The sequence below is a fragment of the Lactuca serriola genome, chromosome 3 (assembly GCF_051521515.1).
Source record: "Lactuca serriola cultivar US96UC23 chromosome 3, Lser_US96UC23_V15, whole genome shotgun sequence".
NCBI classification, from domain to species: Eukaryota; Viridiplantae; Streptophyta; class Magnoliopsida; order Asterales; family Asteraceae; genus Lactuca; species Lactuca serriola.
This window is the reverse complement of record NC_136410.1, coordinates 180,976,121-181,048,209: the sequence shown is the minus strand read 5'-3', so window position 1 is coordinate 181,048,209 and position 72,089 is coordinate 180,976,121. Positions and strand designations below refer to the sequence as shown.

The 72,089-nt window shown below is 37.0% G+C and overlaps 4 protein-coding genes across 5 annotated transcripts; all 4 read right to left on the bottom strand.

Annotated features, from left to right (window-relative positions):
* Positions 1-31,678: 31,678 nt before the first annotated feature.
* On the bottom strand, positions 31,679-34,522 carry LOC145094758 (uncharacterized). 2 transcript variants are annotated; one of them, XM_079032814.1, is made up of 7 exons: positions 34,066-34,522; positions 33,930-33,972; positions 33,643-33,764; positions 33,360-33,467; positions 33,109-33,253; positions 32,405-33,020; positions 31,679-32,253 (listed from the first exon to the last, which is right to left on the bottom strand). In XM_079032814.1, exons 1-6 carry the CDS (start codon positions 34,240-34,242, stop codon positions 32,902-32,904), a joined length of 714 nt encoding a protein of 237 aa, XP_078888940.1. In that variant the 5' UTR covers positions 34,243-34,522; the 3' UTR covers positions 31,679-32,253; positions 32,405-32,901. The 2 variants fall into 2 exon arrangements, with proteins under 2 accessions (XP_078888940.1, XP_078888941.1); XM_079032815.1 differs by lacking the exons at positions 31,679-32,253; positions 32,405-33,020 and having other exon boundaries at positions 33,055-33,253.
* A 3,969-nt stretch (positions 34,523-38,491) lies between these two features.
* On the bottom strand, positions 38,492-39,708 carry PDE329 (calcium homeostasis regulator). Its single transcript, XM_079031547.1, has 3 exons — positions 39,252-39,708; positions 38,971-39,135; positions 38,492-38,877 (listed from the first exon to the last, which is right to left on the bottom strand). The coding sequence occupies exons 1-3, from the start codon at positions 39,627-39,629 to the stop codon at positions 38,557-38,559; spliced, it is 864 nt and encodes a 287-aa protein (XP_078887673.1). The 5' UTR covers positions 39,630-39,708; the 3' UTR covers positions 38,492-38,556.
* Positions 39,709-40,559: 851 nt separating this feature from the next.
* On the bottom strand, positions 40,560-44,039 carry CYP38 (cyclophilin 38). The gene is made up of 7 exons (XM_079031546.1): positions 43,747-44,039; positions 43,322-43,612; positions 43,019-43,218; positions 42,150-42,385; positions 41,898-42,040; positions 41,058-41,129; positions 40,560-40,968 (listed from the first exon to the last, which is right to left on the bottom strand). Exons 1-7 carry the CDS (start codon positions 43,936-43,938, stop codon positions 40,741-40,743), a joined length of 1,362 nt encoding a protein of 453 aa, XP_078887672.1. The 5' UTR covers positions 43,939-44,039; the 3' UTR covers positions 40,560-40,740.
* A 3,184-nt stretch (positions 44,040-47,223) lies between these two features.
* LOC145093419 (uncharacterized) lies at positions 47,224-50,209 on the bottom strand. Its single transcript, XM_079031545.1, has 3 exons — positions 50,083-50,209; positions 47,697-49,449; positions 47,224-47,599 (listed from the first exon to the last, which is right to left on the bottom strand). The coding sequence occupies exons 1-3, from the start codon at positions 50,131-50,133 to the stop codon at positions 47,415-47,417; spliced, it is 1,989 nt and encodes a 662-aa protein (XP_078887671.1). The 5' UTR covers positions 50,134-50,209; the 3' UTR covers positions 47,224-47,414.
* Positions 50,210-72,089: the final 21,880 nt, after the last annotated feature.

Genomic DNA, 72,089 nt, shown 5'->3' with positions numbered 1-72,089 from the left:
TCAACAGGTTCAGAGCACACCTCACCCTCTGATCAGCAGGGCATGAACACGTGAAGAAACACCCCTCCAGGTCCGATAACCACCTCATAGCAACAATCGGGTCCTGAACTCCATCAAAGGTGGGAGGCTTCGTATTGTCGAAGTCCCGATACTGAAATCCCCGACCAGCTCCTCCCCCTGCCGCTGCTACAGCTGTTGTAGCCGCCGCGGCAGCCGTCTCTGTGAGAGCTGCATAGCGCTCATCAAAATACTCAACCATGGCGGTCTTGATCGACCCAAACAGCTCCGGCAACTCAGCCCGGAACAACTCAGCAATCTCATCACGCAGGATCTCACGAATCCTCGCATCCAACTCACACGTGCTCATCTGACCGATAACCTCGGGCGGTACTGACCCGCCCGGAACTCCCTCTCCTGCTCCCGATCCTGATCCGGATCCACTCTCATCATGCCTCGGAATCTCCATACTGAAAAACACCACACAAAATCTCAGACTCTTCCCATCAACCTGGGATCCAACTCTCTCAACCCAACCCTAAAGGTCATGGTTTCACTGATAAGCGTATGGGTCCTGTGCTTTCAGTAGTACGGGCCCATACTACCTTCCACACCTACCCATATTTGTATAAAGTACTACCACTACACCCTAGTGAAAACATGCATAATAACTCTCAACCCTCACCACTAGAGGAACTCTGAAAATCTCCCACAAGGAAACCCTAGGCTACAGGCATCACAAATCAGGCAACATTATCATGAAATCCTGAAGATCCCTAGCCTAACACTAGCATGCTGTTCTATCAAAGCTCAAAAACAAATAACATGCATGGTATTTTGGGGTTACTTACTAGCTCCGGCGGATCGTACCTCCGCATCCTCCTTTACTCATTTTAAAACCATTTTAAACTCTCATTTGAAAACTCTCCTCGATTTGAGATTGGAGTCACACGAATGTTTCTCCAATTCACTCAAACCAAGGCTCTGATACCAACTTGTAACAACCGAAAAATACAACCAATTTTAAATTTTTCAAAAACAACTCGATTCCATTAAATCATTACAAAAAGTTTTTCAATACAAAACATTTAGCGTATTCCCAGAATCATATTACTACAAAATCATGAGGAGCGGTACGATCACGCCTTCGCCTTGCTACGGTCTCCTGAAGAACCAGAAAAACATAAAACCACAACTGTAAGCCCGAAAGCTTAGTGAGATATCCCCAAAATACCAACCACTTATACCATACACGCATAACATGCCACAACATATCTGATCACAGAACAGCCATGCACTTCGGGTCTACTGTGAGACTGGTCCGCCCTCTGAGTCTAGCCATAAACCTCGAGTCTACAGTGTGATTGGTACGCCCGCACCGGGCCTTCAATCCACCTGGTCCACTCTCCGAATCTAACCACATACATCGAGTCTGCAGTGTGATTGGTCCGCCCGCACCGGGCCTTCAATCCACCTGGTCCACTCTCTGAGTCTACAGTATGACTGGTCCGCCCGCACCGGGCCTTCAGTCGGCCTGGTCCACTCTCCGAGCCTCGGCACGTCTGGTCCGCCCTCTTGGGGCCTACAGCCTATCCGGACCGCTCGCTGGGCCTTCGGAACAACCGGTCCGCCCTAGGTATCTTGGCCTACAGCACAAAGCAGGACCCGCCTCAACCCAACTCCAGTCCAAACAACCATGTGCACATATACATACAATCATATAGCAATTCACAGTCAACAAGCAGATCAAACAGATCACATAACATATCATCATCCTAACCAGGATACCGACCTAACAGGTCACTAGCATAGCATCTCCCTATCTCTCAAGATACCAATCTCAATCAGGTCTCTAACATATACCATCCTAGCTCTCAGGATGCAAACATATCAAAACAATAACATAACAACAACTACCCGGATCTCAATCCGATAAGGGTCGGCCTTGGTGCCTTAGACCCTGTTGATATAGTGAGGATAACTCACCTCGAAACTGTCGGCTGAAAGGATAAGATCCCGCTGCTCCAAACTCCGACACGAACTCCTTCACTGAACACCAAAACACTTATCTTAATACATACTCTTAATTACCAAAATACCCCTGGAAGACAACTGGTCAACCTTTGGACAAGGTCAAAGTCAACCCCTGACTGACTCTACTCGCCGAGTCCCCATACTCATAACTTCCCTCAATCCGCGACCTAACTCGCCGAGTCACCCTGAGACTCGTCGAGTCCAACAACACTGAGTCCACTCGCCCACAACTCGCCGAGTCATCCCTCGACTCGCCGATTCTCGACTCAACCAGAAAATATTGGGACCCTTCAACAAGACTCGCCGAGTCCAAGAACAGACTCGCCGAGTCTAAGGCTATCTTCAACCTACTCGCCGAGTTGTTCATACAGATCGCCGAGTTCCAGGCCATCTTCATCCAACTCGCCGAGTTGTTCTTCCAACTCGTCGAGTTCCAGCTCATCTTCAAGCAACTCGTCGAGTCCACCCATGTGACTCGCCGAGTACCACCGGTCTGAATCCATACAGAAGCACTCCAGGCCATGCAATTGATCCAAAACATAGATCTAGCCTCCTACAATCCATCCATCACGTAAAGTGGCAAACTTTACGTGAATCCAAAGAGATCTAGGCCTTTAACACTTTAGGGCTAGGGTTTGGGACATGACAGCTTCACTACACACTCAAACACAGGGACTTTCAGGCATTCCAACCCTTCTCCATTCCAGATCTGAGGTAGCAACCTCAGATCTAACCTCTAAACTCCAAAACACCAAAAGATAAGCTCCCCACAAACCCCAAAATGATGAATCCATAAGAATAACAGCCCAAGGACGAGATATTACCTCAAAAGAACGCCCCAACTGCAATGGAACTCGAATCCAAGCAAAGCCCCTTGCTCCAAGCCTCCTACCCTACAAGATTTCCTCAACAATTGCTTCTCCAAGCTTCCCAATGCAATATGATCACTCACACACGAAGGCTAAGGGTTTCTGGACATGACGATGAGTAAAGAGGCTGGGGGAATGAATGTTATGTTCGTTATATAGGGCTCAACCCCGAGAATTAGGGTTTTCTCCACTCAGTGCCTACTCGCCGAGTCCACCTTACTGACTCGCCGAGTCAGCTACTTAACACACGACCAAGTCGCGACTCTACTCGCCGAGTCCACCCATGGACTCGCCGAGTCGCTCTTTCCCAATTTACTCTTTTAGCCCTTCAACTCTACTCTTGATATTTCGGGATGTTACATCACTCATACGATAAAATGTGAATTGGAGTATACGAAACTATGGTACAAAAACAAGAGTTTCGTAAAAATCTGGAACAAAGTTCCCCGTTAATTCGTTATTAAGTTTGGATATTTGGGTTTCACTTGCATCACGATCTCATGATTTAAGATCATTAACACAGATTTTTGACATGTATAAGTCACAATTGGTTTAATCAATGACCTCTTGAACATGTGTCTTTGTGTGTGAAATGTGTAAAGTAATTTTGTGATGATAAAGATTGGTTAAGATTCGAATGTACCTCTGTTATATATGGACCAAACAGACAACTCTTAACTCATTTGAGAAGAGTAAGGTAGCTCATTGGACTAATACGAATGTAAGCCTAATTTGGAAGAAAGTTTTGTATGAAAATTTTCATTAAGGCTTTCGTAACACACATAGAGTCAGTTGAGGCTTGAGTCGACATGCAGCAGTATGCTTCTAGGGACATCTTAACTAGTACAAAGATTTAAGATAATACCTTCCCATAGAAACACAAGAATGATTGTTTGATGAATTGTTGTCAAAACGTTCTTGAAAACCAAACACGTGAAGAGTTTTAGTATCAAAATATGAAAACGAAGCGTGTAGAAGCCTCTTAACGCACAGTAACCTCTGTATCGACACCTTTTTCACCAACAACATTTCTTTTATTTTGAGTATTTGATACTAGTACCAAATTCGCATCTAACATTCCCAAACCTGCTAAAATTCTCACAAAAGATTTTCATCAAGTGGTTTATTGAAAATATCAGCAAGTTGATTAGTAGTTTTCACAAAATGAACTTCAATGTTTCCATCTTCCACATGATCTTTTACAAAATGATAACGAAGAGCAATGTGTTTTGCTTTCGAATGTTGTACTGGATTATGACAAATGCGAATAGCACTTTGTGAATCACAATACAAAGGAATATTTTTCATATTAATTGCGTAATCACACAATTGGCTTTGAATCAAAATGATTTGAGAAGTGCAAGCAGCAACAAAAATGTATTCAGCTTCAGCAGTAGAAATTGCTACACAAGTTTGTTTCTTTGACTGCCAACTTACCAACTTCCCATACAGTAATTGACATCCTCCACTTGTACTTTTTCTGTTGAGAGTACATCTACCAAGGTCTGAATCCGAAAAGGATTGAATGAAAAATCCAGATTTCGAAGGATACCACAATCCCAACGAAACTATTCCTTTGGGATAACGAAAAATATTCTTCACAGCTGTTAAATGTGGTTCTCTTGGATTTGCTTGATACCTTGCCCAATTGTACACAGAAAACATGATATCAGGTCTACTTGCAGTTAATTAAAGTAGAGAACCAATCATGCTTTGAAACAAAGTAAGATCAACAGCAGGTGATTCTAACGAAGGTGTTAAGTTCGTTCCGACAGTCATTGGCACACGTAGCTTCGTGCTGTTAGTCATACCAAACTTTTCAAGCAAATTCTTCATGTATTTTTCTTGGTTGATGAAAATTCCTTCTCTGCTTTGTCGTATATTTAACCCAAGAAAATTGTTGATTTTACCCATCATGCTCATTTCGAATTTACTCTTCATCAAATTCTCAAATTCACAAGACAAAGCTGGGTCAGTAGAGCCAAAAATAATATCATCAACATAAATTTGAACAAGCATTAGATGATCCCCAACTTTCTTACGAAATAATGTGGGATCAACTGATCCTTGTTTAAATTTTGACTGTTTTAAGAAAGTGGTAAGAGTTGCATACCATGCTCTTGGTGCTTGTTTTAACCCATACATAGCCTTATCTAAAATGTACAAATAATTAGGATATTATTCATTAACGAAACCTGGTGGTTGTTCAACATATAATGTTTCTTCAAGCTCTCCATTCAAGAATGCACATTTGACATTCATTTGATAAACATCAAAATCTTTGTGTGCTGCATAGGCTAAAAATATACGAACAGCCTCAAGTCTGGCGTCGGGGGCAAAGGTTTCTTCATAGTCGATACCTTCTTGTTGCGAATAAGCTTTAACTACAAGCCTAGCTTTGTTTCGAATAATATTTCCCTCTTTGTCGGTTTTATTTTTGAAAATCCGTTTTAACCCGACAATCGAAACATCATTAGGTTTTGGAACAAGTCTCCAAACCTTGTTTCGTTCGAATTCAGCAAGTTCAGATTGCATAGCAACAACCCAATCCGAGTGTTCCATAGAAACCTTAATTGTTTTTGGCTCTATTTTCGAAATAAAAACATTAAACATGCAAAATTCTTGATTCGTATTTAGTACCTCATTTTTCGTACGAATTTGAGCTCTTGTTAAAACTCCATCTTGTGGATTTCCTATAACTTGCTCTTTTGGATGATTCTTCGTCCATTTCTCAAGTGGTGGATATGCAGGATCAAATTCCAATGGTGCATCTTCATACATTTCTTCATTTTCAGTACCTGCCACAGAAATATTATCATCAAATTCATGAAATTCATCATTTAGATCAATATTAATCGCATCTGTATCATCATGCTCCCCTCAACATGACTATCATTTTGATCAATATTAATCGCATCTGTATCATCATGCTCCCCCTCAACATGATTATCATTTTGATGCTCCCCCTCAATTTCATGATTCATACTACTCTTCTCCCCCTCGAAAGGATTCTCCCCCTCAACATTTAGAGGAATAGATGTATGCTCCCCTTCCATATGAACATCTAGCATACTCTTCACCATTTTCAGTAGTATCCGAAGTGATTGTTGATTCATCAATATGTTTTGATGATTCGGGTGTTTGATTATCATCAGCATGAACTTCAGCATCAATTACCCTATCTGGAACACCAAAAATGAGATCATAATCAAAATCAATTGAATTATCAATCTCAGTTTGATAGTTTGATTCATCAAGAATTGGTTTTTGTTCAAACTTTCTTGCAACTTCTCTAACATAGTAATCATCAAAGGTAAGATTAAAAGTTTTTTCAACTTTGCGAGTTCGTTGTTCAACACTCGATATGAAACTGAAGTATGCGAATATCCCAAAAATATGCCTTCATCAACTTTAGCTGCAAACTTTGAAAGATTGTCTTTAAGATTCATGATGACACATCTGCAACCAAAAGCATGGAAAAAATTGACATTAGGTTTCCGATTATTTATTATTCAATAAGGAGTGATATTAAATCTTTTATGAATAAAAGAACAATTCTGAGTGAAACATGTTGTTGAAACGGCTTCGGCCCATAGATTCTGAGGAAGATTCGCATATGTCAACATTGTTCTCTCAGCCTCGCACAATGATATGTTCCTTCTTTCAACAACACCATTTTGTTGTGGTGTATATGGTGATGAGAAATTATGCGAAATTCTTTTTTTAGTTAAGAACGAATCCAACATCTTGCTCTTAAACTCAGACCCATTATCACTCTTTATTCTACGAACATTCGTTTTCAGACTCATCTCTATCTTCTTGATAAAATCAATCATTGTTTGAACTACTTCAAATTTTAACCTGAGAAAAATACCCATGTGAAACGTGAAAATCATCAACTATAACCAAAATGTACCGTTTCTTGTTAATTGTTTCAACAATCGAAGGACCACAAAGGTCAATATGAAGAAGTTCCAATGGCTCAACAATTTTTAAATCTATCACGATAGGATGTCCTTTGCGATGTTGTTTTCCATGTTCGCAAGCTGCACAAAGAGTATTACTATCAAATTTTAACACAGGAAGTCCACGAACTAAATCTCCTATAACCAGCTTGTTTAGATTTCGAAAGTTTAAATGAGATAAACGTCTATGCCATAACCAACTGACATCACTTGAAGCTTTTGAAACTAGACAAACAGATGGTTTGCCCACTATTGGTTTAACATCCAGTGTGAACATATCGCCATATCGTTTCGATTTTAGCAATACTTCATTTGTCTCGACTTTTGAGATTATACTCCCTTCTTCATTAAACACCACTTGATTTCCAGTGCCCACAACTAATTGTGAAACACTAATCAGGTTATGTTGAAGACCTTCCACATATGCAACTCGATTTACTGTGAATTGCCCATTCGTTACTGTGCCATATCCTTTCACTTGACATTTTTTATTATTTCCAAATTTCATTACTCCAGCATTTTCAATGCTTCGAAAATCTCTTAAGTTCTCCTTCCTTCCAGTCATGTGATGTGAGAAACCACTATCAATATACCACTTCGTATCATATTGCTCGTCACAAAGTACCTGCATTTAATTAAAGAATTTAGGTACCCAAGGCATTTTGGGTCCTTGGTTATTAGTTTGAAACAAGGAGTGAATTTTAGAACTAAAAGCCCAAGTTCGAATTTTTGCAGTTATACTATCAATTAAATCAACATCATTATCTAAAGATTTTGAAATAAAATTTTTTGATAGTTTTGGATTATCATTAGATTGCACCTCAGGCTTCTCAATTCTTGTTAATTTGTTGATAGGTTTCCATCTTTGTACTGGAATATCTGAATCTTGAGAAGATAAACTTCTAATGGTTGACTCATTCAAATACATTTCATAAGCAGTTTTGATCTGAACATGAGAAAACCTCCCAGAGTGATACCTTTTGCCTTGTCCTTCAAGCCAATTATTGATAGAATGAATTTCTGATTTTTCATTTGAACACGAAACTTTTTTTGGTTTTGTGATTGAAGGATTTGGAAAATTTGTCTTTTGTGGAGTAAATGTAACTTTTGATTTGAAAGTTTTGTTTGGAACTTGTTGACTATTCGTTGATTTTCGAACATTGTTAAGTTTTTGATCATTCACAACCTGTTGTGATTTCTCATACTTTCAAATGTTATCAAATTTTCGAATATGTTCAACCTTTCTATTTATTGGAAGTTTGTCTATTACACTCATTGGATGATGAAAAGACGTGTATTTTTGTTTTTCCGTGACAAATGGTTTTTGAGAACTCTTAGTTTTTGAAAAATTTGAGAATTTAGACTTTGAAACACTGACTGTCATATACGAAACTCTGGATTTAGTCGGAGCGGGTTCTTCTTTAGACACTACTTGCCAAAAAATTACTTTCCGTGCCTTTCTTTTTGAAACTTTGTGTTCTTTCAAAAAATTCTTAACTAGCACTTTGAATTCGTTTGAATTGAGTTTCACAATTGGAGTTGTATAAACAACTTCTTTTGTAACAATATCTTTTTCTTTTTCTGATTTAACAACCCATTTTTGTTTTAAGTTTTGTTTTTGAAAAACATACGAATTCTTAGTGAGATTGTTTTCAACTGTGTTTTGATTTGAAAAGAATCCTTCATCAGTTGAACGTTTATTGTCTTCTTCAACCAATTTGTTGAATTTGGGCTTGACGTTCTCAACATTACCAGTTGTGACAAATACTTGATTTGGAAAAACTACATCATCTGTGCATGTAAAATTCGGATACACGACAGTATGAGTTTCCAAATAATAAGCACCTTTTTCATTCATAACCTTGTAAAATTTTTCAGTTTCTCCATAAACTTGTTCAACAACCACTCTTGGAATTGAAGTTTCGGCTGAAGCTTTCTTTCCTGTTTTAGGAACATTCGAAGCTTTGATTTCGTCCTCCTCATCATCACTACTATCTGTCTGGCTGTCTCGAACTTCCACATCATTAAAGTCAAAAGATTTCGAAGTAGAGGGTTTTCCAATGTCATCCTCAACCATCGAATCATTTAAAATTTCTTTACCTTTAGCCTTAGATGTAATGTTAATGATAGACAATTGAGAACAATCAATACTTTCTTCTTCTTCAATTTCACTAATTTCGCTATGATTATCCGAATTCTCATCGACATCAGCAAAATTGATTGGTGAATCAAGTTTCGAATGTTCAGTTCTTTTCAAAATTCTCACTTGTTCATCTTTTGTTAAACTTTCATTAACAATATTAACCAATTCATTAGCATTTAAAAACTCATCTATCTTAACAACGCCATATGCAGACCTATCGTCTGGTACTTTGTTAAAATCAGCTATTGTGTTTTCACAATCATATGACATTACATCAACTTTTTCTCTTTCGAATGCAAGAAAAGGCAATAGTTTACGATGTTGTTCTTTTCTAATTTCAGATGAATGATGTAAAGCAGTTAATTTGGCATACAAGCGTTTTGCAGAATTACAATAGATGTTACGTTGAGCCAACAACATTTATACATCTTTATCTAGATTCTCTCTATCATTATTGACATTTCCTAATTGCAACTCTAGATACTCTATCCTGCAACGTTTCGTGTCTAGCAACTTTTGAGTCTCAAGCAATTGATTGTTAAGTTTCTTTGCCACGTTACTAGCAGACACAACAACAGCATCAAAGTAAGCAATAGTATCATCAAAAGAAATTATTTCAGAATCATATGCATGTAAAGGAATATTGAAAGATTCGAGTATAGAGCGTACCTTTGTAGTCATTGTATATTTGTCACTTGGCTTCGAAACGAATCAATGTACATATATCTCTTCTTCTTCTCCCTCCTCGAATTCTGCAAACATGGCACCATGAGTAGGATGTCTCATCTCCTCATCATCAGACCCAGATGACCAAATCTGATAAGTACCACTTTCTTCTTCTTCATTCTCTCCTCTTGCCACAAGAGACAAACTCTTTGCCATCTCACGAACTTCCTCCAGTTTTTCAACATAGTATGCTTCGTTGTTCACTCTATTCTTCTTCTCCTCTTTCTTTCGAAGCATACAATCAATTGCAAAGTGATTTGCACCATTACAGTAATGACAATCTACACCAGAATCTCCTTTCAATTTCTTTTCTGCCTTCAACTCTTTCACCTTATCATCATTCTTCTCAGGCTTTTCAAATTTCTTTTTCTCTTCCACACCAGAATTCGTAAGATTTCCTTTCATCTCACTTTGCTTTCCCTTAGAATTAAAAGGCTTTTTGAAAAACTTCTTAACTCGATTATTCGAAAAAAAAAAAGCAATAGCTTCATCATCAGAATTCAAGAGGAAACTTCTTCATCGGAATTCTCCTTTTCAGCAAATTCCACTTCAGACACTTTCGAAACCAAAGCTAGTGGTCCTCCAAAACTCTGTTTCGCTTCTTCCATTATCTTAGACACTTCACTTTCGTGTGTCTTCAGCTGATTGTAAACATCATTCAAAGAAGAAATATCAAAGCTCTGTTGATTTTTGATCATCATACTAACACTCCTCCATTCCTTCCTAAGTTCCATGACAAAAGTAAGATTATACTCCATTAGAGACCTTGTGATTCCATAGCGATTACATTTGTAGATCAACTCATTCATACGATCATAGTAAACTTCAATTGTTTTAGTTTCCTTCTGTTTGAATTCTTTCAGCTCAACCAAACATTGCTTAACAGAATTGATCTTAGTCTTCTCACTTCCTTGATACTTTTCCTTGAGAGTACTTCAGATATCCTTTGCAGTTTTACAACCACGAATGTAGTTATAAACAACAGGTGGAAAAGCACGTCTCAATTATCTCATACATCGCTTTTCATGTTTCTCTAGTCTTGTTTGTTGTTCTCCAACAGTAGAAGTAGTTCCAGATGAACCAATATTTTGAACATTTGATGGAGGTTGAACTGTTCCTTTGATGCAATTCCACAACTCTTCATCCAGACCATTCAGGTAGTCTTCCATACGATCAGCCCACTGATCGTAGTATTCGGGAATCAACATTGGAATTTTGGTTGATGATCCGAGCAGATGAGAATACGAAGTCATTGTGTTCATTTTGAAGTTCGCCATTGATGAACACACGAGAAAAATTCAGAAATCACAGAAAACTTGATGAATTTGATATTTGATCAAACGAATTGATCGGAAACTTATAATTGATCACTCGATTATACAATTTGAATACATAATCTAATCAAATTTGTAGATCAGACGTGATTTTCAGAACCAAAAGTGCAGAAACTTTTGAGACAAAAAAATATGACTCAAAAATAAATGATTCAGAAAGAAAATCAGATCAAAGCAGTTTGATTCCTGCTCTGATACCAATTGTAGAAGAATTGTATATGAGAAATCGTTTAAGAACAAGTATGATCAATGTAATGAACTTAGAAAGTAAATAAGTCTTTGAAGTTTTATTACTCTCAATAAGCTGAGTTACAAAAATAGAATCTGAAATCTAGTAATAACTTCTTAGTCTAAACCAAAGCTCAGTCCCTATTTATAGGGAACATGAGAGTACAAAAAATACTAAGTCTGGAACTATTACGCTTCGTACAAAAGTGACTTAGTAAATACATTACATACGAAAGTAGACTAAACACTATTCGACTCTTTACAAGACTTCGACCCTTACATCAGGCCCAGTATCGAGCACTAGGATTTGTTATCACTATTATCAGGCTTGCTATATGGAGGACAACTATCCAATACTTACTAAAATGTCAGCACATGCTCCGAAACTGGCCACTTTGAGGATCACGAATGGACGCCAGGGTAGGGCGAAGCCCCCGAGGGCTCGAGGTCTTGCCTTCCAGCTCACTATGGATGAGGCCAAGGTGGCGCTGGATGTCCTTACTGGTATGTTTTCATTTATTATTTTGTCAGTTATTTTTATGGTACGCTTATGTTTGCGACTCTGCGAGGTGATGGGTCTCGAGCAATACATCATTCATATGGTGTACATGCAAACCCTAATAGCTTTTGGATCTAGTTTGTCTAATGAACATGCAACTGAATATCCAAAGCTATAAACCCTATATCTAGCATACAATTAATCATATTAACATAAAATAGGGTTTAGATCTAACCTTTGATTGTTATATAGCAATAACAATCAATCCTTGGCTTCAAAAAGCTTAGTGCCTCAAGTGTTGCACCTCTAATGGAGTCACAAACTTCACTAAGCAACTAGATGAAGAAGGAGAAGAGAGGTGGCACCCAAAAACGTCTAGAAACCCTAAGGAATCAGTTAGCCACGTTTTTGGGGCCTAAGGGGTCCTTTATATACTTGTGTGGGCTGCTAGGGTTTTAGTCAAAACCTTAATGGACAACTTAAACTCTAAGCAGCCCATGGAACCTTCTGGGATAAGGCCATGGACAAAAATATGATCGGCTCCCATCATAATTTCGTTCACCCTTGTTCCTTTAGCATTCCTTAGCCCAATAACTCAATTATCCAATATTTGCAGTCTAGTCCCCTATATTTAATTAATCTCTTTTAGCCACAAAATTAATTATCAATTAATGCTTGACTAATATTAATTAAACAATATGATTTCTCCTTTAATATTCTTATAATATATTAATAAATCATAATTAATCCTTTCTCTCCTTAATTCATCCTTCATATTGCTATGGTGAAGGCAACCCAAAAGGACCATGCTCATAATCGGGTCAAGTACATACCAAAATAGTTATGGACTTAGACACTAATCCAACAGTCTCCCACTTGGATAAGTCTAATAACTATTTTCCATAACTTCAGAACCTGATCAGCAATCGTATCTTTCAAAAGCTGCTGTCAACTCTGATCTTATCAGATATGCATGTCCTTTAGATAAGGGATCATATATTCCTCCATTCTCAAGATATCGTATAGACTTAAGACATGAATTTTAAACATTCTCTCTATATTGTTTCCCGACTTTCGATTTATGACGACTGACAACAGACTAGAATTGAACACATCAACTTAGTCCCGGCTTGGCCAAGCGCTTAGGTGTCATCACTAAATCATCGAAGGGCCCACAGGTATCGCTTTTATCCTACTTTGGGTAAAAGGAATGGATAAACTTTGACTCAAATGCTCGCTTGTACTCACTCATCGAATCACACACAACAATAAGTTTTATAAGACCAAGTTACTGGTGCGTTTACTTATCATCAATGTGCAACCGACCAGCAAATAACAACTCGCATGTCTCGGTTTCCAGAATATACAATATTATCGACTCACAATCACTCGTGATGAAATCTATGAAATGATTCTTGTGAGCGTGGGTTTAATCCAATACTCTAATCTTATCATAGCACTCATGAACCCTGCAGCAAACTTGTGCTATGTCTAAACTCTTCAGACAATCTACAGACTCTTCATGACAGTCTTCCTTCATACCTACTTCCAACGTATGACCGACTGTGAAGGTTCGACTAACCCGGTTATTCTGGAAGTCAAAACATGCAAACTGAAACCGAGACGTGTGAGTTGGGCCTTCTATGACCTAATTCCATGTAAAAGGACTTTCAATAGCTTTATTGTGCTGTTGGGCCCCAAGGGCCCATTGGTACTGCTAGCAAAGTTGAGAAGTCAAATGCGAGTCGGGCCAAGTGCCTTTCGCATTCCCGATAGCCTTGAACGACTTATGGAAATAATGGGGACTTCGTACCTTCCTTTCTCCTCGGTTGTGGGGCTATGAGAAGTCAGGGTGGTTGGATTAAGTGAGTAGTACGGACGAAGCCTAAGGGATCGTTTGTATTTGATAGTTATAAACTAGTCATCTTCATTAATGCGTGATTATAATGACTCACAACCCATAATTAATCCAATGTCACCTGGAATTATCGGAAACAATCGACGTATCGATATAACAATAAACAAGAAACGGAATTTTATGTATGAGGAAAACATCAGGTTTTCCCGGGAAGTTCAACACTCTTACCTAAGTGATGTATACAAGGTTTAACAATTATACACGTTTACAAAAATCGACAAGCATACTACGGATCTCCACACTTTTTCTCACATACAATATTCGTTTCAGAAAATATCGGATTTTCTGGGTTTTCAAACTACACAAAAATCATTATTTTTCAAACATGACTTATGAACTCACCAACATTTCATATGTTGACGTTTTTCCAAAATACTTGTATTCTCAGGTAACAGGTAAATTGAAAATATGTATCCAGTGATGTCACGGTGTTTTGTTTAAATTAGTATCGAACGGTTTAAGTTATGGAAATGTAATGTTTAAAACAATGTACTGAATGTAAACAATATCAGTTGTAATATTACAATGCATGGTGATGAATGATGTTATGATTCATGTATAATCATTGTGATGGTATTCAATTGAGTCACAATAGCCCTCGGACGTTTCCGCCGTCTGGTTCGGGGGTGTGACAGGTTGGTATCAGAGCACTGTTTTAAGTGAACTAGCATATCTAACCACACATTGATATGCAACTATAAACCAAAAGAGGGACTAACACAACTCTGAACAAAACGAGTAAAACATAACAACAAAAACACCCTTTCTTGTATTAAGAAAAAGAACATAACACCGAACTAAACAAGATAATGCTAGTATCCCGGTTAATCCAAGACTGTTCTTAGTTGTATCAAGGAGCGGATGTAGCCTGATCAACTACATTCCTTCCAAGGTATAACTATCACATGTCATGAGGAGATCGTGGTAGCTATGGAACCTAAAAACATACCCCTTTATCACCAAAAAGAGAACATCCGTTTAGTCCGTACAATAGTTGTAGCATCCTAGGAATAATGTTAGCATATTTATACACTCTCGCAGACAGCATGGCTGGTTTCCATCACCCCGGAGATCCTTACTTCCCTAACCAGGGAAATAACGGATGGTTAGACGAGGAGCCTGAGGAAGACCCCGAGGAGGAATCTGACAGGAAGAGGCAGGAGTCGAGGGCGAACCTGCCGAACCAGAAGAAGAGCAGGAGGAGGAAGAAGATGAAGAAAGCTTTGAGGAGGAACCCGACGACGGCGAAGGGGGTGATTCGGATGTGGAGTCCGAAGTCATCAACCCCCCTTACCCGATTAGGGTGCCCGCTTACAGGGTAGGCCTCACTGGTCCTACACCTCCCTGGGGTATTGATCTTTGGAGGTGGAGCAGACAGCAGGGACAACGACCCCCGTTCGGCATGTCACGCGAGTTCTTTGACCTAAGGGACGGAGGACCGGCCGATCGAGCCCTTCCAGTCATGGTGAGACGGTTACGGAACACCGGCGACCTCGCTCAGAGCACCGCTGACTAGGTACGCCAGCTGTGGACTAGGGTCGAGCGTGCAGAGTAGGAGACACAAGACGTTCTTCGAGAGTTCCATATGAGGCAGGTGAGGTGGGAGTCTCGACTCCAGGACGCAGAACGACTGATGGCTCGCCTTCAGGGAGCATCCACTTTCTCAGCACCACCCCCGAGCACAGCTCATCGCGATTAGGGATGGACTTATCTTACTAGGTCATTAGGATCTATGCTATGTACCCGACTCTATGTTTAAATGACTACACTACTCATAGAGCCATTATGCTGTCGAACTAATATCACTCATGTATGCTCTTACGAGCAAAATTTTCATGTATCAAATGCGGATAATATTAGTAAACTTTTATGTGTTTTATTTTGAAATTATAATCTGCTATGTGTTGCGAATCCATGATTGTATGCTAATTTGTAGAAGTACTTAAGTTCGTGCCATGCACCTAGTCGGTAGGATAACAACCTCACAGAAACCACATACACTCAACATATTTCCGTTTCATGACAGAAAGATGCCTCGATGACCTACTCGCGGAAATCCTGGACCAACCCCACCCGAAGTTGACTCAACTGCATTCCAGGCAGCCGTATCTGCTGCGGTCACCGCAGCAATGGCACAAATTCACCAAGGGAACAACGGAGGAGTCAACGGACAAAGGGTCGGGAGTTCGAACAACGGAATGAATCAAGGACCCACCAAAACATGTACCTACAAAGACTTCACAAAAGCCAAACCACGAACCTTTAACAGCGCTGGAGGAGTGATCACCCTGAAACGATGGGTCGAAAAGGTGGAATCGGTGTTCGAGATATGTGATTGCCCTGAAGAGATGAAGGTGAAGTTTGCTGCATGCACTTTTGTTGACCAAGCGCTCACTTGGTGGAACGGACACGTGGAAGCCATGACACTCCCCGTAGCCAATTCCATGCCATGGACAGAAATGAAAGAAATGTTGATGGCCGAATACTACCCTCGCGGTGAAATTCAAAAAATGGAGCAAGAGCTGTGGAACCTCACTGTCCGGAATGCTGATATAGATGCCTACATATCAAGGTTTAGCGAACTATCTCTGTTGTGTCTTGGCATGATCACCTTGGAAGGAAAGAAGATCGAGCGATTCATCTGGGGACTAACCTCCCCGATCCAAGGAAACGTGATAGCTGCAAATCCTGAAACTTTTGAAAGTGCTAAGAGATTGGCCAAGAAGCTTTATGACCACAACAACAAGAAGGGTGAGAAGCCAGCGGAGACCGAGGCCAAGAAGGAAAGTAATGGCAAGAAGGGGAAGAACAACAAGAGAAAGGGGCGTCAAGGCTCCGAGACCTCCGAGAAGCAGCAGACAGTGGCGGTTAATGCTGCCACCACGCAAGTTCCGGCCATACCACATGCTCCAGCCTCAGCTGCTCCAAATGCTCCTAGACCTTATTCCGGTAATCTTCCCAAGTGCAACAAGTGCAGCCTCCATCACAATGGAGAATGCAGGGAGATGCAGTGCACTAGTTGCAATCGGAAAGGGCACACGGCAAGGTACTGTAGGACTTACCCTCCTCAGAATCAACAACAGGGAAGCAACAACAACAACAACTGCAACAACAACACCAACACCGGCGGCGACAATGCTGGACCTAGCCACACCTGATATGGGTGTGGAAGGACTGGGCATTTCCATCGAGATTGCCCTAACAACAACAATCTCAGAAATGGAGGGACAAGAAGGGTGCTGGCCATGGGTCGGGGGGAGGCAATTCAGGATCCCGCTGTTGTTACCGGTACATTTCCCCTAAACCACACTTATGCATGCATCCTATTTGACACCGGAGCAGAGCGAAGCTTTGTGAGCAATAAGTTTAAACATTATTTAAAACAACAACCACAGAAGCTCAATGAAACCTTTACGGTGGAAATGGCCAACGGGAAAACCGAATCCACTGGGGAAATCTACATCAGATATACCCTAACCCTGAACCAACACGTCTTTCGAATAGACTTAATGTCTGTTTCCATTAGGAGTTTCGATGTGATTATTGGCTTGGACTGGTTAAGCCCCTACCATGCTGAAATTATGTGTCACGAGAAGGCCATTCGCCTTCGCCTTCCCAATCACGAAACCCTAGTTATTTACGGAGACAAACCCAGCACGAGCCTTCGCCTCATCTCGTGCGTCCAGGCATAGAAGCATCTACGAAAGAAAGATTTGACGATCTTGGCTCACATAGTGGATAAAACCAAGGTAGAGGTTAACATTCAAGACATTCCAGTAGCACGTGAATTCCCAGACGTATTTCCTGAAGATCTTCCTGGAGTACCCCCAGAGAGACAAGTTGAGTTCCGAATTGACCTCGTTCCAGGAGCAACCCCTCTCGCTAAATCGCCTTACCGGCTAGCTCCTGCCGAAATGCAGGAATTGTCCAGCCAACTCAGCGAACTCATGGGCAAAGGATTCATCCGACCCAACTACTCGCCATGGGGAGCTCCGGTCCTCTTTGTCAAAAAGAGGGACGGATCTTTTAGAATGTGCATCGATTACAGAGAGTTAAACAAACTCACCGTCAAAAATCGCTATCCACTCCCACGAATCGACGATCTATTTGACCAGCTCAAGGGGCTAGTTATTTTTCTAAGATAGATCTACGGTCCGGGTACCATCAGCTCAAGGTCCGGGAAGAGGAAATTCCCAAAACCGCTTTCCGAACTCGTTACGGACATTATGAATTTGTCGTAATGCCCTTCGGTCTAACAAATGCCCCTGCTGCATTTATGGACCTGATGAACCGAATTTGTCAACCATTCCTCGACAACTTTGTCATCGTCTTCATTGACGACATTCTAGTCTATTCCCGAAGTGAAGAAGAGCATGGCCAACATCTTCGACAAATCCTAGAAACCCTGCGAACGAAAAAGCTATACACAAAACTCTCTAAGTGTGAGTTCTGGCTCCGTAGCGTGAACTTATTAGGTCATGTTGTTAGTCGGGAAGGAATTCATGTGGATCCTTCTAAGGTCAAAGCCGTCGAAGGATGGGCAGTCTCGATGACACCCACAGAAATCCGCCAATTCTTAGGCCTAGCAGGCTACTATAGGAGGTTCATTCAATACTTCTTGAAGATCGCCAAGCCACTTACCTCGCTTACAAAAAAGGGCGTACCATTCAAATGGACGGACAAACAAGAAGTTGCATTCCGAACCCTGAAGCAAGCCCTCTGTAGTGCCCCGGTACTATCTCTACCAGAGGGAACAAAAGATTTCATGGTCTACTGTGATGCGTCGAATCAGGATTTAGGTTGCGTTCTCATGCAGCGTGGAAGAGTGATAACTTACGCATCCCGCCAACTAAAAACACACGAAGTAAATTATACAACCCATGATCTGGAATTGGGAGCAGTGGTCTTTGCTCTGAAGATTTGGAGGCATTACATTTATGGTACGAAGTACACCATCTTCACGGACCACAAAACTCTCCAGCACATCTTGAATCAGAAAGAGATGAATATGAGGCAACGAAGATGGGTTGAACTATTAAACGATTACGAGTGTGAAATCAAGTACCACCCGGGCAAGGCCAACGTGGTAGATGATGCCTTGAGCCGGAAGGAGTACACTAATCGGCGTGCAAAAACTCTCTCAATAACCATCCAATCTCACCTAACCACTCAGATCGGGGTAGCCCAGTCAGATGCCATGAAGACGAAAAATAGAGCAAGCGAAGCATTACGCGGGATGGAGAAGAATCTAGAGGTAAAGGAGAACGGAGTATACTATTTCATGAACCGTATTTGGCTCCCTAAACTCGGAGGATTTAGGGAGGTAGTCATGAATGAAGCTCACAAGACGCAATACTCCATCCATCCCGGTTCGGACAAGATGTACTTGGATATTAAACAACATTATTGGTGGCCTAACATGAAGGCAGAAATTTCCACCTATGTCAGCAAATGCCTTACTTGTGCCAAAGTAAAGGTGGAGTACCAGAAGCCCTCGGGGTTATTACAGTAACCGGTGATCCCCGAGTGGAAATGGGAAGGAATTTCTATGGACATTGTGACCAAGCTACCCAAGACGTCAGATGGATTAGACACCATATGGGTAATAGTTGACCGACTGACGAAATCCGCTCATTTCCTGCCAATAAAATAATCCTACAAGATGGAGAGACTGACACGATTATACATTCGAGAAATCGTGAGACTTCATGGAGTACCAGTGTCTATTATCTCAGATAGAGACAGTAGATTCACTTCACATTTTTGGCAATCACTTCAGAAAGCACTTGGAACCTATCTCGACATGAGCACCGCTTATCACCCACAAACGGACGGTCAAAGCTAACGAACCATCCAGACGCTCGAAGACATGCTTCGCGCATGTGTGATAGACTTTGGGAAGTCTTGGGATACCCACTTACCCTTAGTTGAATTCTCCTATAACAACAGTTATCATTCGAGCATCAAAGTCGCTCCTTTCGAAGCACTATATGGACTTAAGTGTAGATCACCGTTGTGTTGGGCTGAGGTGGGCGACACCTAGCTAACAAAGAAACTGGCATCGGTCGAGGCAGTAACGGGACCGGAGATCATTCGTGAAACCACGGAAAAGATAGTTCAAATCAGAGCTCGACTACAAGCATCACGCGACCGACAAAAGAGCTACGCTGATAGACGGCAAAAGCCCTTAGAGTTTCAGGTCGGGGATCGAGTGCTGTTAAAAGTTTCACCTTGGAAGGGGGTCATTCATTTCGGAAAACAGGGAAAACTGAACCCACGATACATTGGACCTTTCGAGATCGTTGCCCGAATAGGTCCATTGGCGTACAAACTGCAGCTACCGGCTGAGCTAAGCAGTGTACACCCCGTGTTCCATGTTTCCAATCTAAAGAAGTGCCTATCAGATGAAACTCTCGTCATTCCCCTTGACGAGATTGAAATCAACGAGAATCTCATGTTCGTCGAAGAACCATTCGAAATCATGGACATGGAGGTGAAGCATACTAAGCAAAGTCGCATCCTGATCGTGAAAGTACGGTGGAACGCGAAGCGTGGGCCAGAATCACATGGGAACGCAAAGACCAAAAGAAGCAAAAGTACCCTCACCTATTCTAGCATTCTCAAATCTAGCTTTCAAAAGAATTTCGGGACGAAATTCCCTCTAACGGGGGGATGATGTCACAACTAGAAATTTTTGTGCCTTGTAACTACAACACTTAAGCCAAATTATGAATCAAAGACATAAGAGCATGTATGATGCATACTCTATGACAATAAAATTTCAAACAAACACCCCATGCAAGCATTTCAAGTAGTCAATAAGCAATTGGAAACCCTAGGAGTTCTTGTTTAAGTCCCTTTTTGGACTAGGAATTTATTATTGGGCCCAATGGACCAATAAGCTTCCAATTTTACCATCTTGGGCTTAGAACTCTTAAATGGGCTCTAGTTGGACCCACTTCTATGTGTTTCAATATTTTGGGCCATATTGGGCCTAAAGTGAAATAAATTAATTACATGAACCATTTTGGGGCATAATTTACCTAATTTAGCCCTAATAGGTCATAAAAATTAGACTTTGATTTATTTGAGTCAAGCATCATCTAGCTTAACTATAATATGGGCTTAAGGGCAAAAAGCCCAAAAATCTCCTCTTTCCCTCTCCATTCTCGGCCCAAGCCCAAAGGAAGGGAGAGTTGACTTTGGGTGTGACACCTCACCATTATTCAAGGGACCTCCATGCAAGAGGACTCATACTTCCATGCACCATCCTTTCACACATCTCTCTTCTCTCCTTTCTTCTTGATTCTCGGCCAAACCCAAACACACACACATATACTTCACTCAAACTCTCTCAAAAGAAACTCTCTCCACTCCTCTCCAAGTGTTCGAAAATTAGGAAGCTTTCAAGGAGGTTTTTCCCACAAACACATCATCTAAGGTAAGTTGATGTTAGAACCATAAGCTAGTTATTTCATTCCATTCAAGAATCATCACTTAATCCATTCAAACTTATGATTTAGCATCTAAGAAGCATCCAAGTTCGAGATCTTCCAAGGAAGGTTGCTAGGGCCGAATTTTTTCTCATTTTTCCTTCCAAAACCGAAACCACACCCAAGGTGAGCTTCATACCCCCTCTTTTCGGTTTTTATGAGTTTTGTGGGTAGAATACAAGCAAATGTGTAGATCTATGAGTAAATGTATGCCTTGTATGATTTTTATGCTTGTATGTATGATCTTATGTGTTTTGTGATGAATATGTTAGCCAAAAAGCACCTAAAAACCGAGATCTACAATATGAGGAATGAACTAAACATAACTTATACCATTTTACACTAATCAAGTCAAGAAAAATATTTTATTTTGGTTAGAATGAACATTTTTGGACTTAAAACCCATTTTTGGGCTCAAATTGTAAAAAATACAAAAACTAAGGGCCCAAAATGACAAATGATAATTTCTGGAGGTTGACAAGAGTCCAAACAGTTTCTAATATAAATTTTCTGAATATCAACACTTTTGAGGGGCTTAAAATGTAAATTTTGAACATAATGGGCTAAATTGGGCTTTTCGGCCCAATAAGCCCCAAATTGCGAGATTTTTGAAATTGAGGGGCTGAAAATGCAAGTTTCTGTAAAACAGGGGATTACAAGTGTAATAAAACTATTTCAAGGGTCAAAAATGTTTTTCAAAGTCAAAAGGGATTAAAAATGCAAAAATTTTCCATTTTGGGCCAAAACTGTAAAGTTGCGAAAATGAGGGTTCCAACCTAGAAATTTTCATTTTTGAAGGACTTAAGCTATTTAAGAAGTAAATCTGGGCTGAAAATGTCTTTTCAATAAGTTTTGATACTAAAGTGTCAAGAAAAATGGTTTAAGGACTAAAATGGAAATTCTTTTATATAAAGGGTTAAAAGTATAAATTTTATCCAAGAAGGGTCATAAAAAGGTAAACTCTTACTTTTAAACAATAAATCCCTTAAGATAAAATACGAGCACCACGGCTACCGGCGAAACGTAATAACAAACTCACTTTCAACACCAATATCGTTACCAAACGAATTGATTCGTCTTGAATCAATGACGAATCAAAAATCAATAAACAATAGTACTTCAATAAACACGCAAAATTTACGAGAAGTTAATATACAATCTTTGGGCATGAAAGTTTCAAATCGTGCTTGTTGGGCCTAGCTAGCCCAATAACATGATCTTTAGGCCCGAAGGGAACGCGCTTACATGTTATTGGGCCTTCTATGACCTAATTCCATGTAAAAGGACTTTCAATAGCTTTATTGTGCTGTTGGGCCCCAAGGGCCCATTGGTACTGCTAGCAAAGTCGAGAAGTCAAATGCAATTCGGGCCAAGTGCCTTTCGCATTCCCGATAGCCTTGAACGACTTATGGAAATAATGGGGACTTCGTACCTTCCTTTCTCCTCGGTTGTGGGGCTATGAGAAGTCAGGGTGGTTGGATTAAGTGAGTAGTAAGGACGAAGCCTAAGGGATCGTTTGTATTTGATAGTTATAAACTAGTCATCTTCATTAATGCGTGATTATAACGACTCACAACCCATAATTAATCCAATGTCACCTGGAATTATTGGAAACAATCGACGTATCGATATAACAATAAACAAGACACGAAATTTTATGTATGAGGAAAACATCAGGTTTTCTCGGGAAGTTCAACACTCTTACCTAAGTGATGTATACAAGGTTTAACAATTATACACGTTTACAAAAATCGACAAGCATACTACGGATCTCCACACTTTTTCTCACATACAATATTCGTTTCAGAAAATATCGGATTTTCTGGGTTTTCAAACTACACAAAAATCATTATTTTTCAAACATGACTTATGAACTTACCAACATTTCATATGTTGACGTTTTTCCAAAATACTTGTATTCTCAGGTAACAGGTAAATTGAAGAATATGTATCCAGTGGTGTCACGGTGTTTTGTTTAAATTAGTATCGAACGGTTTAAGTTATGGAAATGTAATGTTTAAAACAATGTACTGAATGTAAACAATATCAGTTGTAATATTACAATGCATGGTGATGAATGATGTTATGATTGTGAGGGTAGTCAAGTGAGTCACAATAGCCCTCGGACGTTTCCGCCGTCTGGTTTGGGGGTGTGACAATTTGTTCTTGAAACCTTTCAAGACCATTAAAACTCCCACTGACTCCTTGACATATAAGGTTCTTTTATCAAGAAACATTTCTTGACAAGCAAATATTCTAGAGTTAGTGTAGCTTTTATCAAGACAAAACACTTCACAAAATTGGTCCTAGTTGATCTTTGTCTTTTCCAAGACATTACAACTTACCAATTTCAAATGTGCAAGAATAAGAAAACCTTTTTCAAATTCCACATTTGATGAGTGTTATGAACCTACTTAAGATTTGTCACTCAATTCGCAATCTTGGAGTATGACTCTAAGATTTGATATTGGAATAAAGTATGATTGACTTCTTGATTTAACCATTTCCACAATTCCCGATTCCTCTTCTTAGACATACAAATGTACTAAGACTCACTTAGAGGACCAATTGAGATATGGTTGTTAATCATTAAGACTTTATCATAAAACACAATAAAAGGTACTCTCCCTTCTTCTTAGAACAGATAAACTTTTATCTTTCTTCCTTCTTGATTCTTCTTATTGGTTCTGCCATTCATTGAAACCTTTTCAATTAACTCAGAGTTACACTTAATCTTATAAGTATAATCATATTTACTAGACTTTAGTAAATCATGACGAATATCTTTATCACTCTTGTTATGGACTTGATCGATGCACAACATTGCGAACTCGATCTCCTAGTCCTTCACTTGACTCTTTGTCAATGAATTGGTCTTGAATTTCCCATTATAAAGTTTCTCATTCATCATGCAACCAAGTTGTATGATTCCAAGTTTTATGTCCAATTGAAACTTGGGCGATGAGAAACTCTCCCTATTTGGAAATTTCTCGACATTTCCACAAATAATATAATTAAGAATCAAATCCATTATTGCTAATAATAGAAACTTTCAAACATCAATTTTTCATACATGCCAGTGCAAGGATAAATAAATAAGATAAAATCAAATTTTATTTTATTGCGGAAAAACTAGTCCTTACAATGCAATTCAACTGAAAAACTATGCTATTTCATATTTATTAGCAATCTACCCTAACTCTAAAGTAGCAGCTCAAAAAATCCGATCTTTGAATCCATGCGATCGAAATCCATTTCTTCATGATCAGATTCAGCACTCTTCTTCCTTAAGCTTCCTTTCTTTTTCTTCGATCCTGCAAAACATCAAAATGTAACCTTATCACATCATGTATTAAGAATCAAAACATAGGAACTTATAGAGTTAGTTAATGGATTTTAGCTGAAGTAGAGTCATACGTCTTGACTCTCCCATCTCTTAGATCTCTCAGGTAAACAGGGCAGCTTCGTCTCCAATGCCCCTTCTCTTGGCAATAAAAGCAAATGGACTCCCTTGTCACATTACATGGGACAATCTCATGCTCAGTCCTTTCTGGACTTTCTATGTTGCCAGTGTCTTATGAAGTATGGGAGTTTGATCGACCAATCAAGTTTGCTTGACCAACACGCCAAATCATTGCTGATTCAACAGCTATAAGCGAATAAGTGAGATCAATTAGGGTCACATCGTGTTCCATCATATAGTACTCTCTTACGAACTCACTATATGATTCAGGAAGTGACTGAAGAACCCAGTCAACAGCCAACTCACCTGAAATCTCGACACCCAACATCCTTAACCAGTCTATGTGTGACTTCATCTCTAACATGTGTTCACACACATGTTTCCCATCTTCGTGTTTACTTGCCAAAAGGGCTTGAGTGAGCTTGAACTTTTCAAGCCTTCGAACTTGTAGGTTAGGGAGAAGAGTCGGAGGAGGTGGAGGAAGTGAAGCATGACTCTCATTTCCTTGATCGTATCTTGGAATGTCATCTTCATTTGGAAAGCTTGTTCCAAAGGATTTGGGAAGACCATTGTAAGATTCAGACATCTACAAAATGGGAGAAAATTCAAGTTAAGTTGATTGAGTCCTTAATAAAACACCCAAATGAGTTATTAAGGCTAGGATCCAACACAATACTCTACAACCTAGAAGAGGGATGTCGTAATCTAGTTGTAGAATATTTGAAGGTAGGTAAATGACGATTTACCAATTTCCACCATGAAAAACGAAAATGAAGTTTAAGTGTTAAATGAATTGAAACTCCTAGATCTTTTGAGATTCATTGCACTTTTCAATGGCATGTTTAATCTCGATTATGCCCTTCAATTTGTGACTGGGATACCGAGGATCACAAATAAGTTATGAATAACCATACGAATATACGTGGTGCACTCAATGCTACTCTCACTTAATCAATGTGTCGGTTAGCCACACACGCTCTATTGATCTATGAAAAACATCGAGCCACCCTTCGCCACCAATTCCAACCCCAAATTAGTGTGTCGGTTAACCACACACGCTCCACTAACGTCTCGGAAAGGGTACAAAGTGTCATTCCATGGATTAGCATACAATTTCACATTTTGCCTAAAGTAACTATGATTTGGGAATTTATGAAAGTATTTAGTTACTTTGTATACTTCATTATACTTATAACGGAATGTTTCGTCCTATCCTACCCGTTCGACTAACGACCCTCCACTAGTCAAGAGTGTGGTGGATAAGAGTGGATACTCATTCAATCGCCATTTTATAGGCAATTTCCTTAAACACCCCTTATAGAACAGCTTCGTGAATGAGGCCTACTAACGGTAAGACTGACTGTTTACTCATACATATATATAATATTAGACTTTTAATGTTATATATAGTATAGGGTTTATTTTACACTTTTAAAATACTAGGTGGTCTAATTTAGCAAATTATACTTTTAATATAAATGTAAACCAAAACTTTATGGGTTTATTAAATCTCTTTTAATTATACACTTTAATTAATTAATAAAACCATAAGGGTGTAATTTGAACATGCAAACCCTAATAGCTTTTGGATCTAGTTTGTCTAATGAGCATGCAATTGAATATCCAAAGCTATAAACCCTATATCTAGCATACAATTAATCATATTAACATAAAATAGGGTTTAGATCTAACCTTTGATTGTTATATAGCAATAACAATCAATCCTTGGCTTCAAAAAGCTTAGTGCCTCAAGTGTTGCACCTCTAATGGAGTCACAAACTTCACTAAGCAACTAGATGAAGAAGGAGAAGAGAGGAGGCACCCAAAAACGTCTAGAAACCCTAAGTAATCAGTTAGCCACGTTTTTGGGGCCTGAGGGGTCCTTTATATACTTGTGTGGGCTGCTAGGGTTTCAGTCAAAACCCTAATGGACAGCTTAAACTCTAAGCAGCCCATGGAACCTTCTAGGATAAGGCCATGGACGAAAATATGATGGGCTCCCATCATAATTTCGTTCACCTCTTGTTCCTTTAGCATTCCTTAGCCCAATAACTCAATTATCCAATAATTGCAGGCCAGTCCCCTATATTTAATTAATCTCTTTTAGCCACAAAATTAATTATCAATTAATTCTTAACTAATATTAATTAAACAATATGATTTCTCCTTTAATATATTATTCTTATAATATATTAATAAATCATAATTAATCCTTTATCTCCTTAACTCATCCTTCATATTGCTATGGTGAAGGCAACCCAAAAGGACCATGCTCATAATCGGGTCAAGTACATACTAAAATAGTTATGGACTTAGACACTAATCCAACACTAGGTACCTTCTTAGTGAACTCCTTGCCTGTTGTAGTGCTTTTTGAGTCAGATGTGAGTCCTTCTTTTGTGTCCTAGACTTTTAGTAGCAATTTTGATATGACCCTGGGAGACTTGGAGTGCCTGTTGCGGGTTTTTATCGCGAATAAACACAGGTTTCTACATAGAGCATTTATCGGGGTTTTGTCTTGGAAATTTTCAGGGTGTCTTATCCGATTGACCTGATCCTTATTCCCATGGGGATGTATGCGTGATTGTAGGGATGGACTGGCTAAGTAGGTTTGGTGAGAATATTGACTGTGAGAGGCAGCGGGTGGTAGTTCGAACCTCGAATAAGGGAGAATTGGTTGTTTATGGGGAGGGTACCAGGATTCGATCAACCTTTTGTTCTACTGCCAGGGCTCGTCAGTATATGCAACATGGGTGTATGGGTTACCTCATGTATGAGGTTAACACTCAGGTTGGGAAGGAGGTTTTAATTTCCTACGTATCTATAGTTAGGGAGTTCCCAAATATGTTTACAGAGGAATTACTAGGTGTTCTTGCTGAGAGATAGGTTGAGTTCATGATCGATTTGGTCTCCGGTGTGGCCCTGATTGCTAACGTATCATACCTTTTGGCACCTCCGGAGATTCAGGAACTATCCTCTCAACTTCAGGAGCTGTTGGGTAAGCAGTTTATTAGACCGATCAGTTCGTCATAAGGAGCACCAATTTTGTTTGTTAAGAAGAAGGATGGTTCCCACCAGATGTGTATTGATTATCGGGAGTTGAAAAAGTTGACGGTAAAGAACCATTATCCATTTCTATGGATTGATGATCTCTTCAATTAATTACAGGGTGCATATTGGTTCTCCAAGATCAATTTGAGGTCGGGGTATAATCAGATGAGGGTTAGAGAAGAGGAAATGGAGAAGACCACGTTTCAGACTCATTATGAATATTGTGACGCATCCATCACCGGTATGGGGGCAGTTCTTATGTAGTGGGGGAGGGTTATTGCTTATGCTTCTTGTCAGCTGAAGCCGCATGAGGTTTGATATCCTACACATGATTTGGAGTTGGAAGAAGTAGTGTTTGCTCTCAAGATTTAGCGACCTTATTTGTATGGAGTCTGGTGTACTATCTACATGGATCACAAGAGTTTGAGATATCTCATGGATCAGTCGAATTTGAACATGAGACATCGTAGGTGGCTTGACGTGGTAAAGGATTATGACTGTGAGATGCTTTACCACCCAGGAAAAGTGAATGTAGTCGCTGATTCTTTGAGACACAATTCAGCTTGTTCCTCGGTTGGGAGTTTATGTATGAGGATTTCGATTGATTCGCCACTTTTGGATTTGCTTGAGGAGGCGCAGGCCGATGGGGTTAAGAATGACCATTGGAAACAATAAAGGATCAGGGGCGAGATTGACAGGTTTTCCACTAACACTTGTGGATTGCTGACTTGGTGTGGTCGGGTTTGGGTACCGAATTTTAGTGGGATCAGACAGACTGTGCTGGAGGAGGCACACAATTCCAGATTTTGGATACACCCTGGAGCTACCAAGATGTATCGGTATTTGCAACTCAATTACTGTTTGTCATGCATGAATAGACAGATAGCTTGTTATGTTTAGAGGTTCTTGACCTGCCAGGTGGTGAAGGTTGAGAACTAGAGGCCGCATGGAAAACTTCAGCCTCTGTAGGTTCCCATGTGGAAATTGGAGTAGATCATCATGGATTTTATCACCAGGTTACCTCGGATGCCTAAGGGGTTTGATGTGATTTCAGTGATAGTGGACCATCTGACCAAGAGTGCTCCTTTCTTAGATATTTGAGAGAATTCTTCGGCTGAGAAATTGGCCGATGTATATGTGCGCGAGATCGTCGCCCGACATGGTGTCCCGGTTTCTATTGTATATGATCGGGACATTTAGTTCACTTCTCTGTTTTGGAAGAGGTTCCACGAGGAACTGGGTACGACGTTACACTTTAGTACTGCTTATCATCCGCAGACTAACGGTCAGAGCGAGCAGACCATCCAGACACTCGAGGATATGTTGCAAGCCTGTGTGATCGATTTTGGTTGGAGTTGAGACTCTTACCTTCCCCTAGTTGAGTTTTCATAGAACAATAGCTATCACTCTAGTATCGGTGCGTCGTCATTTAAGCTTATCTATTGGAGGAAGTGTTGTACCCCATTATGTTGGGGAGAGATCGATCATAGGGTTATGGGAAGGACCGAAGTAGTCCTTCAGACAACATAGATTATTCCACAAATCAGGCAGAGGTTACAAATAACTCAGAGTTGTCAGAAAAGTTATTCCGACAGATACCAATCGGAGTTGGATTTCCAGTTTAGCAATATGGTTCTACTGAAGGTATCACTATGGAAGGGTGTAATACGCTTCAAGAAGAGGGAAAAGTTGAGGGCCTAGTATATTGGGCCGTTTTGCATGATTGCCAAGGGTTGGCAGGGTAGCTTATCGGTTGGATTTTCCTAAGGAGCTCAATCAGATTAACAGCACCTTCCATGTTTCTCAGTTTCGGAAGTGTGTGGTGGATGATTTAACAGTTGTTCCCTTGGATGATATTCAGATTGACGATCATTTGAATAATCTTGAGAGACCAGTGGCGATTGTGGATAGGAAGACGAAGGCCTTATGCAACAATGTGGTATCTTTGGTCAAGGTCTAGTGACAACATCGGAAGGGTACTAAATGGGCCCATATTCAGCCTGAGTCAACTCGGTTGACTTTTTGACCTTTAACCTTGACCAGATGTTGACCAAGTTTGACTTAGGGGTATTTTGAGTGGTAGTTGAGTTTGGTCACTATTTGATGTATATGTAACTGGTAGAGCTGATATTTAGATCAGTGTCCTGTTCAGCTATCTTTTTAGACTGAGAGGTGAGTTTTCCTCACTTTATTTATGGATCGAAGGCACCAATACCGACCCACTGGGTTATGTATCCTAGTTTAGAGAATGTTGCTATCTTGTATTGATCTATTAGAACTAAGTCGTTATATATAGGATGTTGTTATGCAATAATGATCTATAGATCTGCCTATTAGTTTGTTGACTGGCTATATGATTATCTGTATATTGGATATATGTTATTTATTGTGTATATATTGACATAGTATAGTTGGGTTGAGGCGATGCTGCTTTGTGTGGAATCCAACATTCCTGGGAGAAAGCCAGACATAAGTTGTGGGCCCGAGAAGCAAGCCAGACTTATTTTGTGGGCTCAGGAGTAAGCCATACACGAGCTATGGGCCGAAAGGCAAGCCAAACTCATGTTGTGGACTCAGAGGTAATCTAGTCTGTTAGCTGTGGATCCAGTATGCATGTTGTTATATGTTATGTGGTGGTACTTTGGGAGAAATCACTAAGCTTCGACTTACGGTTTTCAGTTTTATGTTTCTGACACTTCAAATGATCGGAGGAAAGCAAAGACGTGATTGTACACATCCTTCCGATTTTTATGATTTCGGATTTTGGGACACTCTGATTTGTAATTAACACTTTTGAGAACAATGTTTTGTAAACAATTGTGTTCGTTGGATTGATTTTGAAAAACTAAAATTTTTAACTGATTTTTAGGACGTTACAAATGGATTGTGTAAATTAAACGGTAAAAATTAATACAACTTGATGCACAAGATGTATCATGGATATGACATCATTGGGGTATACAATTTATCAAATATTGTTACTTTTATTAAATGAAATTCTTTTAAATAATGGTATATATATTTCTAGTTAAATTTGTAGTCAAAGAGTTGTATATACTCAAGTATCCCCGTTGGGATAATTTGTAGGAATACCAATCCATATGTTTTAGTAATAAATGTTTTTATTATTATTATTATTATTATTATTATTATTATTATAGATATACATGTTCATACCTTTTGTTGTTACATAATTTAGGTTTTATATAGGGTGATAGGGTCGCCCACATTCACCAATAATTTTGCAGTTACATAACTTAGGTTTTATATGGAGTCACCCTCATTCATCAAGCTGGTAAATATATACACATAACACATGAATGGTCAATACATCACAACTTGAAGAGGTTAAGTTATCCATTGTTTCAAATAAAAAAAATAAGGGAGAAACATTTTGGAGGCATTGAAGTGAGGTCCTTCTGGTGAAATCCAGAATATGACGATGGAGTTGTTTGATACAAAGAATAAAAGTGACAATACATTGGTGCGGGAATCAAAGGAAACATCAACAACCATATGTAGATAAGCATAAGCGATAGATGTTTTGTATTTGAATTAATATGTATTATTTACTTATTATAATGAATGATCTTTTGATAATAAATATTGATTTACTTGTATCTTAATAAATCTTTTTATTTTGTTACTTTAATATAACAAATGAGTCAATAAATGGTGAAATTACTTTTTAGCATAAATTAATGTGAAATGACTTTGTAAACCTTTTTAGAACTATATTCAATATAAGAAAAATATTGTTTACTATATATATATATATATATATATATATATATATATATATATATATATATATATATATATATATATATATATATATATATATATATATATATATATATATATATATATATATAACTTAACATAATCTTCTATAATGAATGGCATACGTAATGTAAACTTTAAATCAAAATCACAATCTACAAATATGTTTGGCAGGACAAATAGTTTTCATTATGAAAGGGGGGAAAAACCCAAGGGGAAATAAACGTTAGACACAATAACATATAAATGCAAACTTAAGATCAACATAGTTTATGAGTAAGACACAATAACATATAATGGCAAACTTAAGATGAACACATTTTATGAGTTTGTATGCAAAAATCTTGAATCTTCTTAATTTCCTCGATGCTTTAAGAGCTTCACCAAAATCTTCAATTAAGTTGATGTCAAATGTATGACAGCGAGAGATTACAGGTTTTCCAGCTATTAGCCCAATCAAACATCAATTTCCATAGAACTTGTAGGTTGTAGGGTAGGATTTGTCTTCTCCTCACTATTTATACGAAGAATATCTGAGAAATTATCAGCCATACTTTGCGGGAGATTTGCTTCCACGTCAACATTTGCCACCTCATCACATGACATATCTTGATGGGTCATGAAAATTGGAGCACCCTGTGAGTTTCTAATAACCTTCTCTCGTCTACCTTGCTTCTTTAAAGAAGTGTTTTTACTATTCATCGATGTGACATGGCTTCTCTCGACAGGATGACTTCTCATCCAAACATGCTATTCATCAGTCATCACAAAAGATAATTCTAAGTAAAAAACAAAGTGAATAAAAATATATACATAAGGTCTGTTTATTATCCTTACATTCTAGAAAAAAAAAATACAATATTCATCAATTTTTTTGAGAGCTGTTGGGAGTATTAATTACCTCTTCTAACAATAGAGTGGTTGAACCATGTTCTAGAAACAATGGGAATGTGACCCCATCTTTTCGCAGCATTGTATTTGTCACCTTTAGAAGCGTGGATTAAAGGTTAAGGCTATAAGTGTGGAAATATATGTGTGGAATTAGTTAAAAACTACTTGTTAAATAAAAAGTTAGCTGATAATTGAAAAGCTAGCAGATAAAAAATAACGTTTGATAAAATCTAAAAAACTAGCTAAAATATATAAAATGACATAAAATAACGTTTAAATTAATGTGTTTCTATAATTAATTATAAAATAAAAAAAAAACTACTAAAAAACTAGTCTAAGTAGCTTTTTAAAACGTTAACTTATTTTATTTGCTAAAAACGACAATTTAAAAAACTCAAAAAATAAACCAGCTTAACAGCAAGTTTTAACGTGTCAAATACTAAGGAGACATTAACTTTCAAGACAATCTACAAGATGCAATCCACTTAAAATATAATTAAACATGATTCACAAAATGATTATAGTTAAGGATATATCACAAACTAAATGAGTTGTCGTTTTTGAGAGTCGAGCATAATATTTTCCCCCGTTATCTAGTATAAGCTTTTCTATCTCCTTACGCTCATCTATGAGAAACAAACATGTTATCCACAAATATGAGGAGCAAAAAAATGTAAATAAATTCACAGTTAAGTTAACATAAAGATTGTCAACCAAAAGGCACTTGGGTGATGCTAATTGTCAACCCATAAAATGGAAGAACTCTATATGGGTCCCAAGAAACAACACGATGTTCTTTCCAGCATTGATGTAGCCATTTCTCGGAGACAATTGGTTTCTTCAAATTGTTCAAAGCCCACTACAAAACACGTAAAGAAAACCAAAGTGGATGATAACTCAACAAGCTTCAAATATAAGAGTATTGATAAAAGCGTGATGAAAGTAACAAAATAGAAAATAAATACTTTATATTTTGCAGCTAATACGTTCTTCACAATGGCAAAGGTAATGTCTGATGATGCTTTAGTTTGTAACGAACCTCCCATAGAAGTCGCTAACTTGTTAATCTCATCCTACAAGACATTTTAGAAAAAAAAAATTATTTAGTTAGCTAGGTAAGAATAGAATTTTTTTTAAAAGGTATATTTACATATAAAATTTTAAGATAAGATGAGTCAAGAAACTATATATACACTGATGAAACATCAACAATACTTGTAAAGTTAGTAATAACAACATGAATAGAACCTTTTGCTCCATTTGAAAGCCAGATGCCAGTATCTTGACTCCATCCATAGGAAGACAACATGTGAATCCTTGTTTTGGCAAGGTTCTATGTTCTTTTGCACACGAAAAAACACATTTAGGACCTGAAAAAAGAAAAATAATAGTAATACTTTTAAGTTTCAAATACCATAATGGACTCTTTAAAAGGTATTGTACTAATAAGTTGAAGTTAATATTCTCATGTAATTTAAAATACAGGTGAAATAATGAATTATTGTTAATTCTTCGAATAAAATTAACAGCCATACCAAGCAAATTACAACCTTTCTGAAGCAGATCATTGAACTTTTCCTGCAAAAATTATAGGAAACAATTGGTAAACTTCAGATTTTTACAAATACAGAGTTAATGTCTACCGATACTTATACAACATGCATAATATACATGATCTCGAGAGGAGATAATGTGGTAATCATCAGGTCCATTTCGGGAAGGATCACAATACAGGAAGATCTCAGCTCCATTTTCGTTCAAAACGTCGTGAAGAGAATCGAATATCTCAGGCGACACTAAATCCCTAGACATGAACACATTCGCTCCCTTGAACGTCGTCTTCCTCATTGTCTCCTCAATCTTTACTCTGCTTGCTAAGTAGAAGAGAAAACAATATTATTTATCGATAAAATTGGATTGAGCACTGCAGGATCAGGTTTCGTAATCCAGCAAAGTAGCAAGCTTCATATAGCATCGAAGATTGATTTTCAATACACAAATTGATACAATTAAGTAATTAGTTGCGTAAATCAAGGAGACAATTACGAAGAATCTCTTGAATCCAATTTGAAATTTGGGAAAGAAATCGGTAGAAGATAATGTGAGGATTGGGTGATGTGCCTTTCCTGTGAGTCGTACGCGGGAAGAGGGTTTTCGTTGCTCACTTGCTCGTAAATGAAAGAGTAAATTACAAGAATGGTCCATCTCGTTTGGGTAATTTGCGAGCTTCCTCCTTAACTCTTTTTTTATTAACTTATAAAGTCCCCAAGGTATGTTTTTGTTGTGTGATTGCTCTCTAGTCAATATAAAAATATTGATTTGCCATTACTTTTTCTTTTAGGGTTTTTAAAATATCATTAAATATACTATAAAAAGTATAATTTGCATAAATATGTGGGTCCCATTAATTGAAAAACCTAGACTACCCACACATCATCCCCCTCTTGTGTTCAGTCATTGGAAAAAATGCCTCCAGCCACCACCACCACCACTAACCATGGATGCAAACCTCCTTGAGTCGAGATTTCACCCACCAAAAACCAAAATTAAACTCATGGCTGTTGAGATCAAGGAGTTACGATGAAGGATTACGAGAGGTTGTGAGATGTGAGAGGGAAAGAGGATGTCAAAAGGAGGCGAGAGAAACAACCTCCCACCCACCTTACGACCACATTTGTTCTAATGTTAATACATTTGTCTTACTTATCTATGTTCTTGTATTAACGATATTGTAGGAGATTTTGAAATACATTGATGAGCAGAAGTTATTCATGAATTTGAAAAGGTAATAATTTTAGTTAACGTTTAGTAAGTGATTGTTTTGTTTACATGAAATACATACCAATTATGCAGGAACATCGTTAACAAAGATGATGTTAGTCTAGAAATAATAACATGTGGACAGCATTTCAAATCGTACCAGTCGGACTTGGAAAGGGAACTATATTGGTAAGTCGTATAAGTTATACATATTGTTATAATTTCGGTTGTTTCTTATTTGATTACTTTTTGAAGCTAAGAGATCTTGAAAACGGAACAAATGTGCTCATGCGCTTGCTGTGTGGAAATGGGATGAGGTTATTGGATGGAAAGTACCAGAGATGTTGAATCCCCCTTTGAATCAGACACGTATCATACAGTTGATTCATTGATATGTCATTCTATTGGATCATAGTAGATATAAAATAGTTTCTAGAATAAACAAGAAACATACAATGAAAGTGATATAAAAACAAACACTATGATTAAAGTAAATAAGTTGCTTCTATAAACGAACAACCCATCTTTTGAACTTTTAATCCGTCTGGCTCGGTATTGAAGTCACTAATTTAATGATATTGTAAACTTGTCTTAATCACTATCAAAGTTCCACCATTTATATCTACAACAATTATATCTACACTTGATAGACCACGTGTATCTTATATACATACCACAAACAATATTTAACATATTTAATTTATAAGGAGACAACTGAACAGTCCAACCTGTTACAATGAAGTTTGAAGGCACAATAAATTGCACGACATGTGGACAACCAAAAATAGTCACCACAAGATCACAACGAAGGTTTTTTCCTGCCATTTAAAGGTAAATATACAACTCGTAACCTCAGCCTACCCTAGAGTATCTCACAATAATATTGCACGTCGTAAAACAAAGTCTTCCTAGAAGATGTAATTCTCAAATAGAGCTCCACTAGGCACGTCTTGTGGCTAGAAATACGTTTTTTACGACAAATCAACAAATTTAGCTATTGCATTTGTTATTATAAAGTAAATTACATTTATTTATGATATATTGATTTAATGTTTATATTTCAAATTTGTTTATCTATTTAAGAGTATCGAGAGCTTTTCATTTTTTTGGTAGAGTTTTATGAAAAGTCTTATTTCTCTATTATAAAAGATTTTTTTTATTAATGTGACCTGTATTTACAACTAATTGAAAACTTATAAGACTCGCAATGAATAACCAAAATTTTCAAATTTGCTTATTCGTATTACTTTTTTCTTCATGCTTATTAACAAAGCATTTGAAAAATGTTTGGTTTAAAATCTTCAATGGTTATTTTTTTTATTTTCAAAAAGCTTTTTATTTGAAAAAACCTTTAAAAAACTTCGTTGCATATGTGTGTGTGTGTGTATATATATATATATATATATATATATATATATATATATATATATATATATATAATAGTAAAAGCTTAAAATATGTAAAAGTATTAGTGAAAATATATATAAATCAAACAAAATACATAAAATATATACTTTTTAAATGTAAAAATCAAAACTATTATAATGAAACTTTTTTAAGGAAATCACCAGAAAAATCCCAATATTTTGAAAAAATTTACGTTTTACTCCAAAAAAAATTAAACATAAAAGCCTAGGATACTAGATAGATTGAACATGTCAACACTTTCTTCGCGTGACCCCATTTAAACGATAACCCTTGCTAATGTGGCCATGACTTGATGAGATGGTTGATGAGTCAATAAATAAGGGTTATTGAGATTGTATTTAATGGCTATTAACCCTCATTCTCGCCCTAAAATCGCACCAGCACCAGGAGGATCAATTTCGTCTTTATGTTCTGTTGCAAGCCAAAGGCCAAATCGTTTGAAAAGCAGGTGCTATTGTTGTGTTGTTGGAAGATGGACTTCATGGACTCCCTTCAACTCATGAAGAAGGTTCATAGGCTGCCCGAATTACCAAGATGAACTCAAAGACTGCAAGTACTTTCTTTGGATCGATCCTCCCTAACAAAACCAGTAGTATGCAAACTTGTTACTAGAATTTCACAACAATGTCAATTTGGAGAACCATGTAATATTTGGAGAGTTTCTGCAACAACAACCAATGGGGAACCCTAGAATATTTAGAGACTTTGTGGACAACAACATTTACAACAACAACAGGTGGAAGAAGTGGGCATTCAACATGGAAATCAAGGTGGAAGATGGAAACCTTACTAAGCTAAGAAATGTGTTTGTTGAGTAAGACCGACTTTCTTCGAATGCTTAAGTAGTGTTTTATTTTTTATTTTATTTTTTTGTTTCTTTTGTGTTATTGTTTGTTATGTTGAAGGATTGGTAGGATAGGCACAATATGGATTGAAAGTAATTTTAATGTGTTTTGGCTATGTTTGTTTCGATTATGACTAAGGATTGTTAGGCTAGTACGAATGTATCGAATGTTGTTTTGTGATTAGGGTGTAGTATTTTGTGTCCATTAACTCTTTCCCAAATTGTCTTGCTAACCATGTAGGATTCATAAACTTTGAATTGTTAAAATTCCTAACACGTGTATGTAGGTCTACAATCTTTTTTACTTGGAATGACCTTTCGGTACTCATCCAAGAAGTCCTAATTATGAATGGGCACTTATTTGCATCACTGCCACATATTACCATTAGTCTAACATTATCATACTTATTGAAAACGAATTTGATAACCCTTATTAATGGCATAGTTGGTTAAACACAAATTCAATTCATGTGAGGGTTCATACATTTCACAACACATTGGTTTCATTAAGTTCCATTTTGCCTTTAGGTTGTGGGTGGAACACTCGAAATCATATTCACTATCTTCATCGTCACTACCTTCCACATAGTCTTTGTCCGATTCTTTTTCATTGTTTTGAGGTTCAACACCATCATTTGCATCATCATCTTCTTCACAAAGAATATTGAGAAACTTGTATTCACATCAAGAAATTGGTTTCCTTTTAAAATACTCATCAAACTCCACATCAATGGTATCCAAATCATGGATCTCTTCCATTTTCACCAATATGTAGGTCTTCAAGAAGGATAAAACCCTAATTTATTGAGAACGGTGAAATGAGAAAATGAGAAAATGAGTAAGGATGAAATAAGAGACGACTTTGAGTTGATTCCACAAAAGCCACTTGATGCCACATCACCAAGTGTTGCTTAGGGTCACCGGAAGAAATGGGCCCACATGTTCAATTTATCCTATATCCTGGTTTTTCTGTTAAAAAAAATTCTACAATATTGGAAGTTTATGAAGATTTCCCCAAAATTTACACTAAATTATCCAGATTTTACCCTTTCTTTCCGTATCAAGTCACAAAAATAATTACTCATATATATAACTCAGATCTGTGCCATAACGTAAACGAAACTACAAATTTAACTATCGTTATTTTGTTGGAGAAACTGGAGATCTTTCATTTGCAGCTGCACAGCTTCTTTAGACAACGGCTTCGGCTCCGGGAACCTGTCTTCTTCCCCTCCTTCCGCTACTTTTTTAGCCTTCGCCTTCACAATCCTATCGATCTCATTTTGTCCAACAGAAGGAAAAACGACTTTCAACATTATACGCAATTGCCTCTCATCTTCTTCATCAATCACATCTCTTCCAAAACAACACACGTATATCGCATCCAACGCCTTCTCAGCTCTCGCCTCCATTGGAATCGTCGGTGCAGGTACTTTTGACTTCAATCTTCTCTGTATTTCAACAGTTATATCACAATTTACGATTCATGAAACGTTTAATTTGATGTTCATAAGTTTTCGAAAATCATAAACGATTAAACGAACCTCTCTTGCTTCATTCATCATCGCGATGAAAGTTTCTTCTTCGAATTCAATGTCGTTCGAGATCCGAAGTCTCGTAACTCCTTCGAGAATTTCTTCAGATTTTAGCAATCCTGCTCCTAATGCAGCTAGCCAACAGCACATCAACACGTATAGAGGATCCCCTGCCTATTTCGCGATTAAATCAGAAACAAAATCGTAAGTTCGAGAAACCCTAGATTACGATGAATTTTGAATTATTTGTTCGCGATGGATTAGGAATGGAGTGATGGAGAAGTAGGTACCTTTCCTCTTCGATCCTGGAAATCGATGAAAGCTCTAGAATCATTCACGGAAGCATTCCTCCCGACTCTTCTCCGAAACTCAGCGAAATCAATGAAATCGCCGCCGACGCCACCGGTGTCAGTTAGAATTCTGGCGACGAGGCCGATTACAGGCAAGGCGCCGATGACTTTGTTGGCGAAGCCGGAGATGGTGTTGGAGTCTTCCATGTAAGACTTAATAACCACGACTCCATTGGATGATCTGGAAATGGTGGAGTTCGTTGTTTTGGGGAGGTGGCGGAAGTAACGAAGAGAGGTTGTTGAAGGGTTGCAGGTTAGGGTGTAGATATGTGTGAGACTGGTGTTGGTTGTGGTGGTGATGGAGGTGATAACCACCATGTCTGACGGTGGAGTGTGTCGGAGTTTGAATATTTCCTTTTGATATTTTGCCTCATCCGTTGGATATCAGTGGTTGGGCGGTTTTATCCTCTGCATTTGTCTTTTAAGTTTTCTACATTTAACCCCCTCTACTTTTCATTCAAACATTTTGCTCCCCCCACTTTCTTGTCTTTTGTATTTCATACCCTGTGACGCTCTAAACATCCTAAGTTTTTAGCTTTTTACACTTTTTGAGTTTGAAACTGGTACATTTGATTTTTGGGGTGAGTTTTAGATGTATGTAAAGTGATAATCTGAATCAAAATACTAACTAATATAAGTTATCAATAGTTATTTAGTTTTATGGTATTCTAGTAAGTTTTCTTGCAACAATTAATATGTACACATATGATCAATTATATTTATTTTTGTATATATTTAGTCATTTATGTTTTTTTACACGTTTAATCACTTATGTTTCTGTCTTTATACACATGATCAGTATTCATTATCATTATCTCTTCTTCCATCATCCATTTTCATTCTCTCCTCCATTCTTTTTTCTCTTTAGACTTCTTTCTTTTTGTATCCTTTCAGCAGAGATCTAACAGAAAGAACAAGTTGAAAACAAAAACTATATATACAAATGAACAAGCTTGAAACTACTCAACATATTCGAAAATTGTTCAAAACTTTCAAGCTTTGTAGTACTTTTTGTCAACAAAAACATATCAAACATGGTTTTGCTTTTCTCTCACAAAAAACATGTTCTTAATTTAACTAGTTTCAAAGATGATATTAATATTTGCATTTTCTTAAAATGGTCATGTTCGTAATTTGACTAGCTTCAAAGATGATAGTAATATTTGCATTTACTTAAAATGGTATTCCATTTTTCATAGCTACATTTTAAGAAAGTTGTCACAAAAAACACTTAAATCATCTCAACCATTATTACAACCAAATTTTATTCCAAAAACTTGTACAAGAATTTCATTACATAACTTATGAAAACAACATAAATAAATATAAGTATTGTTACACCTTACAACAATTCCCTCATAATGAAATGTAATCCATTACACTCATACTTCCCAAACCAATCCTCATAAAATAAAGAAAAATTAATAAATTAGCCAACAATCTTGTAACTCGGATTAACAAGATTATCCAATCCTGCAACCACTTGAACTGATTCTATCACATCTCCCACTTTTAAATCGGCCAAAAAATCCTCATTTTCTGTCACATATCCAAACACTGCATATCTTCCATCCAATATATTCGCATTACTTGGTGTCAATTCACTCTCTTTCAATAGCCAAAACACTTGGCTTGACCCCGAGTTGTTTTCAAATTCCTGTAACAAAAAAAAAAAAAAACCAAACCAAACTTATTATTTATTTATTTATTATTATTAGAATAATAATTGTAATGATAATAACTTACCTCTCTAGCCATTGCCATGGTTCCAAATGCATTGAAGGGTAGCTTTGTTTGAGCTTTGTAGAGACCAATGTCCTTCATGATATGCAGATGATATCAGTTAAACTCAGGTTGTGTTTGGCATGAAACAACTAGCTTATTTTTCAAGTTTTTTTAAGTTGTCATGTTTTGGCATGCCAAAAAGTGCTTATAAGCTAGCTTTTTAAAAAACTACTTAGACTAGCTTTTCAAGAGCTTTTTTATAATTTTCCAAATAAACCTCTTAATTAGTTATAGAAAACATATTCTTCTAAATGGCCTTTTATGTCATTTAGGCTATGTTTGGCGTACTAGCTGATAGCTAAAAAGCTAGTTGTTAAATCAAAAGCCGGTTAATAGGTGAAAAGCTAACTATTAAAAATAAAGTTCAGTAAAACTAGCTGAAAAGCTAACTGAAAAATATGAAATGACATAAAAGGACATTTAAAATACTGTATTTTTATAGTAAATCAAGGGGTATATTTGAAAATTTTTAAAAAAACTCCTAAAAAGCTAGTCTAAGTAGCTTTTTAAAAAGCTATCTTATAAACTATTTTTTAAGCTACTTTTTGGCTTGCCAAACACGACAACTTAAAAAAGCTAGAAAAGTAAGTTAGTTTTATCAGCTAGCTGTGATCTGCCAAACACAACCTAAATATCTTTCAGCTAGTTTTACCAAACATTAGATTTTATCGACTAGCTTTTCAGCTATCAGTTTTTTATATAACAGCTAGATTTTTAGCTAATAGCTAGCTACGCCAAATATAAGCTTAAAGCTTTTGAATCTTAAATGTAAGAATAAATAAATAAATAAATAAAACGTACTTCCAATGTTGCTCCATAAACAGGAGCTTTTTCACCTTCCACCATAATTTCCAAAGGAATTGTCCTTGTTTTCTCAGTACTCGGATCAATAAAACCCTCGGCAGGACCTTCCGGATCTCCAGTTTGAACAACAAATCCATCCGCTAAAATAATAAAATTTTAAAATAATTAAAAAAAAGGTACAAAAAGAAAATGTTTTATTAGAGATATTTAGATCGAGTGAGAGATGATTAAAAAAAGAAAATCATATGCCTCGTTGGATTTCCATGCCATCATAGAAGTGTCTTTCCACCAAATCTACAAAATTGCCAGCTGTCACAGGCGCATTATAGCCATCAAGAACAATTCTGAATACACATTCTTCGAGGTTAGGGTTGTCTTTGACTTTGACTTTCATGTCAACGGTTGCTCTTCCTTTCAAAAGTGGCATGTTTTGATACTCTTCTGGGATCTCATACGGGAACGCGCTCACCATGTCCTCTTCAACACTGCAGAAACCCAATAATGCCCCTGCAGTCAATAAACAAGGGTATAAATGAGAAAAAAAAAAAAAAAAAAAAAAAAAAACACTATTTTCAGACCGCGTTTTTTTCTATGTTTGTTAGGTAGTACTACTACTGCTTTTCATGTGCATTGGACTGAGACTGATGTTAATGAAACAAAAATTGTACTTTTTTGTCAGGCCTAAGCTTATAAACTACCTTTTGATAAGCTACTTTGAGATAGCTTTTGTAAGCTTATGGAGTTTTTTCAAAAATATTCCAAATATGCCTTAATTATTATGTCTATTCTTTTTTATCTTTTAATTATATATCTAAATGTCCATTTATGTCATTTAACATTGGAATCTAGTTTATATGAGTAAAATACTAAAAAGGACATTTACTCACATTCAGACAGTTTATTCGGTCTTAAAAAGAAACGGTCTTTATATATACAACATTATACATTCAACACTATCTTCCATTGTCCGAGTAATTTTCTCATGTATTTTTAGACATCATTTATCTTGACAACATTTTATGCAATGATTATGTATGATGCATTGCATAGTCATTGCCTCATTGTCTTAATTAGTATTAAAAAAAAAGAATAATAATAAAAGTAAAAGTGATACTCACCCTCCAACATACTGCAAAAGCTCTTTCTGTTTAGGTATTACAGCATCTCGTTTTCTATCTTCTGTGATTTTTTGAAGCTCTTCCATTCCAACTTCTAGCTTTCCAATCAATTCAATTCCATGGTCTTTTTTTGATTCAGCTAAACCTTCTATAATCATGCTCTTCCCCTGTTTTAGAGCCCTCGAAGCTTGCTTCAAATTCTACAATTCACAACAAAACAAAATTTCATAATCTTCTGATAATCATTCCAAAAAAATTCTTCTTTGGATGTGGTAAAACAATATAAACAAATTAAATGCTCACTCTTTCGACTGAATCAAGCGCCTTCACTCCAGAAACCTTAAGACTATCAGTAATGTCTTCCAGAGGCTTCTGAACCTCCCTGATAGCTTTATTATCAATCGGCAAAGCGTATCTCAGTAAAGCTCCGGGATCCTTGATCGGAGGTCCGGATATCAACACCGCTACATCCGGCAACGCCGGAGTAACAGCACCGGCGTTACTAGCGTAGCTCAACGATGGCACTCCAGTTATCAATCCAATTGTCAAAGCTACAGATAACACGCATTCTTTTACCTTGGAAAACCTATCTATCTGCCATACGAGAAAAGACGAAAGCTCCATTAACATTCAAAATCCAAATGCAATTTATTCGTGTTCTCTATGGAGTAATTGAGAATCAAGGTGTAGAGATTAGAAGAAACAAAAAGGTAAAAACCGATACGCACCTGTTTGTCGCTAGATTGAAGTCGATTAGGGTTTTGCGAAGAACAAATAGGTCGGAATCGACGAACCAAAGCATTGTTGGGAGAATGTGATAGACGAATGTAGTTAATGGAATGTTTATGGTTGTTGAAGAGAGACGATTTGGAATTGGTGAAGAGAGAAGAACAGGAGTGGCAAGAGAAAATCGCTGCCATTTTTTAAGCAAAAGAGGAAAGTGTGAGTAGGGTTTTGTTTAGAAATCGGAGGGATAAGGTTTTGAAGGAGAAGACATGGATGAATGCTCAGCCTCAGGCTATCTAGATAAGATCAGAACATCATCTTCACTGTCCATTTGGATTCTATGAAGGTAGGTAGGTGGGTAATTGGTTTATCAACAGTCATATGCCCAAATTTACTTTGACCAATAATTTCCAAGTTTTCAAACATACTCATCACAAAAAATGAATACTTTTTTAAATGTCTAATCCTACCAATCAATCAAACACATCAAAAAATGCAATTTTTTTTTGATAAATTCGAAATCCCTTAAAAACAACAATATCATCTAAATGTTACGTAAAAGGTTTTTAGCATTTAAAATTTAAATAAAGTTGTAACTCATGCATTTCATGAAAAATATATTCCTTTCTAGAATAGTTTTTCTGTTTGTCATAAAGGTTTACCGGTGGTGTCCATGGCGCTCTTTCACCGCCGGTGAACACTGCGCCATGAAGGGCACGCTGATGGACGTTTACTGATGGGAAGAATTTGAATTTTGTGGTGATTTGAGCTTGTGAACGTTGTCAACGGTTGGCAACGGCTAATTTTGACATATTTAATTTTTTTTCTTGTTTAATCAACATATATATACATCTCACATATTAAAAAATTTACCACACAATACACTCTAAATATACACAATTCTTTATTTCAAAATGTCTTCTTCCAACAACCCAAACTTTTCCAACCAAAATATTAACGCCTACGCATTTTTCGGCTACGATCCGTCATCACCACCACCTTACCGGCCACAAATTAATGGTGTTCCTAACTATTATTCACAATTCCAAATGCCCCATCAATTCCATTTCCAATCTCAACCTCAAACCCAACCCTCTCAACCCTAAGTTTCATCCCAACCGCCATTCACACCTTCAACCAAACACGAAGAACACCAACAACAACCTCAACAACAAAAGAAGGGGAAGGCTGATCCGAGAAGATGAACACAAAAAGATGAAGATGAGTTAGCAAGGGCATGGGTCGACATATCTGAAGATGGTGGCATAGGAAAGGGTCAAAATCGTGATCGGTTTTGGTTACGTACCATGGAGCGCTTTTGTAGGGGAATGGGTCGAAGTCCATACTATCGGACCTCTGACCAATGTTCTCTAAATAGAATCGTATAAACAAAGTCGTCACACATTGGAATAGAATTTACACAAACTTTGAGAAGCAATGAGCTAGCGGAGAAAGTGAAGCAAGTTTGTTGAAAAAAACACACGCTGCGTTCCAAGATGATATGCAAAAGTCTTTTAAGTTTATTTATGTGTGAGAAGTTGTCAGGAGAAGCGTTAGGTGGAAGGAACTTGCAACACATTAAGAAATTGCAAATCTGCCAAAAAGAAGCCGGACATCTTCATATTCGAGCTCGCAACAAGTCTCATCGGATGATCACGTAGGCGTTAATCTTAACGATGATGACGACGACATTGAAGAATTACGCCCGCCTCTTCGTTCAATGGGAAGGGACAAAACAAAAGCTCGAGCAAAAGGAAAATGAAAAGGGAAAGCGACTTCTTCAAATTCTTCGGTCGGAACTGAGTGGTCAGCCAGATCGGAAGAAATGATGACAGAAATGACCCAATTGAATTCAACTTTAGAGAAGCATATGGTTGAAACTGTCTGACTCACAGAGTATATGTTGTTAATGCAAGACGTGAGACATCTTGACCCCAAAGATCAGGAAGAGACAAAAATTATGAAAGCATCGATTCGGGAAAAATATAATCTAAAACGCAACTGAAAATTCGATGCTTTATTTTTTTCTAGGTTTTTAGATTTTAATGTCATGTTTTATTTTTAATTTTTAGGTTTTCATTGTAATTTTAACTTTCATGTTTTTATTTAATTTGTAGGATTTTTAAATTGTAATTTTTAAGTTTAGATTATTTTAAATTTTAGTATGGTTTTAAAAAAAATAACCTTATTCTAAAATGAAATTAAAAAAAAAAAAAAAAAAAAAAAAAAAAAAAAAAAAACCCTCATAGATACGACACCATATTTCGTAGGTAAAAAATGTGAAAATTATAAAAGTCTACGGGACGACTATATGACATCCTTTTGTCATTGGTAAAGACATGATTTAACCTTAAAATATACGAAATACAAAGGTTTTTAACACATTCACACTTTGGGTTTTATGCGCATCACTTTGGGGAAAAATTAATAAAATTCTAAAAGTTTTTTTTAATAGAAAAGTCTCGATTATTTAACATTTTGTCAAAATTAACGAAAAAAATCATTTTTTATATTTGAACAATAAAACGACAGATTATGTGATTTTCTCAAAATAATAAGATTTTTCTATTTAGATTTTTTTTTTCGACTTTATCAAAAAAAAAATCAAAATAATAGGACTTTTTGGCATAAAACCTTCCACACTTTTAACAAATATATTAACTAAATATAGGAATAAAAGATGGTGTGTTTGTGCATAGTTGGAGTAAATGAATAAAGTGGAATACTTATGAAGATAAACTCTCATAATTTACTTAACGTCTCATTTATGAAGATAAACTCTCATAATTTACTTAGTTTGTTTCTCATTCAAGGATTATGTATTATCTTTGATAAGTTTAGATTCTTCGTTTTACTCTTTGGATTTTTGTTTCATTTGATCGAGTTGGTGATCTGAGCAAAATTTTCTTATATAAATATGTGATGTTTCAGAGTAAAAATGAAGAGAAAGATTTAAGTGTCTGTTTCTCATTAGTGAATCAATGACAAAGAAACTTACTTTTTATATTAAAATGAAACTAACTGATAAAACGATTCTAACAAACTATTAACTAATTACTTTTAAGTTTTAACTAAAGTACAACATTGCCCTTCGTGTCTAAATTACAAAGACGACCTTCTATTTCATGCCGAAAATTTTGAGTGACAGTTCATTTGTTCTTTATTTTTTATTTGTATAAGTTTATATATATATATATATATATATATATATATATATATATATATATATATATAAACAACTTTGGTTTGTGAACCCATGAACGCAAATGTTTCACATCATACACTATTTTACTTTTGTGTAGTTCACAAGTCGACGCTTATTATGAGCTCATAATTTTTGAGTTACAACTAATGTCTACGTGTTATACATTTACTTCAAACTTGATTAATGTTACTTGACATGCTAATAATCAGATAGATATATAAATTCACTGTTGATTCTAATATTATGATTTTGTACGCTTTTGAGTTCAAACCAAATAAAAGATTGTTATAATAACGCATGCATTCATTCAAAATAAGTGCCCATGCTTTTGATTGATCCGCAAGTGGATATCACAAATCCAAAACCAGATTATTTTTAATTTCCATAATTAGCAAACATAACTTTATTGATTCCCTCATGCATGTGAATGGGGAACTAATTATATAAAGTAGGAGGCCTTCAACTTCAAGGACACATGGGTCTTCCAGCAAGAGTTTTCATATCAGTGTAGCACGAACCACACATCTCTTTGTTTCCATATTGTCCCGGTGGAACACAATTGCAACGATGGCAACACGCCATGCAACTTCGATGGCATCTATCTTGCTTCAAGTCTAACTCGCACCTTAACTCACATGATGTAAAACATTCTACAAGATATGATCCATCATTACAAATTATTAAACAGATGTTTTATAGCTCATGATTGAATGAAAATGTTTAGTCGTTAATTATATTAGTACGTACCTTCCGAGTTTAATGGTGGCTTGCCGATCAACGGTGGAGCATTGGTGCAAGGTGGTGGGGGGCTAGCCGCGATAGGGTAATACGGAGGAATACTTGGTGAGGGAATATACGGAGGGAAGATGGATGGACTGGGAGATGGTGTAATGATTGTAGGTGGGAAATGTGGCGGTGGCGTCTTGGGTGAATTTGGAGATGGTGGAGTGATTGGCAGTGGGATAAAGGGTGGTGGTGTCTTGGGTGAATTAGGAGATAATGGAGTTGAATTAGTAGGTGGTGGAGGTGTGGTGATGCAAGGTGGTGTTAGTGGAATAGTTGGAGGTGGAGTGTTGGGTGGATATGGAAGTGGTGCAGGTGTCGGTGTCATTGGACTTGGTGGTACACCAGGAGGAGGAGTTGGTGAAGGTGAAGATGGAGGGTTGGGTGTATATGGAGGTGGTGGAACTCTAGGTGTCCCAGGAGATGGTGTAGGAAAAGGTGGAGGGTTAGGTGTATATGGAGATGGTGGAACTGTTGGTGTTAGTGGAGGTGGTGGTGTTGTACCAGGAGCTGGGTTAGGAGGTGGTGTGATGGGTGAATAAGGAGATGGTGGAATTATTGGTGTCACTGGAGGTGGTGGTGTTGTACGAGGAGTTGGGTTAGGCGGTGGGGTGATTGGTGAATAAGGAGATGGTGGAACTACCGGTGTCGTTGGAGGTGTTGGTGCTACATAAGGAGATGGGTTAGGAGGTGGGATGATGGGTGAAAAAGGAGATGGTGGAACTATAGGTGTCACTGGAGGTGGTGGTGCACCAGGAGCTGGGTTGGGAGGTGGGGTGATGGGTGAATAAGGAGACGGTGGAACTATCGGTGTCCTTGGAGGTGGTGGTGCTACACCGGGAGTTGGGTTGGGAGGTGGGGTGATGGGTGAATAAGGAGACGGTGGAACTATCGGCGTCCCTGGAGGTGGTGGTGCTACACCGGGAACTGGGTTGGGAGGTGGGGTGATGGGTGAATAAGGAGATGGTGGAATGATCGGTGTCATTGGAGGCGGTGGTGTTGCACCAGGAGTTGGGCTGGGAGGTGGGGTGATGGGTGAATAAGGGGATGGTGGAACTATCGGTGACACTGGAGGTGGTGGTGGTACACCAGGAGTTGGGCTGGGAGGTGGGGTTATTGGTGAATATGGAGATGGTGGAACTACCGGTGTCATTGGAGGTGGCGGTGCTACACCAGGAGTTGGGTTAGGAGGTGGGGTGGTGGGTGAATATGGAGAAGGTGGAAGTATCGGTGTCAATGGAGGTGGTGGAGTTACAACAGGTGGGTTAGAAGGTGGATTGGTTGGTGGATATGGAAGAATTGGAGCTGGCAATGGTGGAGTTGTGCTGTTGCATATACTTGGAGCAATACTAGGCGGGTTGCTCGGAGTAGGAGTGACAATGGGTGGCTGAGGGTGTGGCGGATAGATTATCGATGGAGTTGGAACGGGTGTCGGTGGATTAGCAGGTGGTGTTGCTGTAGGTGGGCAGACTGCCACCGATGGGGGTGGGGTGGGTGAAATAGATGGTGCTGGAGCAGGTACAGGTGGGCTTGAAACTGGTGGAGGTGTATAAACTGGCGGAGAAACTGTGGGTGATGGCGGAGGTGGGGTGGAACATGGTACACCTGGAACGAAGATGGGTGAAGGGGTGATGGGTGGTGGGTAACCGACAGGTGGTGTTGGTGGCGTCAAAGGAAGTGGTATGAAAAGTGGTGCAGCAAAACCAACATCTGTAACCTATAAGAAAAAAAGTAGTCCCTTTAATTTAAATAGACATGTTTTCATAATGTATCGTATATGAAGTTATTATGCAAACATGATATAAATGTAGATAACGTACAAACATCCATGCATACTAAAAGCATCGGATATGGAGTTATGCAAACATGATGTAATTAATATTAAGTATAATAATGCTAGTATGCAATATGTTTTGCCAAATGTATGAAACTACAAATTATAGTAAAAATTTATTTATCATTTTGTCTATTGTGCCCAAATTATGACAATTCATCATTTTTAAGTGACTTGATATTGTGCATTTAATATTCTACATCGTGCATGAAAATTGTCCATTATAATAGTGTTATTGAATGAAATATCCAAACGTGACTTAACATTCTCATATCCATACGAACATTTAATTTAGCAACTTAAACTTTTGTACATTATACAAAATAGCGTTTATGATATGCGATGATTTAAATCAACTTATACATTATGCAACAAAACTTGACAGTTAACCTTGTACGTTATGCATTGAACCTTGTATGTTATGCAATTGAAACTTGTACATTATGAAAGTATTAAGCTAAGCATTTAATGAATTGTGCAAAATGTAAAAGATTAAAGAGGGAAAAACAAACTTACAGAAGTTGCAACCAAGAGAAAGAAGACCAAAAGGAAGCAATGAGACTCCATGGCTTTGAAAGTAAAGCTTGAGTGAGTGAAGATGGTGATGATTCGAATGAAGGAGATTTCGTGATGGTATATATACAAGAAAAAAGTGAATGAAATGCATTTACTATGGTTATAAATGGTTAAAACTTCTAAAAGTTTGAAATTTCATTTTTTTTTTCTTTCTTTCTTTTAGACTCCCATACCCTATAGTTATTACCAAAGAAATGTACGATAAAAAATTACAGTCTAAGATATGAATTTTGTTTATTCGACAGAAAACAATATTATCAGAGCTTGATAATAGATTTTTATACTATTATTAAATTGAAAAATAAAGAATATATCTAGTTATGATGTATGCATCATTTACGTTTTAGTAATGATAGTGTAAATACATTGTTATAAATTTAGAGGAAAAAAATTGGCATAAAATTGACGTAGTAAACATTTAAATATTGATATTGGGGAAAAAAATCCTTCTATTAGAGTGAATTAGCTTACAACTATCAAAACGATTTTGATAAAAACCAATCATGAGGTTAAAATGTATTTATATGTGGTTTAGACAAACAATTTCAAGTATTGTGTGTAGGATTAAATGGAGGAAAATAAAGATATATTTTCTTGGTCTGTATATTAAACAATTTTATTAGTTATTTCTATAATAAAACTATATTTTATTTTATTTTATTAAGGTGTTGTATTTTTCAATTTACATAATAAAACTATATTCTATTTTATTTTATTGAGGTGTTGTATTTTTCAATTTACATAATAAAACTATATTTTATTTTATTTTATTTAGGTGTTGTATTTTTAAATTTACGTGGTGATAACTATTTTTATTAAGTTGTTATATTTTGAAAAAGCTAGCAAAATGTACCAAAAAGAGTAGATTTGCCTTGGAATGACATTATAAATTAAATAAAAATAAAAATGTTATAATAGGAAATAATAATAAAAAAAATATAAATCTATAATATATATCAAGCAAAAAAGAAAATATTACTCATTTTTATATTTAACCCTTGCATTTATAGTTTTGATGTGAACTAAATAGAAAAGGTTATATTCACTTGACTTCAAAAAATTTAATGTGGTTATTTTCTTATTTAGGCAAATTCAATAGTTCCATGGTAAAATCCATAAGGTCTTGACTATTTGGTTTAAGATATTAAGAAAAGTTGATTTCTATCATATTTACCAATATAAAAGGTAATCAGAGTATATTAAACTTTCCTTAATTTAAAAAAAATATTTTTTTTGTTTCATTTATTGGGTCTGAATCTTACATTTTTCATTTCAGATTATATATTTTTGTATTTTCAAATATATTAGCTGATTTGAATAAATAATATTTTCAGAGAATTAACAACAATACATGAATAAATAATCAAGTGCCATATTTTGATGGATTTCTACTCACACTTTGAAAATTTACCCCAAATTAACGAGAGACAAGTCACATGCATATGCACATCACATGCACCATATGCATGTGGCATACATACTGCCTTATATGTTCCTCCTATTGTCGTATGGGTATGGTCACAAAAGTCTTTATTTCTTTCTTTTATTTTTACATGACATGTAAAAAAAATTACAATGCTAGACCCTGCTTTATTTAATTTAATGTCACAAAAATGGAAATAAGACGTGTAATAAACTATAATGTTAGGTCATTTCTTAATTAATGCCACAAGAAATAGAATAACATGAATAACATGAAACCTTTAAGGCTTAAATATATAGCATAATGTAAATACCTGATCTGTATATGATTTTGATTAGGCAATGTATTCGTTTTGTCTATTTTAGGTAATATATTACTATATTTTATAACTTTAACATGTTAATGATAAACGTAAAATATGATTTTATTTCACACATCATAACTAAATCTTTATATTTTATATGTAATGTAATATATAAAAAAGTTAAAGCTTCTTACCATTATAAACATAGAAAAATGTTGCTGTTTTATAAGTTTAACTAAATCAATAATAATCCATAAAAAGCAATTACTTGTGTTTGAAATGTTTATTAATTCAAACTACGTATAGAATGGGCCAATTTTCAAAACATGATGGTTTATTATATATTTATATGTTAGAGGGGCCAATTTTAACAAAAAAGAAATACACACACCTATATACATAAATATACACACACTCTAAACTCTGCAATTTAGGTTTTCCGTAATTAAATTAATTATGAATAATTTGAATTAATTTTGGAAGCTTTAATATAAGGTGGTTGTGAAAAATAAAAATAAAAAAGGTTTTACAACTTAACATTTAAAAATATGTCGATGGAATTGACTTATTGACATTATCATTGGCTTTACTGATATATTTTGGACTTAGATAAGATGATGCGCTCATGATATGTAAAAGAATTGGGCCTATTCACGTTTGGGCCTATTAAAATATTGGCCTTAAATAACTTTTGAGTTTAGTTAAGTAATTGATTATGAATTAAATCAGTAGTCTCTCGGTATGTGTTTTTTTAAATATTTAAACGAAGCCAACTTGAGAGGTGAGTTTTCCTCCGGTAGAAACATGTCAAAGGCACCAATGCCGGCCCGTTTATGTATGTTAGCGTATGCCGGACTTAGGTCCGATGCCGATTTTAGCCCGTTGTAGATTATATGTTTTCGGACTTCGATCTGATGCTGGGGCATGCCTGGGAATTTGTATGTTTGATGTCTTTGTGGTTCTTGCATGTGTTTTGTTTATATGTTCCGGAGTTCGGCCCGATGCCGAGGCAAGCCCTAGGAATGGGTAGTTATATGTTATGTGTTGTATGTTCCGGACTTCGGTCCAATGTCGGGGAAAGCCCGAGGAAGGATTTAGCTTATATGTTTATGTTATATGCTTGTTGATATGTTATATATATACCGAACTTTGGTCCGATGCCAGGCGAGGCCCGATGCCGGATTTGTCTGATTCCGGGCAAGGCCCAATGTATGCTATTATGTGATTATGTGTATAGTATGTGGTAGTTTGAGGAGACTCACTAAGTTTCGTGCTTACAGTTTTTAGTTTTGGTTTCAGGTACTTCCGCTGTAACGACGTAAATTTTCAAACCAATTTTTTTTTTCAATTTAAAAACACATTTAACACAATAACAAAATCCCAAAATATCACAATGTCAAATCATCAATGCCATAATCAAAAACTGTATATATATAAAACTCTGGTTGTTCTCTTCTACTCATAATCAAATACACCAAAGGTTGTTCTCTTTTACCCTAGCCCTAGGAATGGGTAAAAGACCCTTTTACCCCTCCCTGGTATCCATTCTCATTTTGACCAAACCCTAAAGTCAACAGAAGTCAAACTCGAGTCAACATCCCAAGTTGACCCGAGTCGCCGAGTGTATTCATGCGACTCGTTGAGTCCTGACGTTTCTCAACATCTTATGAAGGTCCAGCTCGTCGAGTTAACCCCTAACTCGCCGAGCTATCGCATGGTCCAGCTCATTGGGACAAACCCTAACCGACTCGTCGAGTCGGCTCATCAACTCGGCGAGTCCATTTAGACTCTTCGTATTCAGACGATTTCAAGGAAGAGAACCCTCTCACACTCTAGATCTAAGCTCTCAAGGCTTGAATATCATGTAAAGCCGCGAGCTTTACGTTCATGCATGACACTTAGGGCTTGAAATGCCAAGAACATGCTTTATTAGAGGTTTCTCATTCAAGGATCTAATAGGGCTGAATAAAGCAAGGAACTTTAGACTCTAGGGACCTCACAAGGTCCAGATCTGATGTCCATATCTCAAAAGGTGCTCAATACCTTCAAGGTCCCAAAAATAAGAGGGAAAAGAAGCCTAAACTCTAATAACGTGAGATCTACCCAAACTAATGAGAAAGGTACGAACTTTATACCTTAAACAGAAGCTCATGGATGATTAGCAACAAATCTATCAACCTCTTCTCGTTCCTTGCTTGAAATCCTCCTATTCTGTTCCAAAAATGCACCAAAGTTCTCAATATTAGCTCAACACTCTCTCAAAAGATCAAGGGGAAATTACGGTTTCTCTCAATGAAGGAAAGCAGACAGGGAGCCACAAATGAGGCTATAAGTGTCCTTATATAGGCCCTAAACCCAGGGATTTAGGGTTTCATCTCACAGTGCCTACTCGGCGAGTCGACTCTCTGACTCGCCGAGTAGGTCATTAATCCCACATGGCCACACCGACTCTACTCGACGAGTTGTAGCACCAACTCGTCGAGTTTCTCAATAATCCTCAAAAATAAATAAGTAAATAATATACCTAGGAAACCGGATGTTACATCTACTAGCAAGCAGAAGAGCTCGAGATGACTGCATGGCACACACCATAACTTTTAGCCTAAGATATTTTACTCTGATTTGTTTGACATGTGATAGATATGGATACACTGTTTTGACATTTGAGATATTATGGTTTATATTTCGTATAATGATTTTTAGTAATTCTGGATTAATTAATGATTTTAAAAATGAAAATTTTGGGCTATATTTTTCGGATGTTACACCGCATGGCAAGCTGCAACCATTGGAGGTTCCCATGTGGAAATGGGAACATATCACTATGGATTTCATCACCAATTTGCCTTAGACGGCTAAAGGATTCGACCCGATATGGGTTATTATGGACCGTATGACCAAGAGCGCGTACTCTCTAGCCATTCAAGAGAGTTCTTCGGCCGAGAAATTGTATGATTTTTATGTACGCGAGATTGTTGCTTGGCACAGTATTCCAGTCTTCATTATATCAGATCAAGATGTTCGGTTCATGTCTCGTTTTTGGTAAAAGTTCCATGAGGAGCTGGGTATGAGGTTGCATCGTAGCATTGCTTATCATCTACATACTTATAGATATAGGAAACGGACCATTCAGACACTTGAGGACATGTTGAGAGCCTGTTTCATAGATTTTGGTAGGGGATGGGACTCCTACCTTCCCTTAGCTGAGTTTTCTTACAACAACAACTATCACTCTTGTACGGTGTGCCACCTTTCGAGCTTCTTTATGGGAGGAAGTGTCATACCCCAGTATGTTGGGGAGAAATTGATCACAGAGTATTGGGAAGGACTGAGGTAGTCCTTCAGACTTCAGAGATCATCCAACATATTAGGCAGAGATTGCAGACAAATCATAGTCGAAAGAAGAGTTATGCAAACAAGCGTAGATCTAAGTTGGAGTTTCATGTCGGTGACATGGTTTTGCTGAAGGTATCACCCTGGAACAGTGTAATGCACTTCAGGAAGAGGGGAAAATTGGGGACCCAGTATATCGGGTCATTTTGGGTGATTGCCAGGTTGACAAGGTAGCTTATAGGTTGGATTTCCTAAGGAGCTCAGTCAGATTCACTACAGCTTCCATGTTTCGCAGCTGCAAAAGTGTCTGACTGATGATTCAATGGTTATGCCTTTGGATGATGTTCAGGTTGATGATCGTCTAATTACATTGAGAGACCAATGGAGATTTTAGATCGGAAGATGAAAGCCTTTCGCAACAAGGTTGTATCTCGGGTCAAGGTCCAATGATATCACTGGAAGGGTTCCGAATGGACTTGGGAACCCGCGTTAGAGATGTGGGAGCATTACCCGGAGTTGTTCGCAACAGCAGACTTCAAGGATGAAGTATAGTTCAAGTGGGGGAGAATTGCAATATACCAACGATGAGGCATTTTCATTTTTAGCCCTAGTATGAAGAAATATTGCATTCTGGCCCTTCTGCATGAGAAAGTTTGCAAATTTTCCCATAGTGGCATTTTTGTAATAAATGGGGCGGACTAACATATGCGGCGCGTACTCCTAGAGTACGCGGAGCGTATGTGGGTGAGCTACAAACCCTAATTTTTAGGGTTTGGACCCTATTTAAACATCCTGAAGTCCCCCAACTTACCCTCTTTCATCAGCCTCCAGCTTACCCTCATCCCTAAACAAACCCGAATCAACCTTTGAGCCATTTTGAGCTTTAAGTGTGTGTTTTGGTCACCTTGAAGGAGACAGGAAGAAGAGAAGATCATATTGGCAGAGTAAGACTCTTTGGATCCAGAATCTCATCATCGTTTGTCATCACCTTGAGGCAAAAAGCTTTGAACATGATGAAATATGAGCATAGATCTAAGTTAGCCTTGAATTTGTGTCCTTTTGGTCCCAGTAGTTGGGTATTTTGAGTATGAGCTACTTCAATCCATTCAAGTCGTCCTTTCAGTCGTTTTGAGGTGCCTAGAGGCATAAAAATGTGGACTTGATCATTCATTCCCTTCCATGCAAGTGCTACAAGGTCATAATGGGTTAAGTAGATGAGATCTTTAGTATTAAGCACTTTTTGGCCATGCAAGGCCGGGTTTGTAGGCTGGGCATACCAAGGTGTACGCCGCGCGTATATGGTCAGAGCCTCATCACCTAGTCAACCAACAAGTACGCCCCATGTATAGAGGAGTGCATCCAGCGTACTCGGTTAGGTTGACTCGGCTGGGGTTTGACTTGACATTTGATGTTTGACCAAGTTTGACCAAGGGTATTTTGGGAATTGTTATTAATATAGAATGAGAAATGTTTTGATTATTAGGAGTCGAGTAGTACCGGTTATTCATACTGTATTCAGATTGAGAGGTGAGTTTTCCTCACTATACTTATGGGTTGAAGGTACCATGGCCGACCCATTGGATTGATATCCTGGTTTGATGTATGTTGCTATGCTGTAGTGATAGGTTAGATATGTATCTTGATATATAGGATGTTTCTATATTATAGTGATCTGTTAGATCTGTATTCTAGTATATAAGACGTTGTTATGCTATAGTTATATGTTAGATCTGTGTGACTACATGTATCTGCTAGCCATTGATTGTTATGACGTATGTAATATATGATGGTTTACTGGGTTGAGGCGGACCAGCTGAGACTGAAGGCCAAGACAGCCAGGGTGGTTCGGATAGACTAAAGGCCTGCGAGGCAGACCAGTCAAGCCGAAGTCCCAGAGAGTGGTCCACATAAGTTGAAGGCATGGTGAGGCGGTCCAGTCATATTGAAGGCTCTGTATGCATGTTGTTGTTTGTTATGTTTATGGGGTGGTACTTTGGGGGAACTCACTAAGAGTTGGCTTATTGTTTTATTTTTGTTTTAGGTACTTCTAAGGAGCATGACAAGGTGAAGGCGTGATCGTACACATCCTTGGTTTTATGTTGTTGGATATTTGGAGACTCTTTTAAGTAATCTTTTTGGAAAACAATATTTATGCAAACAATTTTTGAGCAAATGGATTGTTTTTGAAAAGTTTAAATTTGTTGTGATTATCACTACTAGAAAAACAGCCTTTTACGACGCGCAATGTGTGTCGTAAAACGCTCAGATGACACGTAAATGCGTGTCAAGAAAGGCCCTGTCATAACGAGATACGACACGCTTTTGGGCGCCGTCTATTTACGACGCGCATTTACGAACGCATTTACACCGCGCAGTTATGACACGCAATGCATATCAAGGAAGGCCCTGTCATAAAGGAAGACGACACACATTTGTGTGTCATAACCTTATGACGTGCGTGTTTATGACACGCAATGCGTATTAAGGAAGCCCCTGTCATAAAGGAAGATGACACGCATTTGCGTATCATAAACTTCAGTAACCATTTACGATATGCATTTACGATGTGTCTTTACGATACTCATTTACGCATAATACAAAAATATGTAAGCAAATATATACCAAAACAATCAACACTACTAGAAAAACAGTCTTTTACGACACGCAATGCGCGTCGTAAAACGCTCAGACGACACACAAATTCGTGTCAAGAAAGGTCATATCATAACGAGAGATGACGTGCATTTACGACGCCCATTTATGACACGCAATACGTATCATTAAAACCCCTGTCAAGAAAGGCCATGTCATAAATGAAGATGACACACATTTTTGCGTATCGTAAATTTAAATGTTTAAAAAAATATATTTATATATTTATAATAGAAATAAAATACCATATACAAAAAATACAATCCATTGCATAAAATTTAATGTCATACAATTCTATTTCTTATAATATATAAATTTGCATTCATCTAATCTACTATGTGTTTCATACTAACAATTGGAATGAAGAATGCAACACTTGCATTTGCAGCATCTTATCTCTTTCAGCTTGAGCTTTCTTTTTCCTCTTTTAACTCCAGAGCTATTTTCTTTCATCAACCCTGTAAACACAACACAAAATCACTTGTCATTTTCATTCTATTTTTAAAATTAATTCTTATTTGATGATACATGCTTTCCACATGGCACAACAACATCATCTTTCCACTTGATCTGTTCAGACTCATTAGGGATCTTCTTCCCAAGTCCTTTGCTCGAGTCCTTCCCTTTTGGAGGTTTGTCACTGATCTTGGCCAACAAGATTTTTCTTGTTAGTAAAACAATATTGAGCACTTTTGCTCACCAAATCAGCAAAATAAATCCCTTTTCCAAACTACAAACATAGAAAAGATTACTTTCTTAATCAATATATAATAGATTAATGGATTGATTAATAGAGAGAGAAAGAGAGGAGGACCATGTAGCCGGTTGCAGGAGCTTCAGGGGGAGCTATTCGCAATCATTGGCTTAAAATACCAACATAGTTTATCAAATGAGAACCTATTAAGAACAATAGATTTCATTAACATCCATGCAAAATACATTAATGCCCTTCTCATCTTGCATGAATGATATAACTTAACAGAAAAGGTTTGAAGCTACAATACCATTCCAAAGAAGAATCTCTTCCTCGGCTTCCATGTCAGCAATCTTTTCTTGAAGACTAAAGAAATAAGAGGAAAAAGTATAAATTACATTGCCATTTCCTGTAATTTTCTATTATAATAAAAGACTTGAAAAACATAAATAATATCAGAATAAAACCTTTGCATGCCAATCTTTATATCAATTATCCGATTTTCTGCTTCCATGGCTTCCTTCAACCTATCTTCCCTCAATTTTGTGGTTTCTTCCAATTTCGTTTGTGTTTCACTAATTTCCTGTTCTAGTGTACTAACCTTTTCCTGCAAGTGTTCAGATACCATGAAATACAATAAATCATAATACAAGAGGGTATAATCGTCAAAACAGGATAAAAAACTAACCTAGAATTTCACATTATCAACAGTAAGGTTTTCTACTTTCTCATTGTGAGTAGCAACAAGGTGCTCGAGTTCTATCAAACTCTCATTGTCTTTCAACTATGAAAACTTCTTCCAGCTCAAGTGCCCAATCCTACATTTTACAAAGTACAAACAAGGCCTCCTAGCAAGTTTTTTCCTACAACCAGAGTACAATGTCAATTTCATATCATATATTATAAAACGACAAAATAAACAAAGCAACAAACATATGAATTCATTAGACAAGGAATTAGAAAAAAGTTTACCTCTAAAATTCAGCAAATAGATCTTTATCACTGATGTAGGCAAGCAACTTTACTACCTGCAAATTAGTTCAAAAACTCAATCACTTCTGCTTACCATTTGCTGCACAGGAGACTTTCGATGATGAAATTTGTCACACCCCAAAACCGATAACGGCGGAAAACGTTCTGGGGTGGAGGACGTCATGTACAGTGTTATCACAATGCATAATAGTAAACACAAGAAACATACAACCATTTCATTTCATAGTAAGTTTAATTACAAGTGTGTTCTGTAAAGTTCAACAAACACCAAAAGTAATACAAAAATAAGAGATGGATCTTGTATGCTCCACCTTCTCCAAAATGCTGCACCTGTACCTGTCTATTTTTGACCTGAGGATACAAGTTATTTTGAAAACGAGTATCAGCATAAAGCTGGTGAGTTCATAAGAGTTTAGTGTGAGTTTTTGTATAAAATGCATTAGAACATATAGTGTGTAAAGTTGTGATTTACAGTTTGAAAGTAGTAGAAAAACCCTAGAAAATCCTATATTTTCCAGAAAATATATCGTGAGTGAAAATCTTCAAGTTGCAAGTAAGTTTCATTGATGAAAACCGTTTATTGTAAGAGTATATTAGTAATTTACCAATACGTAGTGTAAATAAGAAAAGGTTATGCCTGACGTAAGTAATAGTGGTGCAAACTCCCATTAGTAATAGATACTTATTTACTTCGGGATATTAACTTATACTTTAGTTTTAGTATTTTAGTGTGGATATAGTGTATTCCTTGTATGCGACTGATAGTGTGAGTAATAGAGGACCCCATGACCTTCCCAGTCATGCACAGTGTAGTGAAATAGTGTCATCCCTAGGCTTGCACGGCTCGGACTGAAGTTAACAGTCGGGAAGTAATAGTGTCTGCCCCGTATAGATCTATACATGTAGCGTCGTCTTCCTATCAGAAAACTCTGGGCATAGTATGTAGCGAGTAGAGTATCTTGTAGTGAGTTAGTGTGTTATCTTCCTGATTAGTGCTTTCTCTAGTATTATAGTGTAGTGGTCTTTTATGTAGTTCGTAGTGTGTTCTCCTATTTGTGTATCGTCTCGTAATAGTATGTATTATAGTATGTAAAGTAGTAGCAATAACGAGTAGTAGTGGCCTTAACTATACCTATTATAGTTAACTTAGTGTGTATGGTTCTTGGCAATTAAGTAGTATAGGCATCAAATGAAATGAAAACGCTTGTATCCAACACCAATATACATGATATATAACTAAGAAATCAATGACAGTCGGACGGATAACAACTACCCTAAGTCCACAATCAAACAAGAACAGGAAATAAGGCGAGCTATCGGTCCTAAGTCCTTCAAGTCTTACTTGTTGGATATAGTGTCTAAGTCCATAACTTTATTTGGTATGTACTTGACCCGACCCGGCATGGTCCATTTGGGTTGCATGGCATTGCAATACTTGGATAGACAAAATGAGAGAAAGTACACTTGTGATTATTAATATATTATAAGTTCTAATATATTAATAATAGTATTATTTAATTAGTGTTGATCAAGTATTAATCTAGTATTAATTTGGTGATCAAAGTGACACTAATTAAATATATAGGGTTGATTATGACAATCATCAATTCTTTTATGGTGGATTAATGATCCATGGTTTATGGGTTTGGTTATAACCATGTGGAGCTCCATGGAAAGTCCATGGGAGTTACAAACCCATGGGTCATGAGAAATGAAGAGTCATGACAATTAGGGTTTACATTTGTAACTCCTAATTATGACACACTATAAAAGAAACCCTATAGCATGCCAAAATCGGCACTAAGAGTATTCTTGTGAGGGCATAGCCGATTTTGAAGTGTAGAAGTATTCTCTCTAGTTATTCCAAGGTTGTAGTGTTGTGTGAAGCATTTGAGGCACAACATTTGGGGTGCTAGGCTCACAAAGTCTTGAAGGAATCCAAGCAACAACAAGGTATGTATTTATACTACTTTTTATCTTTTATGTAATCCCCATGCCATGGTAGTTAGGAAATAACCTTGAAAAAGAAACTTGCATGTATATAGAGAAAACATAGATTCAAGGTTATTAGGGTTGCATATACACTTAGGAAGTGTTAGAATGCTCAAAACCCATCATTGGTATCAAAGCCTAGGATTGATTTCTATATACTTGATGCAAAACTGCTTGAAAATCGAAAATTCTGCATTCTGACGACTGTACTCGCCGAGTCTATGGGGATGACTCACCGGGTCGAAGAACAAATTCATCCTACTCGCCGAGTAGGATAATGCACTCGATGAGTAGGATCGAGCTAGGCAGATTTTTTCGAGTTTTGTTGCTGGAAATGGATTAGAATCATTATCCCAATCTTTTTTGGACTTGTACAATCTGTTTTTCAAAAAAAATGATAATGATTATGTTAATCCATTTTACATGACTTTTAACAATTTCAAAGTATTATATATGTTTATATGATTTCTTGAAATTGCTTGACATGAATTTGTGTTTTTATGAGTTTTTAGAAGATCATAGGAATTATGTGTAACCACCATGTGTGTTTAATTCTTGATCTTAATTGTATTGATGGTGTCCATAACTTGTCCTCTAGTTATGGATAACCAAAGGTCACTTCTTTAATTTGTGTTTAAAGAACTAAAGAGGTTTCATGAAATGAAGAGTCTTCATTTTTATGAACCATTAAAACTCATAAGTTATAAATTGAAGAGACTTGGAATAGTTTCAATTCTTGCCCTCAAGTTTTGGAATTTGTAAAGTCTTACACTTTAATTCCAAATTAATTTTTTTTAAAAGTTAAAAAATTCATACTTTATGGACTTCATTAAATTAATTAAAGTGTTTAATTAAAAGAGTTAATAATTCCATAAAGACATGGTTTAAGTTTAATTAAATTAAGAGTATAGTTTAATTAATAGATTAAACCACCAAGTATTTTAAATGTTTAAAATACACCCTTATACTATTATTATCATTTTAATTATATAGATATGTATAAGAATATGTCATTCTTACCGTTAGTAGGCCTCATTCACGAAGCCGGGCTATAAGGGGGGGGGGGGGTATAAGGTTGTTGCCTATAAAATGGTGACTTAATGGGTGTCCACTCTCACCCACCGCTTCCTTGATCGGTGGAGGGTCGTTAGCCGAACGGGTAGGATATGACTTTAAATTCTCATTAAAAGTATAATGAGTTATAAAGTAACTATACATTATAAATTCCCAATCTTAGTTACTTTAGGAAAATGTGAAATTGGTGCTAGCCCATAAAATTACACTTTGTACCTGTGACAACCCTATATTTCCCAAAAGCATTGTAAACACTCGAAAGCCAAAAACAACGAAATTAACCTCGAAAATAAAGTGTTCAAGTATCTAAGTTGGGATGCATCAAATATTAGATATCATGCCAAGGTTTCCAAAAACATAAAGAACGCTCAAAACCGGGTTATATTGAAGAAATTATAACCACTCGTATATTTACGACCCGCCGTTAAAACATTACTGGACGTAAAAAGTAAAATCTCAATAAAATGCATTTTAGCCTTAAGTATCTAAACAAAAGTCGTAGATCTCGTTGAAAGGTGAACGTGCATAAAAAGATCGCCCAAATTGGACCTCGTATGAAGAAGTTACGAATTTTCAAAGTTTCGTAACGGTAGTAGAGGGCTAAAAACTCGAATTGAAGATCGAGTGTTAATTAGCTAACGCAACCTAAATGAGAGTTGAAGATCTCCACATTAGTAATAAAACGATAAAAAGACAAACGAAAACCGACGTTGAATAAAGAACCTATGAATTTTTAACGGACTTTAGGAGGCCCGGCCTATTAAAATTATGTCATTAAAAATAAATCAAAACTAGCCGACGGAGTCTAAATGAAAGTTGTAGATCATATTTTCAGCTACGCGTGCATATAAAGAACGTCGAAAACGGAGTTCGTACGCGAAAGTTATGGATTTTACAAGTTCGTGGTCCAAAATCCGAGGCTGTCAGGCCCCACGACGTGGCACAGCTTGGCCGCGACCCGGCAAACGACTGAGGGCGTCCAATCAACGGAAGGGGATAGGGCTTGCTCCCCACGATGTGGCCAACCCTAGCCACGACGTGGCACTCAAAAATACCACCTATAAATAGATGGCATGAGCTTCGAGTTTTGGCACACCTTCACCATTTCTCAGCCATTCTCCCAGCTCCAGTGACCATTTTCTTACCTTGGTTTCCGCACTCGAGCCCCGACGAAAGATTTACGCTGCAGAGATCCCCGAAGAGCCCGACGACGCAACCATCCGCGGTCGAAGTTCTGCTCAACCCTAGCCTCTCTCTTCAAACTTAACGGGTGAGTTCATACCCCTACTTTTCAATTCTTTTCACGTTTTAGGGGGGGAAATACAAGTACATTACAAATCAAAGTATCATTTTTATAATATCGTTCTTATAGAGTTTTGATACAAAAATAACTTTATATTTAAAGGGCTATTATATCACCAAGTTGTTATTACCAAATGGGATCATACTTTTGAGAAACTATAATGAGTGTAGTATTCAAGTGATTCATACATTTTACATATACATCTCGACAAATGAAATCCTTTCAAAAGAAGTAAAGTCTTTACTATCGTAAATCTGTTTATACCAAGTAATGTGAGACAGCTTCACGTACGTTCGAGTATGCATTATTAAGTCCTATATTATATACCATAATCCCTTGTAGGGGGAGCGTGATACTTGTGTATAGATCTATACGGGATTGACAATCCCACACCTAAGCTGTTAGCTACAGCTAGGCCGGCAGGCCTGGGGTGACAAATGTCATAACAGTTCCAACGCCTGAAGAACGTTGTTACAGGCCATCAGTGTCAATAGCATGGTTATAAAACTCACATAAAAGTATAAAAACAAGTTTGATTTACGAGATTCACATATGCATTTCAGTTTTCCATTTTATCGTTAACACAAATTTTATCACTATTATTCAAGTATGGAAAACACAAACGCACTCCAACACGGGAAACTTTTCAAATCATTTATAGAAAATATTGGATTTTCTGAAAACCTCGTTCATCGATTTACTATTAAAAAGGACATACTTTTCAATGCAAAACACTTATGAACTCACCAACTTAATTGCTGACACTTTTTCGAAACCACTTGTATTTCTCAGGGAATCAGTAATACAGGTAACCACCAGCTTTTGGAGAAGGAAACACTAAGGATGTTTTATTATTGAACATTTATCATCTCATTGTAATATTCTTTTGCTAATATGTATAACGCAACAACATACGTTTTCATTATATATGTGATGGTTGTGTTACTTTCTTTACAATATTCAATGGTTGTGATACTACGTGAAGTCATCCACCCCCGAATGTTTCCGCCATTCTGGTTTGGGGGTGTGACAGTACCTTACCAAGTTGTTAGTGGAGCGTGTGTGGTTAACCGGCACACTAACATGGACTAATAAGAGTGGCAAAGGGTAACTTGACTTTATTATAGATCGGTGGAGCGTGCGTGGTTAACTGGCACATCGATTAGGTAATATTGTTGAGGGTACCAAGTCAGTTTGTATTGTTATTCACACCTTGTTTGTGATCCTCGGCATCCCAGTCACAAACTTGAGAGGGCACAATCGAGATTCAAACATGCCATTGAAAGTTCAATGTATCTCAAAAGATCTAGGAGTTTCAAATCCAATTAAAACTTAATTGTATTTCGTTTTTCATGGTGGAAATTGGTAAATTGTCATTTACCTACCTTTAACTATTTTATAATTTGGATTACGGCATCCCTCTTCCAGTTATAAATAGGTTATTGGGTCCTAGCCTTAATATTTCATATTGGGTGTTATATTAAGGACTTTAAATCAACTAAATTGAATTTATCCCATTATAGATGTCTAGTTTAGACAACTATGGTCTTCCCAAATCTTTAGGAACAAGCTTCCTAATGAAGATGATATCCCAAAATGGCAACCAAGGTGAAAAATCAATCCCTTTGTTGTGCATTAGTGGGACTGGAAATCATACTTCACTTCCTTCACCTCCTCCAATAAATCTCCCTATCCCACAAGTTTCAAGACCTGATAAGTTATAAGTCACTCAATCCCTATTAGCAAACAAAGTCTATATGTGCTTAAGTCTTGGAGATTAAGGCACATATTGACAAGCCGGGAGAGTCGGGTGTCGAAGTCTCAAGGTAGCTGGCTGTTGACATGGTCACTCCCTGATGACAGATTGTGACGTGACCCTTAAATGATCTTATCTATTTGCTTGGTGATGCTGAATCAACAATGATTTGGAGCATTGGTAAAGCAAAATTTGATTGGAAGACCAACTTCCCAAACTTCCATGGACATTGACAATGGTAACATTGGAAGCCCAGAAAAACTTTCTCTTCCCAATTGAAAGGGATTGGCCATAGTCAACTCGGTTGACCAAATGGTAAAGAGAAAGGTTAAGTCTGTGGTAGTCCCATGTACCTTTTCCAAAGAGTCCATATTTTTCTGTTGCCAAAGGAAGGGCATTGGTTGCGAAGCTGCCAAATTTACCTAAAAGTCCATAAGGACAGTAAAGTCAAATGTTTGACTCTGCTTTGGGTAAAGTCCATTATCTAACTCTATTAAGTTTCTATTTTGAGATTCTTATTGCATGAGGTGACTGGGTCACACATTGATGTTTTAAGATTCAAAGAAGAGTGAAGAAACTTAAAGGAAGTATATGTTGATTCTGATCGTGAAGATGGATTTCGATCGCATGGTTCGGTGATCAGAATTTTGAGCTGTTACTTAAGAGTTGAGATATATTTCTTAGGAATAGATAACAACAAGTTTTCATATGGATTGTAAGGATAAGTTTTCCGCAAAGTTTTAAAATAAAAGAAAAATGTTTTGATTTTATTTATTTTAAGTATCCTTACAATGGCTTTTGTGAAAAAGGTTGTGGCTTATATGTTTCCATTGATAAGAAATATGGGTAAATGGATTTGATTCTTTCATTAGTGGTAGTGTCATAATTTACCAAATAAGGAAAGATTCTTATCACCCAAGTTTCAGTTGGATAGGAACTTGGAATCATGCAAGTTGTATTGTGTGATGAATGAGAATTTTCATCTTTGGTAAATTAAGACTAATTCCTTGTTCACATTCGCATGTGAGTCAAGTGAAGGACTAAAAGATTGGGTACACTTGGTTGTGTGCTGTTCAGGTCCACCACAAAGGTTGATAAGATTATTCATTATGATTTACTAAATTTTAGTAAATATGGTTATACTTACAAGTTTAAGTATAATTCTGGATCATTGAAGAGTTTCAATGATAGACAGAATGAGTAAGAAGAATCAAATAAGGCAGAAAGATAAAAGTTTCTCCAATCTGAAGAGATGGGAGAGTACTTGAGTATTTTCTTTTATGATTATGTTAGTGATTATGAAACCATATCACAATTGATCCTCTAAGGACACCTTAGTTCATTTTTTTGGCTAAGAAGAGGAATCATGAGTTGTTGAAATGGTTAAATCAAAAGATAATTCATACATCAAAATCAAATCTTAGAGTCATACTCCAAGATTAAGCCATTGAGTGACATAATCTTTAGAAAGTTTATAACACTTATCAAATGTAGAGTAAGATTTGTCCTACTCTTGTACATTTGAGATTGGTTAGTTGTGATGTTTTGGATAAAACAAAGACCAACTAAGTCCAATTGTGGGAAGTGTTTAACTTGATAAGAGTCCGCACTAACTATTGAATATTTGTTTTGTCAAGGAATGGTTCTTGACAAAGAGAATCATATATGTCAAGAGGTCAGTGGGAGTCTTAAAGAGATCTTAAGATTGGCTCAAGAATTAATCAAGAGATTTGTTAATCACTAGCCCACGACTTGAGGTTTGTAACCTATCGTGTTGACATATTCTGTGCTCATCCCAGTTAAGGTTGGCTTTGCATTGGAGTTCTGAGAGTTCTCGACTGTTTGCATAACAACCTGGAAACAATGGTAGGCCCTTGTACTGCCGGGTGGCAAGAAATTAAGATTGCACAAGTTCAGTCCATATGAATTTGGAAGTGTCACTAACCTAGTCTTGTGATTATGGTTTTGACAAAATTCACATGGAAAAGAACACATACACCATAAATTCTAAGTGTCATAAGGTTTCTCTTTGATTCATGAAAATGATGGTGAGGAAACGATTTCACTAAGAAGATTTTAAGTAGATAGCGGTTGGGATATTTGCATTCTCATATAGTTAGTGGAGCATGTGTGGCTAACCGGCACACTAACTAGTGAGAATTGCAAAAGGTCTAGACAAACATGTGAGCTATCTAAGGAAAGGTGTATGTTTTTGATAAAGTCTTATCAAAGCAATCTAGTATTAGAAATATGAGCTTTGGTAAGAAAGTCAATAAAGTATTGATTTCTAGAAGTCCAGTTGATTTCTGAGTACATGTCAAAGCTACTGGGAGCATAAAGTGTTATGCTGGTAATCATTATGCTAGTGGGAGCATGATGATTATGTTAAGTATTGCAAGTTAGCAATGTTAATTATAGAAAACAAAAGTTTCAATTTGCTTTGAAAGGTTGTTTGTTATAATTAAGGGAGAGGATTTTATACTTCATTCCAATTCTACCAGCTTAGATTGAGTTTTATCAACTTTAGTCAAGGATATATATATATATATATATATATATATGAATGTTATGTTGGAATTGTTCAACATAAGGAACTTCTATATATGTTGCGTTCTCAAAATTCGATTATGATTACGACATACCTCTTCATAGTTCGAATTGTGAGAACATGGCAAATAAAAATTTTATAGCATGAATCGTGTCCCATATGCTTCGGATATAGGATCGATTGTATGTACTATAATATTCATCCATTCTAAATTTTCCTAATGCTTAGGGCATTAATAAGGGAAAAGGGATTAGAACTGGACATGACTAAAATGATTAAGCAAAGTTGTCAAGGACAATTTGAGGTTTACCAAAGATTGGTTACTCATGGATAACTGGAAGTATAGAGTTAGGACCATATTGACATATTTTGAAAAGATGCAACTCTTGTTCAAAAGTGATGGTCAAAATGGGAATATGGAATTGTTTCCATAGGTGGAAGTTACTCTTTGAATCTGTGTAAGATTAGAGAACTTAATGCAAGAAGGATGTTCAAAGGAATGTACTTTGAATTTGAGACTTCATTTCCATGGAATTGTTTTCCATTGGAATGCCTTGTAATGTCTGTTGCCGAGTCTTTGTGACTTCGTGCATAGTCATTACAAGGGGATCATTGCATATAAGTTCAGAATCTAACAGATTATAGTAAATGGCAAGAGTTTGGTATTCTTGCATTTACAACAAGGATTGGAATTGTGAAATAAACATCATTGGAATATTGTCAATTGATCTATTTCACAATGAGAGGACCATATGTAAACATAGTATGCATACTTAGAGTATGGCATAATTGTTTGGAAAACCATAGTGTACATGCTTGGAGCATGGGACAACTAATGTTTTAATTCAAGCATAAAGTTGATTAATTGAAACATAAATAATGAGTAATCAATATGGTGCTTAAATAAAAGGTGTTTTATTTACACTCAAAGTGTTGGGGCCATATAAGATTAGTATTATTCTTGTGTTTCACTTTGCATGTTTTGACTTCCAGAATAATTATGTTATGGTATATATATCATATTATTCAAACCATCCATAGTCAGTCATATGTTGGAAGTAGATATGAATCAAGACTGTCATGAATTTGGCTTGTATGATTTGTCTAAAGTGCTTTAGACAATGCAATGGTTGCTACAACATTCACGAGTACTCATAAGGGCTGAGTATTGGATTCAACCCACGCTCACTTGCATCACTTCATGGAATTTATCTCGAGTGATCGTGAGACGGTAATATCATATAAATCTTCAAACCTAGAGATATGAGTTGTTAACTATGAGTTGGTTATTCATTGATTGTACGAAAACACATTGGTAACTCGATGTTATAAAACGTGCCTTTGTGAATAATTCAACAAGTAGTTAGTACAAGCATATCAGTCGAAGTTTATCTGTTCCTTCTAGAAATAGAAGCGATATCTGGGCCCCTCGATGATTTGGTTTCGACCTATGTACCGGGCCCGGTCAGAACCTAATTGTTGCGTTCAATTTAGTTCTATGTCGAAACAAATCACAGATTGAGAAACAAATGCTGGACAATAAGTATGACCATGTTCCATGTGTTTGTCCGGCTGATATCATGAGAATAGAGGATTATATGATCACTTATCTTAAATGGCGTATCATCATCATCTTAGTTCTGAGAGACTTTGAAAGAGCTACGATTGCTAGTAGGATTTTGAAGTCATATTTGCAAATATAGTTATTAGACTTATCCAAGTGGGAGACTGTTGGATATAGTGTCTAAGTCCATAACTTTATTTGGTATGTACTTGACCCGACCCAGCATGGTCCATTTGGGTTGTATGGCATTGCAATACTTGGATAGACAAAATGAGAGAAAGTACACTTGTGATTATTAATATATTATAAGTTCTAATATATTAATAATAGTATTATTTAATTAGTGTCGATCAAGTATTAATCTAGTATTAATTTGGTGATCAAAGTGACACTAATTAAATATATAGGGTTGATTATGACAATCATCAATTCTTTTATGGTGGATTAATGATCCATGGTTTATGGGTTTGGTTATAACCATGTGGAGCTCCATGGATAGTCCATGGGAGTTACAAACCCATGGGTCATGAGAAATGAAGAGTCATGACAATTAGGGTTTACATTTGTAACTCCTAATTATGAAACACTATAAAAGAAACCCTATAGCATGCAAAATCAGCACTAAGAGTATTTTTGTGAGGGCATAGCCGATTTTGAAGTGTAGAAGTATTCTCTCTAGTTATTCCAAGGTTGTAGTGTTGTGTGAAGCATTTGAGGCACAACATTTGGGGTGCTAGGCTCACAAAGTCTTGAAGGAATCCAAGCAACAACAAGGTATGTATTTATACTAGTTTTTATCTTTTATGTAATCCCCATGCCATGCTAGTTAGGAAATAACATTGAAAAAGAAACTTGCATGTATATAGAGAAAACATAGATTCAAGGTTATTAGGGTTGCATGTACACTTAGGAAGTGTTAGAATGCTCAAAACCCATCATTACTTATATAAATATATTAGTGTGGTTACATTTTATAAGAAAATTTATTTAATAAAAATCTTGTCCAAAGAAAACATTTAGAAAATAGTTTATTTATCCAAAGTAGTTTTGAAAATGCAAAGTTATTTTATAAGGCATAGTGATAAATCACATGTGATTTGAACTACGAGTAGTGAATCACATGTGATTAATCTTCATGAACATGTGTATTTGACTTGTATCCCCCCCTAAAACATATAAAAACATTTGAAAGGTTCATTAAAGGGGTATGAACTCACCTGAAGTCGGGTAAATCGGGTAAAAGTGTCGGTTGAGCGTTTGGTGTCAATTAAGGACTTGTACACCGTTTAGGACCCTATTAACATGTGAGATATGTGTTTTACAAGATATTAGTCATTTTATGATTTTTATTAAAACATTTACATATCCTAACATTGATTCGAGGTCTTATGGATTGGAAGTGGTTCTCGGGGATTGTACAAGACCAAAAGGGGTACTAAGGGGGGTCCAAGAGTTTACTCCCTTGGAGTTTACGGCCCAAAGGCCACTCCTTGGGAGTTTATGGCCGTAAGCCTCATGGCTTGGCCGTGAACTCTTGTTCACTCTCCAAAATTGATGCCAAAGGTCTTAAATCAATCCCTTAATTTTTCTAGTGAAGGTCTAGGGCCAATTTAGGGTTTTAAACCCTCATTTGGTGATGTTTGGGGGAGTTTACGGTCCTAGCTTGTGCTTCGGCCGTAAACTCTAAATTACCCCTTAAAATGTGATGTTTGATGGCCCTAAACTCGAAATGGCATTTCCTAAAAATCATATCTCAAGCCTAACATGCATTGGATGAGTTTTTGGGGAAATTTTACATGGGAAAAGGGTGTTTACGGCCTAAGCATATGCTTGGGACGTAAACCCTATTTTATGCCTTAAAAACTTGTGTTTTGATGTCCAAACCCTCTTAGGTGAATTCCCTAATTAGCATACAAGCCTAAAGGAAGGAAAAGTTGGACTTTGGCCATGTTTTGGGGTGTTTACGGCCTAAGGAGCTTCTTAGGCCGTAAACTCCTTGTTTACCCCTTAATCATACGATTTTTGAGTTACAAGCACAATGATGTATGTTTAGAACAAGTTAGGGAGGAAAATCTTACGTTTGGAAGCCGAAATTCGCGGTTTTGGAGTCGAAAACGGGTCTAGAGAGAGAAAGTAGTGAGAGAGGGAGTATTTGGGTGGTAAAAGTGTGCAAAGTGGTATTCACTTTCCTTATATATGCCTCGGGTATTGCACCCGGTACACGACTACCCGACGCTCAAGTTTAACGGGGTTTAAACTTTTTACTCGGGTTGAGTGGTTGAAAAGTAATATAAGTTTATTTTGTTAAACG

Bases quoted from the DNA above. Each gene is read 5' to 3' on its own strand.
- LOC145094758 (XM_079032814.1), bottom strand. From the start codon at position 34,242: ATGAGGAAGACGACGTTCAAGGGAGCGAATGTGTTCATGTCTAGGGAT. The intron at 33,765-33,929 runs GTATGGCTGTTA...TTCTTTTTTCAG, and splicing joins GAAAGGTTGTAATTTGCTTG to GTCCTAAATGTGTTTTTTCG. The intron at 33,021-33,108 runs GTTGACAATCTT...TGTTTCTCATAG, and splicing joins CATCACCCAAGTGCCTTTTG to ATGAGCGTAAGGAGATAGAA.
- PDE329 (XM_079031547.1), bottom strand. From the start codon at position 39,629: ATGGTGGTTATCACCTCCATCACCACCACAACCAACACCAGTCTCACA. The intron at 39,136-39,251 runs GTACCTACTTCT...ATCGCGAAATAG, and splicing joins TCCAGGATCGAAGAGGAAAG to GCAGGGGATCCTCTATACGT. The intron at 38,878-38,970 runs GTTCGTTTAATC...GTTGAAATACAG, and splicing joins TGATGAATGAAGCAAGAGAG to AGAAGATTGAAGTCAAAAGT.
- CYP38 (XM_079031546.1), bottom strand. From the start codon at position 43,938: ATGGCAGCGATTTTCTCTTGCCACTCCTGTTCTTCTCTCTTCACCAAT. The intron at 43,613-43,746 runs GTGCGTATCGGT...CTCGTATGGCAG, and splicing joins TTCAATCTAGCGACAAACAG to ATAGATAGGTTTTCCAAGGT. The intron at 43,219-43,321 runs GTGAGCATTTAA...TGTGAATTGTAG, and splicing joins CGCTTGATTCAGTCGAAAGA to AATTTGAAGCAAGCTTCGAG.
- LOC145093419 (XM_079031545.1), bottom strand. From the start codon at position 50,133: ATGGAGTCTCATTGCTTCCTTTTGGTCTTCTTTCTCTTGGTTGCAACT. The intron at 49,450-50,082 runs GTAAGTTTGTTT...TTTTTCTTATAG, and splicing joins TTCTCTTGGTTGCAACTTCT to GTTACAGATGTTGGTTTTGC. The intron at 47,600-47,696 runs GTACGTACTAAT...CATATCTTGTAG, and splicing joins GCCACCATTAAACTCGGAAG to AATGTTTTACATCATGTGAG.